A 72,089-nucleotide genomic window follows, 5' to 3' on the forward strand; every position below is an offset into this window, starting at 1 on the left:
TGTATTCACTAAATTATGATAAACTAGTGATTAGTAGGGATGTTCTGGTGGACAAAAGTAAAGGGTTGAATTGGACTCAGAGGTCGGTTCGACATGAGTAAGAGACAGTCCCAACTGTGCTTGAATAAGATCAATAAACTGAAGCCACAACCACTCGAAATGAAGAACCACTTGAGCATAATGTTAGAAGATTTTCTAGAACGATAATTGGGTCAACAAGGCTAGTTGGATATGAGAGATTTACATATCAAGCTATTAATGCAGATGGTGACCTCATATAAGAAGTGATGATAATGGCTGAATCATAACCAATTAATTTGGATAATTCCATGTATGATTCAAATTGGTTGGCAGCCATGAAATAAGAACTAAGGGCAATTGAGAAGAACAAGACTAAGGAACTTGTCGAAAGATCTAACAAGAAGCCAATTGATGTGAGGTGGGTTTTCAAGCTGAAATAGAGGTCAAGTGGTGAAATTTCCAAGTATAAGGCAAGATTAGTGGCAAGAGGTTTTCTACAAATGCCTTGTATCAACTTTAATGAAGTTTATGCACCTGTTGCAGGGTTGGAAACCATCAGGATTGTTGTGTCGATTGCATCATACAAAGGATGAAAGATACATCAATTAGATGTAAAGTTAGCATTTATGAATGGACCATTGGAAGAAGAGGTCTATGTTGGTCAACCACCAGGATTTGAAATCGAAGGGAATGAGCAGAAGGTGTACAAATTGAGGAGGATTATATATGGCTTAAAGCAAGCGCAAAAGGCTTGTAATAAGAGAATAAATGACTTACTGATCAAGGCAAATTTCACAAAGTGTGCCTCAGAGCATGTAATGTATGTTAACAATGCAAGCATTCTCAGTCAAGTCATTATATGCTTATATGTGGATGACTTATTGATCACAGGTACGGATGAGGCAGAAATAAATATAGTTAAGTCTGAATTGATGCAAGAATTTAAAATGTTCGACCTAGGGAACTTGTCATATTTCTTAGATATGGAGTTTAAAGATACAAGTGAAGGAATTTTCTTGCACCGGAAGAAGTATGCTCAAGATATCTTGAAAAAGTTCAACATGATCAATTGTAAAGCAGTTATCACACCATTGGAGTCTAGAGAAAAATTGAGAAATGATACAAACGATAAGTTTGTAAGTGCAACATTGCACAAGAAAATCATTGGATCATTAAGGTATCTATGCAATATCATACCCGACATTTGTCAAAGTGGTGGATTGTTGAGCAGATTCATGGAGAAGCCACAAGAATGTCATATCACTATAGTAAAAATATTGTTGAGATACACAAAGGGAAAAATTAACCATGGTGTGTTAATGCCAAGGAAGAAGAATACAAGCACATATGTAGAGATATATGGCTGCAGTCATTCAGATTTTAGTGGAGAACAAGACGAGAAGAAGAGTATTGCAGGCTACATATTCCTGATTGGAGGTGCTTCAATCTCTTGGAGCTCAAGAAAAAAATTATTATGGTATTATCCTCTTATTAAGTTGAATGTGTAGTTGTATCTTATGCAACATGTCGAGCAGTATGAAGTTATTTGTAGATAACAAGTCAGCTATCTGTAACACCTCAAAATTTTCCCTCCTCTTCTTGGGACTAACTTAGCATATTTCATTTCATATCTTAGGACATTAGGCATTTGCATATTGCATATCATGTGGAAATAATGAGGTTATCCTCCAAAGTCTTCTCAGAGATGGAGATGTTACATGATTCAAGCCTGAGGGTCTATGTGAATTGACGATCAGCCATCTGAGGGTTGGCACTTCAATTAGGGTTTTCCTGATCTTTCAAAGGTTTTGAGCATTATCTTGTTTGCAAGGATATGTCACCATCATCATGGTTTTGTCATCCTTAAGGGCTTCATTGTTCAGTCTCAGGTTCCTCTGGATTAGGGTTTTGACCTCTGGTCAACCCTAATCAATTGCCTTTCTTCCAGCCAGGTTTTTCAAGGAGATGAAGCATTCTATTGAATAGAGGATCACATGATCATTATAAGGAGCTTACATGAGCTAGGGTTTCATTTTGGATCAATTTCATCAAGTGTTGGAGGCTCAAATTGATCAGGACATTGCAGGGTCATCTGAGGACCATAAAGTCAACTGTGCAGTCAACTGTGGGCTTTGAGGTGGGGAAATGAGTTGAGACACTTAATTAATGTTCATACAAGGCCTATTCATCATGTCAAACATCTACATTGAAGATTTTGAAGTCAAATCAAAAGTTTCCAAAAATGGAAAGTGACCTGTAATTGAAAGTTTCCAAAAATGGCAAGTTTTTGGACCACATTCAACTTGACTTTTCAACATCAAAGAAGCTTCAAATGAATTTTTGGTGAACATTAAAGTTGAAGATCTTTCTCTCCTATTTCCAAAAAGTCCAAGATCATGATCATCTGATGAACGGTTGAAGAATTATGGCCAAAGGATGACAAAGTGCACATGGAAGTTCAACATGGCATAACTTTTGCTCCAAAGCTCCAAATTGAACCACTCTTTTTGCATTATCCTTATCATGACCAATGCTTTTCAAATCCACCATTGCCTTGCATGAAAAAAGTTCACATGATCAAATGTCCATTCAAGTACATTTTGGAGGGAAAATGCATAATTCAAAATTGGTGAATCATACATGCAAAATTCCAATTCTATGTTGTTCATGAGCTGATTTTAAGTGGAATTGAACCCTTGCACGCACTGTTCACGTGCACTTTTTGCCATGCAAGGGTGCATTTACCAATTTTGCCATGCACCTTATTTCTCCTTAATTTTCAATTAATCAAGCCTAAGAGGGATTAGCTTGGTGATTAGCACATCATATAAATAGTAAATCATAACAGAATTTTCTCAGTTTTCACATTCTAGATCTAGAAATTTCACTTCCCTCCAAAAATTCTCTCAATTGAAACTTGAATTTTCTTCACATAGCTCATCAATATTATTGCATATTCTGGTTTATCTTGTGTGATTGATGAAGAATCAAGGCTTGGATTGAAGGAATTGATCAAGATTCGTGCACCTTCAACACATGAACATGAACATGGAAGTTTGAATTTCAGCTAGATCCAGATCAATTCAAGTGTCAATTCATATCCAAAGCTTCATAACAAGAGTGGAGAAGGAGATCTGGAGCTGGAGAAGGCTTAACCACAAGGATTTGGTCACTGCAAGTTCAGGTTGGTGAATATTCGAATCTCACATTTCTCCAATTCATTGCCATGATTAGATAGATCATTTGATGCTGATAATTCTGATGTAAATATTTTTGAATTTGGCTGAATGTTGAATGAGATATGTGGATTTGAATTCTTGAGCATGAAATATGTTTTGCTTCAATTTGATGAATACATGATGATCTAGATCTAGATAATATGATATTTGCATTCTACATGATGAGAGCTTTCATTTGATGTGCCTGTTTTCAATTTCTGGAAAAAAATTTAGGTCTTCTCCGCCTGGCTGGCCGGAGAAGACGGTGGAAAACTCCACAGTCCGCCGTCTGGTGTGGCGCTAGGGTTTACTCCTAGTTGGCTGCCATGCATGCGTCCTCTTGGCAGAATGATTGGCCACGCTTCCTTGACCGTTCCCACGCGTACCATTGACTGTGAGTTGGCATGCCAACTCAATAAATGAACGGCTGCGTTTTGTACAAAACGCGCCCTGAACCAACGTTTCCTCTGTTCGATCCTCACCTGGCTTGGTTTTATTTGATTTATTTGAGCGCGCTTGTAACCATTACCTCCTTGGTTCGATACCTGGCCACAACACTTGTGAATTTTATTATTTCATGCGCCTGTTTGTGATCTTGAGTGCCTTGGTTCGAATCTCTGCCATGTTACTTTTGTTTTATTATTTCATGCGCCTATTTGTGACCTTGATGTCCTCTGTTCAACTCTTGCCTCCAGCACTTTTTTCAAACTTTAGCCTAATATTCCATTTCCCTCCAAATTATCATGTGTTTCTTTTCATTTTATTTCAATATTTTCATCAAATTGCAAAAATCACCAAAAATAGTAAATAAATCCAATTTGCTCCCAATTTTTTTCACTTGTTTGTATTGATGTATATTATTTTTAGATGTCATTTGTGTGAATTGATTGATTTTGGTTTTTTAATTGAGATTGTGTGTTTGAACATGTATGCAAAATTACCATGCTTCATTCAATTGATTGTGAAGTGCTCATAATTTGTCCAATTGGCTTGAAATTTGACATGTGTGTTCCTAACATATGACTGGATTTTTGAGAATTGATTTGGCATTTTTATCTTGTTCTACCACTGTTTTGGATACATGGACATTTGGTGTGACAATTTGTGTCACAATTTGTATGGTGCATTTGTACATTTTCATTCACATGCCATTTGATCTATTCTGGAGCTGAATTTTTGTATGATGTTCATTCTTAACATGATAAGCTTGTGTAAAAATTTTCATGATCATTGGATTCATTTCTGTTTTAATGTGGATTTTCTATGTTTGATATCCAATTGTGATCACCTTGTTTGCCTTTGCCTTATTTTGATCAATTGATGGCTTTGCTTAATGACTTAGCTTTGGTCCTTTTGAGGCCTTCTTCTTATTTGATTGAACATGCTCCATGTGGAATGTTAGCTTCTGTTTTGGTTGTTTGCCTTGCCTTTGACCCTAGTCTTTGTACTAGTGGTTTGTACTCACCAATTGTGTTTGATGTTTCAGGTGTTTAGCAATAATGATTGGTTTGGCCTCATTTGTTGAGATGCCAATTACTTTGATCACTAAACCTTGCTGTTTTGTAGGTGTCATACCTCGATTTTGGTCCTGAATTTTTTATGTTTTTATTTTTGTTTAGCATGCTTGGCCTAACCTTACTTTGGTTTTATATGAGGATTGGTCTTGGTCCAAAGTCATGGTGTTGTTCATGTGATTGTTAATGCACATATGGTCTTGGTCATCCAAACAACCAACCTTCTTGTGTCACAAGCCAATTGCCAATCATGCCACTTGATTCATGAATATCCCTTTCAAATCCTAATCTTATACCATCATTTCATGGCCTTGTTAACACATACTACCAGTCAAGTCATGTTCTTTTCAAAGTCAAGCATTCAAGTCATAAAATAAACCAATTTCAAATCATTTTTCAAACCATTTCAATTCATTTCACATCATTCTAAACCATCACATTTGATTTTACACAAGAAAATACAAGTCTTGACAATTTTGACCAATTTTTGACTTTGGTCAACAGTTGACTTTTTGGTCAACATTGACCAAAGTCACCCAAAATCCGAAAACCCTAAAATAAACCCATGTCCATATCCAAATTACACCAAAGGTACTGTTACATGTGATAAAACAACAAAAATGATCAAAGCAATATTGATTGTGCTATGCATGATTCTCCATCTGACGGTCAAAATTGTGGTGCTAGCTTTTACCATGATGCAGAAAATTGCAACCTGCTGATTCATCTGGCTACTGTCCCTAATGCTAAGGAATTTGCTGATTGGGTGGCAAAGGTGCACCAACAGTCTTGTCATATTGTTTATACAGATTCCCGACCAAACTAATGTCTTTGTTTATGTTGGGATATGCTCCATAATTGGATCGTTGACTGTCATGATTGTAAAAGTGATTGGCAGCCATTAAACTTACATTCGATGGTTCAAATTAAAATATTTACTTTCAAACATGGATTTTTACAATGGTCGGCATTTCCTGCATCATTACAAGTAAATCACCTTAATATGGCATGGGATATTTTGAACACAACAGTGGTTTCTCCAATCTGTTTTGCACTATTCACTTTGTTTACAATATTAGCCGGTGCAATCATGTCTAAGGATTATTCAGGACAAAGTATGAGCAGTTGCATCAGAGCTATGTGGTTTCATCACTGATTTATCTGGGACAACCGTTTTGCACTGCACTAGAATACCAGATCCTCCCGCCAATACCGATGTGTACAGTCCCCTGTCACCAAAACTTTATCAGTATTACCAAACATAATGAAGAATAGTTTTGGAGAATACAACAAAAACACAAAAAATCAAATGCAAAACCTGTATGATGAAGGCCTCTATTCCGTGTTTCTGTTGAAGGATCAAGAATGAAATCTTTAATGTCAACATGGTCACACCTTGAACCTTTGGATTTCTTGCTTTGACAACTAACTTTCACCCTGCTGCACAAGCCCTGCATTCACCACAAACAAGACACCACAATGACATGATCATGTACTACACTTATAGTGGTTAATTGGACAAGACAACTCATTTGGATTTGGCATTGAATTCACTTTGGCAAGTATTCTGCAATTCAGTTCTGAATTCTACTTGGAAATTCCCGTTGCTGTTTTGGTAAGATTGCTTCAATCTGGATCAGAGACCACGGTTAGTAGTGCATTAAGTGCTCTTCTTGTATTGGAAAGTGATGATGGAACTAGCGCAGTCGCAGAAGCAATGGCTGGAACTGGTGCCGTAGAGGTTCTCTTGGAGCTCCTAAGATCTCATCAGTGTGAGGACACAGCTGCAAGACTCTTAGAAGTATTGCTGAACAATGTAAAGATTAGAGAAACAAAGGTTACTAAATCAGCCATCTTACCATTATCCCAATACCTCTTGGATCCACAAACTCAAGCACAGCAAGCAAGGTTATTAGCAACTTTGGCTCTTGGTGATCTATTCCAGAATGAGGGTCTTGCTCGGACAGCTGATGCAGTCGCAGCTTGTCGTGCTTCAGTGAATGTGCTTGAAGACCAACCAACTGAAGAAATGAAAGTTGTTGCCATATGTGCTCTGCAAAACCTTGTGATGCACAGTCAATCAAATAAAAGAGCAGTTGTAGAGGCCGGCGGGGTTCAGGTTATACTCGATCTGATCGGTTCAAGTGATCCTGAAACATCTGTTCAGGCTGCAGTGTTTATTAAACTTCTCTTTTCAAATCATACTATTCAAGAGTATGCTTCTAGTGAAACAGTCAGAGCGATAACTGCTGCTATTGAAAAGGATTTATAGGCTACTGGAACTATGAACGATGAGTATCTTAAAGCCCTAAATTCTCTATTTAGCAACTTCCCGCGACTGAGAACAACATCCACAAGCAGTCCACTCGCCAGAACCTTGCTTTGTCGCGCCGGAACCAGAGGCAACAGAGCTGAGCTAAAACGAACCATAATTCCATCAAAATAAACCTCTTAACATCTTCTAACTTAATCTCGTCTCAGCTCTTCCTAAAACTACATCAGACCTCCAAATCGAAACATCCCTGGATCAATATCAGAAGCGGTTGTGACCACCAATACTTGTAACAGTTGCACTCCTGGTCCTGTTTCCCTGTGAAAATCCAAACCATGAACTGAAGCATCAAAATCAAATTGGTGAACTAAACTGTGAGTCCCTGTTAGCGAATGCTTGGTTTATATACTATAACATTTGTTCAATTGAAGTTAATCTGTTAGTCAATTGGTAGCTTTGGTTCTGAGTTTCATTGCAATGCCTACCACAGTCATGAAAAACGCTACCCTCAATTTTCCTTGCCATACTGATGGAGACAAATGGTGTTTGTCCTGACTTGTTGGATTGTTGATCATGTTGCCGGAGGGTTGTACCACTGGCTGCGATGTTGCAGGTTTTGGTTAGAAAGTTTGGCTGAAACGGTTTAGTCGGAAGTCAGTTCCAGACTGCTATTGCGGTATCCTTGATGCATCATTTCCTAACGGTTAGAGGATTCTTATATGTGTTTTGCAGTTACGGTTGGGTCGAAGTTCGTTGGTTAGAATTGAGCGAATCCTATTAATAGTTGTGTCAATTCTTGGTTTGGAGGTTAATAACTGAGGATTCCGGTTCTTTGGTTCTGAATTAACTGTTATTTGTCATCACTACCCAGGACCATAGCAACTACTTCCAGTGGTCTCATATAAGCATGCTGAGTATAGACTTGGAACTTGTCTGCAATCCATTTAGCCAACACATCCACAGGCATCTCATATCCATATTTGTGGCAAAACTCGGATACTTCATTTCTTGCTTGTTGAACCAGTGTTCTAGCATCAACTGTCATGCCAGTTGCTAGTAAACCGAAATACTTTCTTTGAGCGAATCCAACACAATGGTGTATTCCTCATCTTTTGGATTCGCATTCATCAATTTCGTCACTCTGCAGCAACTCTTCGTGGATTCACGTTGTTCTTCACTCAGTCTGTGTTCGCCGATGCTCATATCGATTTGGTCCACTCTATTCTCAACAACTGCTATCAATAACGCAACGACGTCGACACAAAACTGAAACTATTTGTAGATTGAAACAGGCAAAATGAAGACTTATTGGTTTCACCGTGGCATTAACAATAGGCTTGACGAATGTTGTTGGTTAAGAATCAGATGAAGTTCTGTTACGGTTATTTTATCCCTCGGCTGGAAATTCGGAACGCCTTAAACAAATGGATCTGTCATTTGTATTTAGGTTACAGGGTTCTGACAATTCAATACTTTATGGGTGTTGTGTTTTGGTTGAAGAACTAGTGCAAAAGCCCTCTGGATTACTGTCTCTGATTTCTGACAAGCAACCATCTTACACTTCTTTAAGACGCTATGTGTTAACCACTCAGAGAAGTTACTGCATCCTTTCAAGGCTTCCATTTTTCAAACTGCACTTTGGTGTATTAAATAGTGTCTTCACTCAAGAAAGGTTAGAGAAGTTGACAAAAAGTGTTGAAGATTCAAATTCAGAATTTGTTGAAGGCAACTATGATGAAGAAAACTCAGGGAAATTCAGAAAATGTGTTGGTGAGCGATGAAATTATAGAACACGGGTTTCACGAAAATTCATCGATTTCTCAATCAAGAGTAATAACATCTACACCTGAAACCAATGAAGAAGCACAAGTTTAAAATCCAAAACTCATAAAAAGCAAGTTTGCAACTGGCTAGTGTTTTTATTCTCACTTTGGCTACCACTGGAATTAGTGTTGCATTCAGTTTTCTAAGGGAGAGATTTTTATAATGCACTTTCCAGATCAAGAGAAATTTATGAAGCAACTACCACGAGTATTGCAAGGGTTATGGCAAGGAACTGGACAAGCAAGTAAGGGATATGCTCTTTCGCCGAATATTTGTTCCGCGCATACACTACCACAACATAAATCCCCAATACAAAAACAACGTAGATCCATGATAGCACGTGAATAGCAAGACTATGATTTCCAGCAAAAGCTGGTAGACAATTCCATACTGGAAAAAGAAGAACCAGAAGTCTGAGATTATTTCCGAAAACTTTCCCCAAATTTCGGTAACCTTTAGATGATCATGCTCTTCATACCACCACCTTTCCCAGCTCTGTTCAACTTTAGCAAACACACTTCCATGGTACCAGATCCAGTTCATAAAGTCATCAAAGTCCTAAACAAATTCTTTTTTAACCAATCGAAGCCAGAAATATTGACCATAAACGGTTCCAGCACCCATGTTGCGACTAAGAACCACCTAGTGATGGTCAAGGCTATATAAACAAATGTGTCAAATGCTACGAGACTGTGTGTTGCATAAATTACAAGTATCAGCCCTAACTCAATTGCTTTCACGAAATGGCTACAGGAAAAGAGTCTATAAATTTCAGCAAAACACTTATGCTCCACAACAAAACCACGACCAGTGGCTCGATACTTTGCTCCACCGTGTAGAATAGTCCGGCCAAAAGATGACTGCGAGTGCCCATGGGGAAGGTGTAGAAAATCGATGAAAGATGGAGATGCATTGTCAGGAAGTCCCAGATAGCTTGTAGGAACCCATGCTTAAGGGAATTCTCTATGATCATTGGAAGGGCGGTGAAAATTCCAAGTTGGATGATGAACTGCTGATTTAAGATGGTTTATGAAGTGACTATGCAACTTGACTTGGATTATGGTTCAACTAGCTTCATGTTGTATTGTGTTTACTGGAAAGCTTGCTCCATTTGGCTTATGGTATGCCTTAGCAATGGTTCTTCTTAGATCTGACTTGCGGTCTATCGCATTGCAACAGGCCTACGAGTGTAGTCTGCCATGAACTGTCATGCTGCTCGTGAATGGTCTTATTGGCACACTGTCGTTGTGAAAGTTGTAGGTTGGATGGCCTTGATGCCCTGGTTTGATGCAGGACTTTGTGTTTTTGACTAGCTGCAAGGATCACCTGCAAGTCTAACTGGGGAGTAAGGCATGTTGGTGGGCAGTGATTCAATAGGCATGGAATTATTCTCTGCATTCACATCAACTAGTGGTGGAGCCTGTAACAAGAGTTTTTTGACAAAACAAATGGGCAGTTTCAATCTCTCCACGGTTTTTGCTTATGTTAATTTTCACCAACTAAACTTCTCCATTACTATCAGCGTACTTTGGAGCTCTTGAAGACCAGCTGAACGCAAACCAGTGCCTGCAACATCTAGTACTTCAATAGACGTGCTCAAAAATCTTCCCAAAGCTCCTACTACCTTGCTTCTAAGGTGATTTTCAGCAATTGCAACAGCTAGAACAGTATTCATAATCACAACAACAATTTCAGTTGAAACTACACAGTCAGCAGCCTCAGCATTTGGTCAATGACGATGGATTCAATCAGTCTCAGTTGTCTTCCAATCTAGAAAACCAAGTGAAGATAGAGCCTGGAATTGAACACCATAAAGAAGTGCTCAATTCTCATGTTCCTGAACAGTTCCATATGTCTGAGATGCAGAATCAGTTCCAGCAAAATTCATCTGAAGATTGTCCTAGGAGTGCTCAATACCTTTCATTTCCATCTGGTCAGCACGACTTATGGTCATCAGCACCTCAATTCACACCTCCTCCCTGCAAGCATCAAACAATACATATCATATTCAAGTGAATTCGCAGCCGTGAATAGCTTTTTACCGGCGGTAAAAATTCACAAGCAACAAAAGGGAATCAAAACATTTTCAGAAGAAAGTACAAGGTACAAGTTAGCTTTTTCAGAGCAAGTACCAAAATGGGATAGACAACAGAGTAGCACAAGAAAGCACTTCCAATTCCAATACTCCTTTGATCTCAGCGGCCAATTCAAAAGACCCTAACAATATGACTATAAAAGAGAGGCCACTGTTTAAAGAAAGGGGAGAGTGGAAAAACCCTAATTTCTTTGGAGGAGCCCCGCTACTGTTCACCAACGAAAAAGAGGTCGACGGCAAGGAGAAACGAAAACCATAGTGGTTCTTGGTGGTGAAGAGTGGAAGATCAAAACCGGTTCAGACGGAACCTTACCTACATCCGTCGGTCAATCTCGCCGCAACCGGTTAGTTTCTTTTTCGAGTTTCTATTTCCATATCCGCTTCCTTGATGCTTCCATTTGTGTGGTTATTGCTGTTAAATATTTGTTCTTCAAAAATGAAAAGAAACATGATTTCTGTGTTAAGTTGAACTTGTCTGTTGTTAATGCTTGTTGTTAATGCTTCTGGTTTGTTAACTTGTTTTTCTTTTAACCAATACAACGCAAGTTTTGAACATATGTATTAATGAATACAAATTAATATCAACAAATCAGTTTGGTTGAGTTGGTAGGGGTGTCGTTTGGCAAGCCCTAGGGTACGGGTTTGATACCCCATTTCTTACATTCTGTTTTCAGTTTTTTTTTTCTTTTTTTTTTACTCCTTTTTATTTTATTTTATTATTCTCATTTTCTAGACACTTGTTGATTTTAAATGTTTGTCTTTGTCTTTGATTTATTGTTTAAACATCGATTTTTAATTTATGGATTTGACATTTTTCTTGTTATTTATCCGTGATTATTTTTATCGATATAGTGATAGTATTTCGCCGTGTTTTGACTAATCACATATGACATTTCAGTTGTTGTCAATATGTTCAAACCGGCTTTGAGCACATTATTTAGGTTTTGTGTGTCCCTCAATTTCCATCCGTGTAAATCCCGATTTTATCTTTTTTTCGATTTAATTTTTTAAGTGTGTTGTAAATATAACTTGTTGTGTTATTTTCACATGGCTTACTCTTGGGCCTTCTTACAATGAGACAGTTCTCTTGCACTTGCACTCATACATTGCATTATTTATTGTTTGGGCCCGATTTAATTATTCCAATACTTTGAATCCCCATTTGACAAAATGTACCCCACTTCCCCAATGTGTATATAATGTTGTATTGTTTTATTTCTCTATTTGTTTTAGACACTAACCAAAGAGTTAAAATCCACCATTTCTGAAAAAATACAAAAATATGACTCGATCCAACGTCGAGTATTTTCTCAATAAACAAATCAATTCATTTCGCCCTCCTATTATATTCCTTTTCTTCCAAACTTTCATCAAATGCTTGATTCAACGTCAAGCCATTTTCTCTAATAAAAACTCAAAAATATTGATTCATAAGTCAAGACTTTTTTCAATAAAGATGGAAGTGGAACGTGGTGTAAACCACGCACTCCTGAGACTAGGATTCGAGATGTATATCTCGCCAATCCTAGCTCTCGCCATCATCCAATTTACCCACTTTGCTCTATCAAACACTCATTCAGATCTTTCTCAAACGCCCATCAATACTTGATCTAGGTCAAGTCATTTTCACAACAAAAAACTCAAAATACCTAATTCTTATTTAACACTTTTTCAATAAAGGTGGAAATGGAACATGGTGTATACCATGCACTCCTGAGGTCAAGATTCGAGACGTATGCCTCGCCAATCTTAACTCTCGCCACCGCCTAAAATTGTCAATGCGGTTTCTCCAAACCCTTTCTCAATCAAATTCAAAACACTTAATTCTCTATTAAACACTTTTGCAAATAAGGATGGAAATGGAACATGGTGTATACCATGCACTCCTGGGGCTAGGATTCGAGATGTATATCTCGCCAATCCTGGTTCTCGCCATCACTCAAAGCACATCCAACCAATCAAACTCTTTTTTCTTGCCGCCGTGCGACCAATCAAAAACCTTTTAAAATGGAAGATGTATTGTCATCGGAGATACAAAACAATGTTTCGGCTACGTTTGTTGAGTAGAGATAGATGACGCTTTTCCGAGTGTAGATTTGTAAATCCTAACACTTAAGTACATATTGCATGACAACTCTAGGGCAGAGCTTCCCCACTTCTAGACCTTTCCGAGCGTCTCCGATCCTGTGGCATGTAGTCCGTTCTATTGCAAAGAGGTAACTGCCTAAGACTCGATTCAGCGAGCTGCGACACCTACTGCTGGGACGTGAACACATCGCCCACTCTCCTTTGACACAACTGGTGTCCTCCTTTTGTAAGTCCATATTCAGATGGCAATCCCTATGTAGCCGAACTACAGCAACTCTGATTCTCATGTTCAGATGAGATACGTAGGCACAAGATGCGATGTCTTGCCGAGTTTGACTAACAACTAACAACTAATCCTTGTTTGCTTTCGCCCTTGTTGCGATCCTTTCTCTCGCCCTCATTGCGATCGAGACCTTCCCTTTCTCTTGCCCTAGTTGCAATCGAGACCCTTTGTTCCCGTAGTTAGCTGAACTACGTTTTGCTCTGATTCTCATTCCCGATGAGATACGTAGGCATAAGACGCGATGTCTTAGCGAGCACACTTATCCTTCACCCATAGGTACCCGAGCTACAAAGACTCTGATTCTCATTCCAGATGAGGTACGTATGCAGTGGATGCGACATCCGTGCGAGTCATTTTCTTTGACCCTCTCTTTTAGTAAATAGTACATTAGATAAACACACACCCTTTAGACAAGAAACAACAAGAGTGGATCCCGTAGAGTACTACGGATGCGTAGGGGTGCTAACACCTTCCCTTCGCATAATCGACTCCCGAACCCAAGATTTGGTTGCGAGACCTTGTCTTTTCCTTTCCTCTCTTCAGGTTTACTTCGAGCGTTTCCTTTCCCTCCTTTGGGATAAATAACGCACGGTGGCGACTCTTCTGTCATTTCTTTCTTCGCCGGTTGTTTTTTCGCACCTCTGGTATTTTTCAGGCTGCGACAGTAGGTCATTTGAAATGATGAAACAATTTGAGTGCTTGCACTTATGCTTTGCTTGGTGTAACACTGTTGATTGGTTTTGTCTGTTTTCTGTTTGGTTTGTCTGAGTTACTAATTGACTAGCCTTTTGCACAGGTACTTTAGTCGCTTTTAGCTCTTGCTTGAGCTTTGCTTTGGTTTGTGGTTGGCATACCACTTAGGTAACCTCTCTAACTCCATGTAGTCTGGAAGCCCTGTCGTTTTCTTTTGGCAGGCATTTGGCTGAAGTCCTCCTTAAGAGGCAATGTCTGTGTTTGTTTATATTTGTGCTAAAGACCTCTAAATGAGGCATTGTTACATGTTAAGACCTCCTAAGTGAAGAGGCGATTGGCAAATAGAAGGGATTTGCAATCAATCCCCTGCTATTCAGTTGAGTCTTTCATTATGCTCGCACTATGTGCTGATGCTTTTGAATAAACACCCAAGATCTTGTATAGAGTCAGTCAGGTGGAATAGGGTCCCTCATTCTGGATCCCCACACATTCTTTGTCTTAAGCTCACCCAGGCCAGGGCTAAGAGCCTGAGGTCTTATCCTCAGTACCATTTTGATCTGCTCACCCTGACGTTCAATGTCAGTGGTTAAGAGATCCTGTTTACCTTTGCATTCTGGCTTATTTGTCGAGGTTGATATGACCCCTTGACTAAAGCCCACCTTTTTTTTGTCTGAGCCTCTTGTTTGTATATAGAGTGTGATGATTGCTTTTGATATGTTTATTTGATTTCCACTTCTCATCTCCTTTTCTGTAGGAGTCGTATGGTCAACTTCCAAGGAAGTTGAACGTATGTAGAGATAGACTTGAGTTGACTCACTTCCTGTGTGAGTCAAACTCTTGTTAGAGACCTCAACCTAGGGTTATAATTTGCATGACGACTATTAGGCTCGAGTCAGTCTCCCTTTTAGTTCGTTATTCCCTTGGTCTCTGGTTAGGAGAATTTCTCCCCTGTTAAGGGGAACTACGTCGCCCTGATCCTCATACCATATGAGGTACGTAGGCAGGAGATCGTGCGAGATCTCTCCGGGCAACCTTTTTCTTTTTTTGGTGTGTGTTTGCTTGACAGCTATTAGGTCCGAGTTCCCGACTCCCTTTTAGTCTGTGCGTTTAACCTTTGACGTCTCAGCGTCTTCTTGGTGTTTGTGTGACAGCTATTAGGCTCGAGTCAGTCTCCCTTTTAGTTTGTTATTCCCTTGGTCTCTAGTTAGGAGAATTTCTCCCCTGTTAAGGGGAACTACGTCGCCCTGATTCTCATACCAGATGAGATACGTAGGCAGGAGATCGAGCGAGATCTCTCCGGGCACCCTTTTTCTTTTTCAACTGTTTCTTTTTCTATGTGTGTTTGCTTGACAGCTATTAGGTCCGAGTTCCAAACTCCCTTTTAGTCTGTGTGTTCAACCTCTTTGTTTCTTTTGACGTCTCAGCGTCTCTTTTGTGTGCGACAGCTATTAGGCTCGAGAGCCAGACTCCCTATTAGCTTGTCAATTTGATAACCTTTTTGAGTGTGTTTGGAGTTGGATGTAAGTCTAGCCATTGGCATTCCATTTCCTTGTTTGTTTGGAGTCGGATGTAAGACCAGCTATTGGCAGTCTGTTTCCGTTTGTGTTTTTCTTTTGACATTTCAGCGTCTTTGTGTTGTGTTTTGTTTCGGTGTGCGTTAGCCGAACTACGACAACTCTGATCCTCATACCAGATGAGGTACGTAGGCAGGAGATCGTGCGAGATCTCTCCGGGCAACCTTTTTGTTTTTTGTGTGTGTTCAACCTGTTTGTTTCTTTTGACGTCTCAACGTCTCTTTTATGCGTGTGACAGCTATTAGGCTCGAGTACCAGACTCCCTATTAGCTTGTTAATTTGATAACCTTGTTTCTTTTGACGTCTCAGCGTCTCTCTTTGCTTCGGTTCGCACGGAGAACCTTTTTCTTTGGTGATTCGCTGGTTAGCGATTGCTTGTTTGTTTGGAGTCGGATGTAAGCCCATTGATTGGCATTCTGTTTCCTGTTGTTTGTTTGGAGTCGGATGTAAGCCCATTGATTGGCATTCTGTTTCCTGTTTGTTTGTGTGGAGTCGGATGTAAGCCCAGCTATTGGTATTCCGTTTCCTTGTTGAGTTTCTTTTGACGTCTCAGCGTCTCTGTGTTGTGTTTTGTTTCGGCGTGTGTTAGCCGAGCTACGAGTGCTCTGATTCTTCTCTGGATAGAGAAGATACGTAGGCATAGGATGCGATGTCCTAGCGAGCATGCCTCCCATTTCCCCGAACTACGTCGACTCTGATGTTTGTTTCTGACAAACTACGTAGGCCCAGGATGCGACATCCTGCCGAGTCCCTTTCCTCCGTCTTCTTTCACTTGTTCATTCTAGTGTGTGTGCATTCTTTGAGCAGTTTATCAGCAACCTTTTTCTATTCTTTTGAGCGTGGATCCCGTCGAGTACGGCGGACGTGAGGGGTGCTAATACCTTCCCCTTGCGTAACCGACTCCCGTACCTTGCAATCTCTGGTCGTAAGACCATTCCTTTCCCTTTTTCAGGTTTACTTCGAGCGTTTCCTTTCCCTCCTTTGGGATAAATAACGCACGGTGGCAGCTCTGTGTTTTTTTTCCCACCGGTTGATTTTCGCGTTGCGACACTATCGACTTGAAAAATCACCTTGTATGCCATGGCAAGAGCAAGCACATAGATATGATGTATCATTTCTTTAGGGATCAAATAAATAAAGGAAAACTTAAGTTTGAGAATTGCAAGTCAGAATTACAACTTGCTGATATACTCACCAAGCCCTTGAAGAAAGTCAGGTTTGATGAGTTAAAGAGAAGCATTGTGATGAGAATCCTTGAAAACATGAATTATGTGGTGTGTTAGAAGCTAGTAATTCATAGTTTAATAGGAAAAATTGTATTCAACAATGTTGTATACGACCTAGTCGAAGTAGCTGTAGACGACATAGTTGAATATAGTTGAGTGGGAGATAGTTGTATACGACAGAGTCGAATACAACATGTAGACGTTTTATGTTATAAGCATGTATTCGACATAGTCGAATACTCCATTCAATGAATATGTACAATTGTTGTCTATATAAATACATGTGATGGTGTAAAAAAAACAATAGCTTCATAATACAATTTCCCATTTTTTACAATATAGTTTCTCACTCTTATTCTTCTTCTTCTTGAAAATCCTAATTGTTCCAAAACCTATTTGGATTGACATTTACAAACTTCAGATGCACTTTTGTGTTACTTCAACATGAAAATTGACTTTTTTAATTAGTTTTTCTCCAAAATCAATTCTCTTTTTTTAAAAATAATTTTTTATAGAAGTTATAATTTCTAGTTTTTAAAATTAAAGAAATGATTCTACATGTATTACATTTTGTTGGTTGTTACAACTCCCTTAAATTTTTCTTCCTTAATTTTCATAAATTGCTTCATGTTTAACTATTATGTTAATTAGTATTTTTATTTATATGTATTTAACTATGTTCATTTTAATAATTATACCTTTAAATTCAATTATGATAAAAAAAGTATTCAAATAATATTTATTGGTAGCAATTAAAGCTATCAAAATGGGTTAGCCCATATAGACCGGTCCATCAGGTCCGAAAAACTATAAGACTTAGGCCTTAAAATTATAGCTCATATTTTTCAGGGTTTTATTAGCCTGATACTAAAAACTCCACCACTCATTAGGACTAACCAGTATGGACTGTGGGTAGCCCGTTAGGCCCGCATAGCTATAAATTTTTTTAAAAAAATCTTAATATTTATATTGTCTTACTCCAAAATAATATATTGATTTTTGTCACCTCGCTAAATTTTAAATCTATTCTATTCATTATTTCTCTTTTAAATCTTATGCATTCGTAATATCAACATGCTTTCCGCGTATTCTATTAGTTTCTCTTATGTTAAATATTTGAGTATTAGTTTATACAATTTAGACATGTGCTGTATTTAAACACATGTTATAGTATTTATAAAAGATAATATAGTGCTTAAAAATGTATTATGTTTAAAATAATATAATTTTTAATTTTATTTATAATAAATATTATGGGGTTTTATTTTAATTTCTTATTAAAAAAATCTCATTTAGGATCGTGTAGTCCGCAACCTATATAGGATCAGCCTCGAGTAGTAATTTTCGAGTCCATATTACAACAAAGTTTTTGTGGTCCATCCCTATTTAGTGTCGGGTAGCCCATTTTGACAACTATAATAGCAATTAGGGGTGGCAAACAAGCATGTCCGTCCCCGTTTAGGCCTCCCCGCAAAAGACCGCAAAATATGAGGCATGATTATATGGACATAGTTGAGGGTGCAGACCTAAAACCTTACCCTTCCCGACATAAAAGTGTGGGCGGGGCGGGCCAACGAGCGCTGGACCTTTTAGGACTAAAACTGCATAAAATTATGTTAATGCACATGCCCACAAAAATCCGTAAAAAACAGGATGGGACGGGACAGACACATTAGAGGGTGATATGGATGACAATAGGCAGGTTTTGGACATGATACTATAGTATCCCTCCCCATACCCGCGATTTAAAAAAATCCTCGCGTCCTAGTTCATACCCGCTCAGGTGCCAAAATTTGCACTCGTACCCGTGCTCTATGTGTATGTAAGTACCCATGATCCACATTCCTATTAAAAATAAATAGACAAATTATAAAATATCATATAATTTTAAAATTTTAAAAATATTAAAAAAATTTCAAACAATTTATTGTTGAAATAAACGAACACTTATATTAAATATGTAATGGTTTAACATTAATATACGTTTTATAATTGATAGACGTACATTTTTATATAATAATATAAATAAAAATATATAAATAAAAATAAAAATATATAAATACATAATGTGCGGGTATATGAGACAGGATGAGTACCAATGTGACCATACCTGCATCCACACCCGCTTATTTTTGTGGGTAATTACCCGAGCTCATGTCGGTATCCATTTTTATGGATTTTTACCCTACCTGTTGTTGGTAAATTTGCGGGTGCTCATTGAGGATGAGTCAAATTGTCATCCCTAGAGGGTGATGGCCTAAATCCTTGACCTGCGCCGCGTTAAAGTGCAGGCAAAACGGACATGCCCAACGGGGCAGACCCGTTTACCCCTAGTAGCAATTACTTCTATACTATTATATCCAAATATAAATCAATTTTTCTAAACATAATGATGATGAAAATCAATTATGTCCACCATCAATCCAAAGACACACTTTTATACCTATTAAGAAAGGGTAATGCTAACTTGTGCCCTAAGGGCACAAGTTAATAAATAAATATAGTAAAAAATTATTAGAAATTGTGCCTTAAATTTAATATAATTTTATAATTAATGATTTTATTGTTTTTTTCAATACGGATTTTCTATTTGTGAGATTTTTAACATGTGCCATTGGGATACAAGTTAACATTACCCATTAAGAAAATATAATAACCGAAAGAGAGAATAATAAACTTACCAAATTATCTTTATCAACCATTGGTGTATTCCAATTAGTATTAATACAAAGTGAAAAAATAAAAAATGAAAAATATTAGTTAAAGGGTATAGTTGGAAGATGAAATTAAAATTACTATGATAACCTAAAATATAAGTATTTTGGAATAATTAATTTTTTTAAATATGACACTTATTTTAAAATGAGAAGAGTATATATGAATATTTTAAGGAGTCTGTTTAGGTCAAAAATCCTAATTACGAATACATTTATATATCATAAAATTTGTAAGTGAACCATCTTAAAACCAACTTAAAAGAAAAGATTTGGAAGTAAAGACAGGTAGGGGACGAAAATGCATGCTCCATCCCAGCTCACTCAAACATTTTTAAACTTAAGAGGTATTTGAATAATTTATGTTGTTTCATTTCATAAGGATTATAGATAATGACTCATATTTTGTGACAATTTTTGCACATGAGACATGTGTTTAGAGTTTAGACTTTCGATCTTCAAAACTTAATTCAATTTAACTTTACAAACTTTCCATTATCACGTCTACTAATCTATTCTATTAAGCTCTTTGAACTTAAATGTAAAAAAAAAAAAATTGATTTTTCAATTTGAAAGCACTAACACTCATTCTTTTAATAAATCTTCACCAACTTTACAAAGGTTAAAAAATAACGGGCAATGGGGAAATTGAAAAACCAATACCAACAATTGTTCATAGTCTATTTGTTAATTTTGGACTCACAATTATTTATACTGATGTTATTTTCCTCTTACACCTCTATTACGTTCTTCGAATATTTAAAAATATTATTTGAATTATAGAATTTGGCGAGTGTAATTTTATTTTAAAAAATAAAAGTGCTTAATACATTCGTATTCTAGAATAATGTGAAAGTGTAATTTTATAATTTTTTACATGTTCGTATTTCAGAATAAAAGGTAATTTATAAAGATAATATAAAAGTGTTAAACATGTTTATATTCTAAAATTAAGATGGGCGTTTTTTAAAATTTACATGTTTGAATTTTATAGTTCGATGGAGTAATTTTATAAGAAAAATAGAAGAAAGATAGAGATATTCAAATGAAATATCAAAAGTACGATCTAGATTTTAACATCCCAACAAAGATATTTTATTGAATGACGCACGAGATATCTTTTTATGCAGCAACATTCTTTTTCAATCACACAATTGCAACATCAATTGCATTTTAATATTGATGTAACAGTCTTTAAAAAAACATATTTAGTTATAATTATATTATTGAAAATATCAAGCTTAAATTAGAGTTGTCTAATGGTAATTGAACGAATCTCACACGTGAGTGTGTTATTGCCATATTCTCTTACCGCAACAAATCTCGACTTGTGTTAGGAGAAGAGAATCAGATGATTTCTCTTATTTTTATCTAAAAGAATTTAATTATCATACATCTAAAATTATCATCCAATTTTTATAATTTGTCTAAATCTCTTATTTTACTCTCACGTGTTTAGACTAAAACTCTATAATCATGGTCAAAATGTTATCACGTGTCTAGGATGAGCCAATCTTTCTCCCATGTTTTCTCTTTCCTCCATTTCGCTCTTCCCCTCTGACTGGGTTCATATTCCCTTTCCACGTTGTGTGTAATCCCTGCCAATAGGAGGTTCTAGTTTTAGTTTGGTATCTGGTTTTTCTCTTTTCTTTAGGGTGAACTTAGGTCTTTCTTTCGCTCCTTCAGTTTTTTCTCTGTGTTTTGCTTTCTGGTTCCTGGGTTGATGGAGTCTCAAGCACACCTTTGTGCACCTCCTGTTATGAAAGGATCTGAAGGATCTTGGAGCATATAAGGTCTAGCAATGACAATCAACACGTCATTATACCTATCAAGAAACAACAAGAGAAAGTTATCACAATTCAAAACAAGCAAATTAGCAGCCAACAACAAATCAACGCTAACATTTATCCTGAAAACGATAATCTTAATGAGATTATCTCTCCCCAGAATGTTCCTAGAGATGATCAAGTTACAACACCATTCAACATTCGCATTAGGACTAATCCTCCAAAAGCTCTCGCATTCTTGGTTTTTGAATATGATGAAATTCAAGAACCAAATGAAGATCAAGAAAATAGCTTAATAGGGAAGATAATCACAGAAAAATCCATTAATAGTGGGGTCTATGTAGAATGTTGTTGCCAATATATGGTGTAATCCCTTGAATCTTACTATTAAGGAAATTGACAATGATTATTCAAATTCACAATGGCGAAAGTTCAAGATCATAAGCGTATTCTAAAAGGGAGTCTTTGGATCTTTAGAAATTCTTGGCTAATCCTCCAAGAATGGGATGGCGGGATTCCTATTTCCAACCCAGAGTTCTTTAAAGCTCCTATATGGGTTCAAATTTGGGGCTTGCCCATCAACTGCAAAGCAACTCAGATGGGTCTGAAATTAGGTGGAATATTGGGTGATGTTATGGAAACAAACATCTATGACATGTCTGGAAGAACCACAATGGTCAAAGTGAGAATTATGATGAATATTAAATCTCCTCCCATGGATGAAAGCCACACATAATGGAAGAAAGCAGCTAGCACATGATTACATAAAATTCAGTAGTAATCCAATGTTAAAACCTAGTATTAGCCTTCATAACCCCATCCATAGAGTTATGATAAATCAACTGACTAAACTGGAAGTAATGGAGTACAAAGACAAATTTGTAACATAAGGAATGATAAGTACCGGCCAGAGAAAAAAAGGAGAATGTTTGAGCCGGGAGGAAAGATGACAGAGAACAACAATTCTCCAACAAGAATCCTTCTAAAACTACTGAATATAGAATTATATTATTGTGTGATGTCATCATGAAAACTGTGACAAAAGTGTTAGCCAACAAAATTAAACCTCTCATTCCTAACATAATCAGTTACAAGTAGAGTGTCTTTGTGCAATAAAGCCTCATTAGTGACAACACTGTGACTGCCTATGAAGTTTTCAACCATATTCATCAAGCTAAGAAGGGCAAGAAAGGCTTTGTAGGAATTAAATTGGACTTGGAAAAGGCCTAAGATATGCTGGAATAGAGTTTCATAAGGAATACTCTGATGATGTTTGGATTTCATATCAAGTTTGTTAATACCATTATGGAGTGCATATCTATTGTTACCTTTGTTATTATTATCAATGGTTTCCCTTCTAATAAAATCATTCCAATAGATGAATAAGAAAGGGAGATCCCCTATCACCTATATCTTTATTCTAAGTGTTGATATTTTATCCAATTTAATCATAAAGTCCCAGAAAGCCAAGGCTTTATAGGGATAGCTATCACTAAAAGGGCCCATAATATCATCCATTTTATTTTTTTGCCGATGACAACCTTATTTTTTGTAAGGAATAAGAAAAGGAAGCCAGAGTGTTGTTGGATATTATCACCAAATACCAAGAGAACTCTGGATAAAAGATCAACCTCATGAAGCCTGAGATAACTTTTAGCCACAATATTAGTCAAAGGATCACATGTATTGTCAAATACTTTCTTAACATCCCTAATGTCTATATAATTCAAACTTACTTGGGTTTTTCAACCCAAATTGGGAGTTCTAAAAATCTTAGTATTGATTTTATCTTGGACTGAGTTAGAAGCAAGCTTAAGAAATGGAAGGTTAATAGCCTATCTTATGCAGACATAGTTACTCTTATCAAGGATGTTATACAAGCCATAGTAACCTATATCATGAGTCATTTTATGCTTCTTAATGGTTTATATAAGAAGATGGATAGCCTGACTGCTAAGTTTTGGTGGGGTGACAATAAGATGCATTGGTGCAAATGGAAAAAGCTTTGCAAATCAAAACTCTAGGTAGGTTTAGGATTTAGGTATTTCATTGACTTCAATAACCTTGCTAGCTAAGCAAGTGGGGATATTCCACACTGAACCCAATTCCCTATATGGCTAGAGTTATAAAAGCCAAAGATTTCCCCAAGTCTGACATACTTAAAGCCAAATTGGGATATAAACCTAACTACATATGGAGAAGCTTACATCTTAGTATAGAGGTCATTAAGAAAAGCAGGTTCTATTTTATTGAAAAATGTAATAAGACTAGCTTCTGGGAAGACAAATGGATCCCAAGTCTGGGTGGGTTTAAACTCCTAACACAGAAGCCCTTGGAGACCATGGAAATTGGAGTTGGGGACCTAATTGATGAGGGAAAAGGTGATTGGAACTTGGATTTGATTTCTTAAACTTTCAACCAAATTGATACATGCTTATCTAGAATATTCCTTTATATAACCTACGAGATGATGGGTAAGAAAGATGGGCATTATAGTGTGAAATCAGGGTACAAAAGTATATAGGACGGACAAATAAATTACAAGCCATAAATCTCAAATAGGAAGTAGTAAGAAAAGTTTTGGAAAATTGTCAGGGATAATAAAGCTACTCATAGATAGATCTTTCTCCTATGGAGATTCATATCGAATTACTTTCCTGTGAAGGATAATCTTACCAACATAGGTGTTAAGGTGGATTTTTTTGGTCCTAGATGTAATATAAGGATAGAAAGTTGGATCATTGTCTAAGAAACTACTAGTGGGTGAAGTATGTGTGGTTTGGATCCCAATTAACTCTTAAGTTTGAAGACATACAACACACTTCTTTCATAAATTAGAAAAGGGACAACATAGATAGCTTGAGTAAGGATAACATAACCCTAGTCATTAACATATTAGACATTATTTAGCAATCTAGAAACAACATTGTATATGAAAATAAGAGAATACCTGTTATTGAAGCCATCTCCAGAGATTTGGATATAAGTGCCTTCTACTTTTCCAAAGCCCACAAGAGTCAACACAAACCTAGAAAGGAAGATGATAGACTTCCTCAAAACCAAGAGCATTATATTAGAAAGGCGAATATGGATAACCTAAATTACCTTAAAAGGAACTCCAAAAAAGTGAATATGGGGAATGACCTAAATCACAAAGATAATGTTATAAGGCTTACCAACATCAAAAACATGATATGAAACAATAAGAATCTTCAGGAGATACCTGTAATAAGTAAGAATGGTGTCAAAACCTCTACTACAACTAATAGCAATCAGGGAAGGCAGGACAATTCTAATCTTGATAGAGACAAGCGACATAATAACAACAACAACAATGTTAAGGATAATATGAATAATCACAACAAAGGCAAAGAGATACAAGAGAACTTTATAGGTGAAAGTCATATGCACCAACTTAATGATATCCTTAAGGGATTAGGATCCAAGTCAGGCGCAAAAAACATAGACAACTAGATGCAACCTTTAAACAACATGATGAGCATCTCATACATTGATAAACAAGAAAAGAAGAACAAAGTCAGAAACATTTTAAGCAACATAAAAAGAAAAATTAAACCTACTAATTTGAAGATCAAGGAAAAGTGATGACTTCTCGGCAAGTGTACCGATAATGTCGAAGTAATAAAAAAGACCGAATCCACATGGACTACCTCCAAGCAAGACAAAATATGTGTAGTTTATAAAAACTAGTAAAGGGGGGGGGGGGTCGAGTTTCAGTGTGAAAAGTAAATAAATGAGTAAAGGATGTCACACAAAAAACCAACCGACTGAGTAACAGATGATTCATCTAGAGTGAAAGTCATGTTACTCTGTGTGATCTCACCCATGTTCAATTCTTTTACCGTTTTCAGTGGCATGATGTTTATGCTAGATCCAATATCACACAGAGCGTGCAGGATATTCACCTCCCTGATATTGTAATAAATAATAAACTTGTCGGGGTCTTTAAATTTTGGTGGTAAAGTTTGAGATATTACCACTTCATCCTTTTCGGTCATGTTTACATGTTCCTTGACTCCTTTCTCTTGCGTCCCCTTTAATAATGCCTTCATAAATTTAACAAATTTAGGCATGAGTTCTAAAATCTCATGGAACAAAATACTTACCTGGAGAGTAGCTAGCATTTCCTTTATCTTTGCAAACATCACCACTTCATCCTCTTAAATCGATTTCTTTTTAATTATAGGGAATGGTTGTTTAATGTAATCTGGTAAAGAAAGATTTGGTTTAGTCAGGATTTGCTTCTTTGTTCTTCTCCAAAGGGAGTTTTTATCGATGAGTCGATCAAGAGTGACTCCTCTTTCCTCATTGTCACCTTGATTTCCACTCTCATATCTTTCAATCACACCTTCTTTTACTGTCTCATGTTTACTCTATTCAATACTTACCCCTAAACTTGTATCAACAACCTTACATGTTTCATTCTTAGGATTGTCTATGGTGTTCTCCGTGAATCTTCCACTCGAGCTAGGCAAAGTTACTATTTGTCTAGACAACTGACTAATCTTCATCTCCATATTTTTAATAGACGAATCCTGATTTCTACTCATCTCCTCATGGTTCTTAATTAACTGATCAAAGCTACTTTGAGTGACTTTAATGAAATTCTGCAAGGTCTCTTCCAACTGTGATGGCTTCCTTTGAAACGAAACTTGTTGGCTTTATTGCATCCCTTGGTTGGCATTTGAATTTTGATTATTGCTCAAAGGAAATTTGGGTGATCTTTCTAACCCTGATTGTACGTGCTGGAATACAGGTTGTTCTTTTGAAAACCTGTAAACTTGACCTCCTCACTTGTCCCTTCTAATGAGCACCTTTCATTCGCATGTTCTCTTCCACATAAATTACACTTAAGTGCTTGTACCTGGATCATGTTAGCTCTACCTAAGTTGCTTTCAACTAGATTTTTATTCAATAATTCAATTTGAGCTAAAAGAGTAGTATGGGTATCAAGAGGTATCGTACCTTTAGGCGAGCCCACAATTTCCAACTTGACCGACCTTTCACTTTTCACACGGTACTCATTCGTACATATCTTCTCAATGAGGTCTTTTATTTGTTGTTCAGTCATTTGATGGATAGTACCTCCTAGTGGAGCATCCAATAACATGCGAGTTTGACTCTTGAGACCTTTGGTGAAGTTTTGCATCTGCTCTATATTATTCATGTTGTAATTTGGGCATATGTGCAACAAAAGTTTGAATCTTTCCCAAAAGTCAGAAGTGACTCACTTTCCTGTTGCTCAAACTTAACAGTTTCTGCTCGGCACTCGGTAAACTGGGTAGTAGTAAAAACTATTTCAAGGAATTTATCCTCCAATTCCTTCCAAGTCCGGATTGTTCCATTCTGAAGGCAAAGCAACCAATCTTTCGCCCTTCCAATCAGTCAGAACTGAAACAACCTCAATTTACCCGGTCTTCAGTAACATCATTTGGTTTGCACATTGAACTTGTTTCATAGAAGCGTGCAAGATGCGCCCATGGGTCTCTAATTGCGTTCCTGTAAAACACATTTTCTCTTAAACCTGAAAGTAGAACTTTTAATATCAAAGTTAGCTGGGTCTACTGGTACAAATCCCCCAGAAACATGTCCTTCATCAGTTCATTTACAATATTCCCCTATAGTGAGGGTTTGTGCAGCTGCCATGACTTCTTCAGAGTCAGAAGAACTTGATAGTTGCTCTTCTTCCGGTCTTCCTCCATCCAGATCTTCTTCTCTAACTGCTTTTCTGAGAGCACGTGCAGTTCTTTCAATTTCTGAATCCAATGGAATTAATGGTGACCCTGAACTGCGCATATACAAGCAAAAAATACATCAGTAGTGTAACAACCCAATTTTAGTAATTATTTATTATATTATTATTACTATATTTTATTTTATTTATTTGGAGTGTTAATTAATAAATTGGTTGTTAGGTAGTATAATAATCGATTATATTAACTAATTTGATGTGTTAATTAATTATTTAGTTGATATGAGTTATCATGAATAATTGAATTAATTAACTTGGTGTGCATATTGTGTTAGTTTAATTTAATTGAACTAATTAGAGATATTTAAATATTAGGTCTTATTGGGCCTATTAATTAAATTAGAAGTATCATGATTTAAGCCCAAATAGAATACTAGTATATAAAACGGAGGAGAGTGAGAATTAGGATTCACTTGATCATTTGACAACAATAGAGAAAGAGAAGAGGAAAAGTGAGGAGAAGAGGGGAAAAACAAGAAAAAAGGGTGATAATTAGGATTCACTTGATCATTTGACAACAATAGAGAAAGAGAAGAGGGAAAGTGAGGAGAAGAGGAGAAGAGGGAAAGATAATTAGGATTCACTTGATCACTTGATCATTTTGAAAACGTCGATGTGACGCCCTTTTGTGTATATGCGTGCTTATTTACTCTGATTATATGTTAAGTATTTTGGGGTAGACTAACGACTATTGACCAACTGGTCGACCCTGCTCTGATACCACTAATGTAACACCCCTTTTTCTTGTTCTTCCCCTCTTCTCCTCACTTTTCCTCTTCTCTTTCTCTATTGTTGTCAAATGATCAAGTGAATCCTAATTCTCACTCTCCTCCCTTTTATATACTAGTATTCTATTTGGGCTTAAATCATGATACTTCTAATTTAATTAATAGGCCCAATAAGACCTAATATTTAAATATCTCTAATTAGTTCAATTAAATTAAACTAACACAATATGCACACCAAGTTAATTAATTCAATTATTCATGATAACTCATATCAACTAAATAATTAATTAACACATCAAATTAGTTAATATAATCGATTATTATACTACCTAACAACCAATTTATTAATTAACACTCCAAATAAATAAAATAAAATATAGTAATAATAATATAATAAATAATTACTAAAATTGGGTTGTTACAACTCTCCCCCACTTAAAAGATTTTCGGCCTCGAAAATACCTTAAACGAACAACTCCGGATACGATTCCTTCATCTTATCCTCGAGTTCCCAAGTAATATTGCCATTGGCGACTCCGCCCCATATCACTTTCACCAAAGCAATCTCCTTACCACGAAGTTTCTTCACTTCTCGATCTTCAATTCGCATAGGTGATGTATCAACCGTTAAATTATCCCGCACTTGCACATCATCTAATGGAACAACATGCGATGGGCCCGCAATGTACCTCCTCAATTGAGACACATGGAACACATCATGAAGATTAGAAAGTGATGGTGGTAATGCAATCTGATATGCCACTTCACCTATCCTCTCGGAAATTTGATAAGGACCAATGAAACGCGGCGTCAACTTATGCGACTTCAAAGCTCTACCAACACCCGTTATTGGCGTAACTCGAAGAAACACATGCTCATCTTTCTCAAACTCAAGAGCTTTCCTCCTCTTATCATGGTAACTCTTTTGACAACTCTGAGAAGCCTTCATCTTCTCTTGAATCATCTCAATCTTATCCGTAGTCTCTTGAATCAACTCGGGTCCAACCACAACACTCTCTCCCGATTCGTACCAACATAAAGGAGTTCTACACCTTCTACCATAAAGAGCCTCAAAATGTGCCATCCCAATACTCGAATGGAAACTGTTGTTATACGTAAACTCGATCAAAGGCAAGAAACTATCCCAATTTCCTCCTTGTTCCAAAACACAAGACCTCAAAAGATCTTCAAGTGACTGAATAGTCCTCTCCGTTTGACCATCAGTTTGCGGATGATACGCCGAACTCAAACGCAACTTCGTACCCAAAGCACTTTGCAAACCTTCCCAAAATCTCGAAGTGAACCTCGGATCTCTATCTGAAACAATGCTCGACGGAATACCATGCAAACACACAATCCTTTCGATGTACAACTTAGCAAGTCTCTCCATCGAATAATCCATCCTCATCGGAATAAAATGAGCACATTTCGTCAACCTGTCCACAACGACCCAAATCGCCTCACAATTACTCGATGTTCTCGGCAAGCCCGAAACAAAATCCATAGAGATACTATCCCACTTCCACTCGGGAATAGATAATGGTTGCATCAAACCAGACGGCTTTTGATGTTCAATCTTTGACTTTTGAAAAGTCAAACATGAATACACAAATTCCGCTACCTCCTTCTTCATACCTTGCCACCAAAATATCTTTCTCAAGTCTTGATACATTTTAATAGCACCAGAATGAATACTCAGACCACTTCTATGCCCTTTCTCAAGAATCCTCTTTCTCAAATCTGCAACATCCGGAACACAAACTCGATCACGACACCTCATGATACCATTCTCATCAATCCGAAAGTCACCACCTTTGCCTTGATTAATCAATGTCATAACATCGACTAATTTCAAATCTGACTTCTAACCTTCTCTAATCTCGTCAAGAATGCCACATGTAAGCTTCAACATACCAAGCTTAACACCCGAAGGCATCGCTTCACAAACCAAACTCAAATCTCTAAATTGCTCCAACAATTCAAACTCTCGAATTATCAACATAGACATGTGCAATGACTTCCTACTCAATGCATCAGCTACAACATTCGCCTTTCCAGGATGATAATTCAAACCAAAATCATAATCTTTCAAGAATTCCAACCATCTCCTTTGCCTCATATTCAATTCTTTCTGATCGAACAAGTACTTCAAACTCTTGTGATCACTAAACACATCAAATCTCGATCCAAACAAATAATGTCTCCAAAGCTTCAACACAAACACAATGGCGGCCAACTCTAAATCATGCGTCGGATAATTCCTCTCATGAACTTTAAGTTGCCTTGAAGCATAAGCTACCACTTGCCCTTTTTGCATCAAAACACCTCCCAAACCCAACAAAGAAGCATCACAATACACAACGAAAGTTTCTAATGGATCCGGCAAAATCAAAATAGGAGTCGTAGTCAATCTTCTCTTAAGCTCTTGAAAATTCGATTCACACTGCGAAGTCCAAATGAAAGCTTGACCTTTCCTAGTCAACTGCGTCAATGGTAACGACAACTTAGAAAATCCTTCAATGAACTTCCTATAATAACCAGCCAAACCAAGGAAACTTCGAATCTCAGCAACAGACTTAAGAGCTTCCCATTGAGATACAACTTCAATCTTCGTAGGATCCACAGAAATACCACCACTCGAAATCACATGCCCAAGAAAACTTACTTCACTCAACCAAAACTCACATTTAGAGAGTTTAGCATACAACTTCCTCTCTTTCAACACCGATAACACAAACTTCAAATGCTCGGCATGATCCTCTTCGCTCTTAGAATAAATCAATATATCGTCGATGAACACAACAACGAACTTATCCAGATAATCATGAAAAATTCTATTCATATACTCCATAAATACACCAGGTGCATTAGTCACACCAAAAGGCATCACGGAGTACTCGTAGTGACCATACCTTGTCTGAAAAGCAGTCTTTTGAATATCCTCAGCCTTTACACGAATCTGATGATACCCAGACCTCAAATCGATCTTGCTAAACACACAAGCTCCAACCAGCTGATCCATCAGATCGTCAATCCTCGAAAGTGGATACTTGTTCTTAATCGTCACTTTGTTCAGTTGTCTATAATCAACACATAATCTCATAGAACCTTCTTTCTTCTTGACTAACAGAACAGGTGCACCCCACGGCGACACACTAGGATGAATAAACTTCTTCTCAAGCAATTCTTCAAGTTGACTCTTCAACTCTTTCAACTCGAAAGCAGACATTCTATAGGGAGCCATTGATACAGGACTAGTTCCAGGAACTAAATAAATCGAAAACTCAACCTCACGTTCCGGTGGTAAATCACTTATATCTTCCGGAAATACCTCCGCAAACTCACAAACTATTGGCAATTCTTCAATCGTCCTCTTCTCACGAATATCCAAAGTTGCCAACAACATAAACAACTCGGCACCATCTTGCACCGATTCCTCAACTTGCTTAGCAAACACAAACCAATCCTCCTTAGCACCAACCTCAGGAAAAATAACCGTCTTCTCAAAATAGTTGATATACACCCGATTAAATTCTAACCAATTCATACCCAAAATCACATCAAATTGCTCTAAAGGAAGACAAACTAAATCGATTCCAAAATCCCTACCAAAGATACTCAACGGACACTTCAGACACACATAGGAAGTAGAAACAGAACCCATAGCAGGTGTATCAATAACCATACTTCTACGCATATCAGATAATATCAGATTCAATCGCTTAACACAATCCAAAGAAATGAAAGAATGTGTTGCACCGATATCAATAATGGCAGTCAAAGGTGTACCATTAATAAAGCACGTACCTTGGATTAGCCTATCATCGGTAGTGGCCTCCGCACCAGACAATGCAAACACCTTTCCCTTCGCTTGCTCCTTCTTCGGCTTATCACATTTGGTACTAATGTGACCTTTCTCACCACAATTGAAATAAGTCACACTCGGACCAACTCCACACTGGTTTGCTCTGTGACCACTCTTGCCACAATTGAAACACGTCACAGAATCCTTACAATCAACAGTACGATGACCTTCAATGCCACATTTGAAACACTTAAGTGGAGTAGAAGATCCTCCCCCACTTGGCTTCCTGCCAAAACCAGATTGTCTCCTCTTGTCATCATACGGTTTCCCACGATCCTGGTTTTTCCCCTTCAAACTCTTGTAGAAAGAAGCACTCGCCCTACTATCCTCATCATAAACCCGACTCTTGTTAACCAACTCCACAAAACGAGTAATCTGTTGGTACCCAATGGCCTTCTTGATATCATGTCTCAAGCCATTCACGAACTTCAAGCATTTAGATCTCTCAACATTAGCAGTATTGTAATGAGGACAATACTTGATAAGCTCCTGAAATCTAGCAGCATATTCCGCAACAGTACCATTTCCTTGCTTCAATTCAAGGAACTCCACCTCTTTCTTCCCACGGCAATCTTCTGGAAAATAGTTCTCCAAGAAGACATCACAGAAAAGAGCCCAAGTAACCTCAATGTTGTCTTCTTCAAACCTCTGAAGAGTGTTATTCCACCAATCTTCAGCTTCCTTCTCAAGCATATGAGTACCAAACTGCACTTTCTGAGCATCAGTACAGTTCATGACTCTGAAGATCTTCTCAATTGCCTTCAGCCAAGCTTGAGCTTTATCAGGTTCATGCCCACCCTTAAAGACAGGAGGATTGTTCCGCTGGAATCTCCCCAAAGCACGAAACTCATCATCATCTCCATTTCGGTTACCAACATTCGCTTGAGGGATCTGACCCATGGATTCAGCCAACATCCTCAGCGCCTCAGCAATGGCATCATCATTCCTGCCTGCAACCATCGTCCTGAACAGTCCGAACAATCAGACAAACAATATCGATCGTGTCAGATACACAAATCAAATACAACGGGATTGAAAACCCTAACGACTATTGACCAACTGGTCGACCATGCTCTGATACCACTAATGTAACACCCCTTTTTCTACCCCAAAATACTTAACATATAATCAGAGTAAATAAGCACGCATATACACAAAAGGGCGTCACATTGACGTTTTCAAAAAAACCAAAGCTTTCAAAACCAACATCATTCATCCTCAATATACAATACACCTGGTCATTTAAAATAACACATTTCAATTATCATGAATATTCAAGCATGTGCGTTTGCAGCGGAAAATAATGAATACTCATGCATTTCATCAAATGATCCATGTCCCATACCATGATCATCTCTCAATAATCTCTTCAAAATAAACTAAAACCATAGTCAGAATATTTGGCACTATGGCCTTTCAACAGCAATTGCAAATAAGCATGTTCGCAAGTAATAACATAATACTTATCCAAATAGGATACGAGTTCAATACTACTAATCTACCCACTGTTACATGACCAGAGCATTGACTCATTACCTAGTCTTCAAACTAAAATACAGAAACTCCCCGGCTAATCTCGAGCGAGCTACCGTCCACTTACTTCAGCAATACTACTCTGGAGTATCTGCACGATACCCATGTAAAGATAACATTCAAACAGAAAGGGTGAGAATTCAAATCATTATGAAGAAGTATAATAAGGCACAATGATTAAATCAACAATTAAAGGAATTCATCACACTTCGTATAACCATGTAAATAATATTAATCAACATTTATTTCACATGTTTCAAACATCCATCAAAACTCAAGGAGTACAATATTAAAATCCAATACTATATTCCCAAAATTACACATAACTACAATTATCACATAATCACATATTTTTCCAAGTTATGTATCCAAACATCACCCAACTCAATTACCATATCTCATACACACATCACAATCACAATAATGCATACACTCGATGATCACATAACTCTAATGTGACTCAATCCAAGACATGTGACTCTATGCATGCGGTACCTCAATGTGAACCCAACGTTTCACCGCTTTCCGATTCAATATCTAGAATCCAAGCCACGCTTCCGATCCGGACAAGATCAAAGCCACTACCATGCTTATTTCCAATTAAGGATCAACGTGTGCTACATCTACCACGCCTATTTCCAATTAAGGATCAACGTGTGCTACATCTACCATGCCTATTTCCAATTAAGGATCAACGTGTGCTACATCTACCACGCTTATTTCCAATTAAGGATCAACGTGTGCTACATCTACCACCCACTATTTCCAATTTAGGATCAACGTGTGCTACCATGTGAACCCACAGTTTCACCGCTTCCACCATGAAGCCGACCATGCCATGAATGAATGTACAAATACCAACAACATATGCAATTAAGATCATCTCTACCATCCTAACATTCCACATATCACCATAATTCAACTCTATGAATTATCCACCAATGGTACATATACACATTCATAACAAATACACCATTCACATAATATGCAATTAAGATCATCTCTACCATCTTAACATTCATAACAAATACACCATTCACATAATATACAATTAAGATCATCTCTACCATCTTAACATTCATAACAAATACACCATTCACATAATATCAATTAGAGTCACCTTTCTAATGCTTTAAACCCCAACCCAAAATGATTCACGAGTTGAAAGTTATGAATAAAACCGTGCACGAAGGCGTTACTAAAAAGTTGTTGTTTTCTAAATTTTCCAATATAATTTTCATCTTCTTCAACCCCAAAAACGTCCATGAAATAATCTCCAAAATTATTTTATTCCTGAAACAAAGTTATAGCCTTCTGTTTCAGATATCCAACGCTTCAAACGACACTCGATTTGGACTTACGAATCAAAAGTTATGACCAAAACGATTCCGACCGAAAAACATAAAAAGGGCTCGCGATTGCGACGGACAGAATGCAGAATTTTCTGCGGTTTTCATCGTTGGAGGACTTTCGGACCTCCGATTTCGATTCCGTAAAAAGGAAAACGTTCAGAAAATTATAACTCATACAATACCTTAGTTATATAACGTTAATTTTCAGTTTTAACACAATTAAATCACCACAATCAATGGTACTCATCAAACCTAACAATTCCAAACAACCATACAAAATTAGGGATTTTAACCTAAACATGCTTCTACCCATTGACCCGATCATACTAACCCATAATAATAAGGATTCCCCCCTTACCTCTTCAATTTTCTGGAAACCCTAGCTCCTCTCTTGTTCTTCCCCTTTTCTCCTCACTTTTCCTCTTCTCTTTCTCTATTGTTGTCAAATGATCAAGTGAATCCTAATTATCACTCTCCTCCCTTTTATATACTAGTATTCTATTTGGGCTTAAATCATGATACTTCTAATTTAATTAATAGGCCCAATAAGACCTAATATTTAAATATCTCTAATTAGTTCAATTAAATTAAACTAACACAATATGCACACCAAGTTAATTAATTCAATTATTCATGATAACTCATATCAACTAAATAATTAATTAACACATCAAATTAGTTAATATAATCGATTATTATACTACCTAACAACCAATTTATTAATTAACACTCCAAATAAATAAAATAAAATATAGTAATAATAATATAATAAATAATTACTAAAATTGGATTGTTACAAGTGAAGTCAAAGTGGAGATCGTGTCAATCGTCATACGAGGTGCCATGAAGGAGCTGTCGAGATGGGAAAAGAGTACATTGAAAGAAGAGGAAGCTCTTCGGGGTCAACTGACCATGTTTGAAGCTCACTATTAGGAACATCTTGATATTTGACTCTTTGAAAAAGTATGCTTGTCAGAGTGTCTAAGGAAGTCTTCATTTGGTTCATGAATTTTTTTTATTTAAAAAATCTCTCTTTTTGGTTTGTGAATATCAGCAAAAAAAATCTACACAACGGTTTTTGAGCTCAGTCCAATTAAAAGTTCTATCATTTCTAGATTATCTTGTGTAATACCTTATCTTGGTTCGGAGGCCAGTACATATAAAATCCCAATTTGGTTCAGAGGATATCCAACTTGAAACTCTATCTTGGTTATCTTTGTTCGGTTTGGAGGATAATCACTCTAAACTGTGTTTGTTGTTTGGTTGAAAGTTAGTCTTAAAATTTCATTTTCTTATATAAGGAGGTTCATGGGCATATCCTTCTAAATGCTCTCAAGATTAGTGGATATTGTCAAGAACAATTCACGGGACAGAACTATAGCAAATTATTAGGCTGAATCTGTATAAATCTATGGTGTTTCTCCCTTTCCTTATCTCTTTACTTTATTTTCTTTCCCTTGCTTTTCCATCTAATCATTTTCTTAAGAACCGCACACAGAGCTCAAATAAGATACTCATTATGAGATAAAGTATTACTCTTGTATATGGGTATGTGTTTACAAGACAACTTCTATAGCTTGCAAGGCAGAATATATGTTGGGTCTTTTAGACTGTATAATGTGATCTGTCAACAAAAATTTGAGTGTCAATATGGAGCAACACTTGCTTGATCACAAGCATAAATAAATCTCATTTATCGCGCACAGGCACGCATGAAAAATATATATATTTTTAAAAGAGAAAATAATTTAAGCACACTCTTGTAATATATATTTCCTCTGATTACTATTATAAGCAACATTTTTTTTAGATTTATTGAATAATTAATGTATCTGATATATAATAATGATCATATACATCATTTATTCAATAAATCTAAAAAATTATTGTTGTTTATAATAATGACCTGAGAGTATATATATATATATATATATATATATATATATATATATATATATATATATATTATACAAGAGTGTGTTTAAATGATTTTTATTTGGGGTTGTGCCTATTTCTCGTCAATATGTGAAATTGATGCGATCTCTGCCTATTTCTCGTCAATATGTCAAATTGATGTGATCTCTGGGTTTCCACAATGTGCCTTTAGGGTGTCCTCAAAATGGAAAATTCTTATATACAAACAATCATAACACGAAGTTACACACCCAACAAATCATAATTTTTTTATTAATTAAACAATAAAAATAAAAGTTTCTCTCTCCTTCATACAACAACCACCCCATGAATACAATTAAAAAAAATTAAATTTTTCTTATTGAATGTTTCTAAAGTATGGATTCATATATGTTTCTATGCTAGTATTTCTCCTTTGAATATGTGTCTTAGTGATTTGGTCTAATAACATATTAAATAATAATTTTATAGTTTTAGTGGACCGGTAGATACATTCTTTTATTTTCTTAAATTTATTATAAAATTTATTTATTGTTATACTATTTTCTGAATATTTTTAATGAATATATTTTTAGAATATAAAGGAGATTATATTTTTAACCGTATTAGATTAAAGATTTAAATAGTTTGTTCGTTCCTCTAAAGTTAACGAGTTTTTGATTTTGATTCCTGTGATTTTTTTTGTCTGAGTCCCTATATCTTATTTTTTGTGTTGGTTTTAGTCCCTAAATTTAAAATTCATAGGTTTTCTGCAGATTTTCATTCAATTTTTTTGTGGATTTTAATTTTATGGACTAAAAATAACATAAAAGTGAGATATATGCATTTAAATCAAAATAAATAAATTATAGGGACTAAAATAAAAAATTCGATAACTTGTATAAAAAAAATAAAATTTAAACCTATAGATTAAATCATTGGATTGGTGTCAAATACATATACAAATTAATAGTAGTATTTATTTTGTCTAATTAATATTATACGCATCATTTTAAAATGATTATTTTTAGCTTTATATTATGATAATAAAATGTATCAATAATTAATAAAAATGAATAAAAATATTAATCTCTTCTTTTAATATATGAAATAATTAAATGAGATAAATATTCTAGGGTGAAGGAAGTACTACTATCTGAGGGTTCCCAAGATTCAATGTTTTTCAGTGACAAACTCATTCCTCGATCATTCACATTCACCATTGTGTATTGTGTAGGTTAACATATTTTCTATCCAGCACAAAGTAAACATGGAAATCCTTTTACGTAGATGTCAAGAAACGATACAATAAAATTTAAATAATTTTCCATAATTTCCAATAGAGATAGAGACGCACATGGTATGAAAATACATGCAAGGTAGCTACAGCAACAGCAATAACTTCACAAAGTGGATGTCGACACATTAGTTTTAGATGAGTTCCAAGGTAGGGGAGATAGATTGCAGCACTGACAAATCCACATGGACACTGATCCATTTGCATATCATTTCCTTTAAGAAAAATTAAATTCTTCTAAAAGTAACACAATTGATTTTTTTTTTATTTCGTGGAGGAAACAATTCAACTTTATCTAGTTAATAGATAATCATTGTTGTGCTAGTTTTTTTTTTACAGAATTATTTTATTCATTAGTATTATAATATTAACAAATGGATTGTATGGTAATCATAAATAAATATGGAGTGAGATACACTTCATGATTGATTGATTATATTATATTTATAATTAATTATGGAGTGAGATATACTTTATAATTGATTGATTTACGTAATTATAATCAATTATGTAATTTGAAAATTATTTTTTCTTTTTTCAAAAAAGTTTTTTTAAGAGATTTTTTTTTAATATTGATGTCTGAAAAATTGTTTTTGTGTGTGTATATTTTAATATTAAAATAGACACACCAATATTTATAACATGATCTTAATAAAATAAAAGTACTTATAATTTTAAATCAAATCAAATTACGTTTAATCACATTGAACTGAGTCCGTCATCAAAATTTATTTAAATATATAATCATATTTCTTTGACAAAAGATCTCACAATGGTCTCTCAACAAGATGTTTATAGAGAAAAAAGAAAAAAAATAGTTTTAGCTCTTTCTAACAAAAAATAAAGATACTCATTTGAGAGCAAATTTCTCCTCTTTTATCATAATCAATAAGTAGAAAATAAAATAAATCATAATCAATAAGTAGAAAATAAAATAACAAATAGAGATGCATATAAAAAATTATTTGATGCATTCTTAATTTAAGATACCTAAAACATATAGATTAGTTTGTTAAGTATGTTTTTCAATAATAGATATTCATTGATGTCAAGCCTTTTTAACCAATCCAAATGGATCTAGTGATATTATTTTAAGAAATTAATCGGCGCATCTCTACTTAAAAGCCTTTTATATGCATCTCTATTTTTTAGAACCATATAAAGCCTTTTTTTTCAACTTAAAACATGATTTGGAAAAATAAATTTTTATATTTGAGTGGTTGATCAAACGTATACTTTTTTTTGGATGTAGCTATTAAGAGTACATTTTTAAAATTCATGACCTAAGAGAAAGCAAAACGCATACAAATGACTTATAATCTAACTAAACATATATAAGTTTCATCCAAATCTATGCGTTATTGTAATCTTTAGCAATAAGTATTGTTTTATTTTTTAAAATAATTGTGTCTTGTTAGAAAAGATCAGGTTGGATTCAAATCACTAGATTAGTTTTAAGCTTAAGAACAATTTCTCAAACATTGTTTCTTTCAAATTTATTTAACTATTCTTACATATCAAGTTATCAATATTTTTCAATAATAGATTCATTGATGTCATTTGGATCAATTTTAGAAACAAAAGCCATATGATGACATACATGGTTTAGAGAGTGTTGATTGGTTACTCATTTAGCTATATCTTCTATGGAATTCTCAATGGGATCGTATTTTAGAATTTTTCATTCCTTGGATAGAGTTTGGTGAGATTGTTGATCTCCTCATTTACATTTTAATCTTCTAAGACGTGTTTCTCCATAATACTTGCACAATCAATAACTTCTACCTCTACAACAATTTTGAGTTAACTTCATCAAAGTTAACATATACAAATTTTTCAATAGTCGTGATTTTTGTTATAAATTCCAAAAACTTTACTAGAAGTTGAGTAACGAATAAATAGACCTTCATCGGTTTTAGCATCAAATTTACGAATATTATATGTCTCATTATTTAGGACAAAACATTGTATTTGAATACATGAAGGTGAGAGATAATGACTTCCTTCCCTTATGAATTTCATAGATTGTAAATTTTAGAATAGGTTTTATCAAGACCTTGTTCACAATAAAGCATGTAGGGCTTACTATGTCAATCTAGAAATATTTAGGAAGATTTTTACTATTGAATGTTTTTCTCAGTAATTCTTCAAGAGACCTATTTTTACTTTTCATTCCTTCATTTTGTTGTGGAGTTTATGGAGCAGAAAAAAGTATACTCAATACCATTTTTGCAAGAAATTTCAAAACTTTAATTTTGAAATTCATCTCCATGATCAATTCGGATAGATGAAATGTTAAGAACTTTTTTGTTTTGGATAAGTATAATTAGTTTTTGAAAGGCAACAAATCATCTTTTTATGATAAATAAAAAGTTTTCAAGTAAAGTGAAGAATGTCATCCATAATTGCAAGTGCATAATAATTTTCATCAAAACTCATAATTCTCGATAGACTAAAAAGGTCTATATGTAAAAATTGTAAAAAAAATATATTTGTAAAAATTATATATTTGGATTTAAAAGTGGCTTTTAATATTTTTACCCTTTTGACACACATCATATAACCTATTATTTTCAAAATACAATTTCGATAGATGAGTTACCAATTCCTTGCAAACTAATTTATTTAAGCGATTCACGTGGATATGGGAAATTCTTCTATGTCATATCCAAAATCCATATTTTTTTACTAATAAGACAACCTACATCATTTGAATTTAGTTTATTTAAATTAACAATATAAGTATTTTCACCTTTTTTACTAGTAGAAATAGTTTGTTTGTTTTTCACATTTTATGACCTTACATATAGGAGAATAAAAAACCATATCATTACCTTTGTCACACAGTTGATTAATGTTAAGTAAATTGTGTTTTAAACCTTAAACAAGAAATAAATATTCAATGGTAGGATTAAGAGTCTCACCAAGAATATCATAACCAATAATTTTGTCTTTGTTTTTGTCACCATAAGAGACATAATCTCCATTTTTAGGAGTACAAGATGATACTTTTTTTGTCTTCGGTCATGTTCTTTGGACATCCACTACCTAGATACTATTTTAAGTTCAAGAATGTAAAGCACACAAGTATCACAAATTTAATTCTTAACCTTTTGTCCCGAACCATTTTGGGTCATCTATCATTAGTGTAAGGCATATCTCCTTTTGAAAACCATTTTCTTGTTGTTGAGAATGTAATTTATGGTGTCGAAGCATGTTGTTGTTGAAACACCTAGGTGTCAAAGTGTCGGGGAGTTAGTCTCGACATGGATTTTTACTTAGGTCAAATTTTACAGTGTTAGCAGAATTAGATATTTAGGCTTTGCTTAAGGAGCAAGAAAGTCCAAAATCTATAAATAGGGAGTAACCCTTATTGATTGTAATAAGATACAACATAAGTGTAGTTGCACAATTGAATAAAATCTCAGTTTGAGAGCAGAGAGTTACTCTGCAAAAATTTCTTCTTCTTCTTCTTCCTTATTCGAAAACCTTAATCTCCCTTTCTTCCCTAATTCAATTTTGTTTCTTTTTCATTACCATTGTGCACCGAAATCTTCTGAGTGCAACTTCCGTTGTGTTTTGTATGATGCCAAAGCTATGATACTTTAGCATAAATGTATATTGGACGGTATCCTCTAAATCTCTATGTGCATCTAAGCATTAGGAATCATAAAAGTATTATGAAATAATGTGGAAAAGGTCTCATACATCAAACATGCATGAAAAATTATTATTTTTATCAAAAATAGCAGTACAGGTCGACACATATAACTATAGGTTGACCTATGGAAAAACTTTTCTGGCTATAGGTCGACATATAGAACTACATGTCGACTAGGAACAATTTTCTTGGCTATAGGTCGACATGTATGTTGTTGTATTAAAGTTCGTGGCTTCTATTTCATGTGTAGAGTCTTCAGGTCGACACATAGGGAGTACATATCTTTCATAGGTCGACACATGACCTTGGACAAGTCAACCTATGCATCAAACATGTCGACACATAACTTGTATAGGCCGACCTATCCGATATTTTCTTCAAAAATTCATATTTTTCTATCCTTCTTTGCATTTCCTTTTGTCCTAAATCACACATGTATATAAATACTTCATACATGTATCTTTCTCTAGTAAGGTTTCTAGAGTGATTAAAACCTACATGAATCCATGGTTCCAAAGCATCTCATAATCTTCAATTCAATTTATGCATACACACAATCAAACTACACATGATCATTTTTTGATTGGGTGCCATCTAGATTAGGATTGATAACGTCCAATTAGGTTTGTTGTACCGAGATTATTGGGTTGTGATCTCTAAGGGATTCAAATAAGAAAACCGGTTTCAGGTTTTCCTTCAAGATCTTTAAGGTTTGAAGGTTTTTGTCAAGATTGTGAAATTCGGATCTGATCGAGTGAAAGCCTTGAGACTAGGTGTGTCAACAAGGGAGTAGTGTAAAATGGTGGATCGTGTATACAAATCTTGGGTTCAATAAGTGTGCACTTGGGATTAATTTAGTCGGGTGAAAGCCTTGAGACAAAGAGGTCGTGCAAGGAAGTAGCAACAACAGGTGAATTGAAGCGACATTGTTGGTTACATGATCATTCGCTTGGGATTAATTCATCCGGATGAAAGCCTTAGGACAAGGGGTGCTTTGCAAGGAAGTAGCAACAACAAGTGAATTAAAGCAGCATGGTTAGTTACTTGATCAAGATTGATGAAGGTTTTGGAGGTGCTAGAGTCAAGAACAAACTTAGGGTTTGTGTGATTTGATTTATCATCTCTTGTATACATACATTTGCAAAGTAAGATTTATTATATTAAGATCTCAATTCGAATTCGAATTGAGGGCAGACATACCCATAGCGAGGTCGATTGGGGAACTGCATAAAAATCCTTGTGTATTCTCTCTCTCTCTCTCTCTCTCTATATATATATATATATATATATACACACACACACACACACACACACACACATCTCTCTCTCTCTCTCTCTCTCTATATATATATATATATATATATATATATACACACACACACACACACATATCTCTCTCTCTCTCTATATATATATCTTTTATTTTCGTAAATTATCGATTGCTTTGATCACCGGATCAACATAGTTTGGATCGTAATTTTGATTACATTTTGAATCTTATGTTTGTTGTACTGATCATTAACCATTTGGTTGTGATTGGATTTCTTAGAACAAAAAAAAACATATAAAATTTCAAACTTTGTTTTTCACACACCAAGTGTTCGACAAATTGTTTGACTTAGTTTTTTGTGTGTGGATATCGTTGGAGATAGACTTTTACTATTGTTGAGTATTCAATTTAGTTGTGCATAATAGTTTTTGATTTACTTTTGGATTAGTATCATTCTATTGGTAATATTACGCATATACGAGTTTTTCAATAGTAGGTTCAGTTAGACGATTTTGGATCCGGGAAATATTTGAAACTTGCTTCTGCGCTAAAAAATTTCTAAATCAAATTTTTAAATAATTTTTTAACTTGAGATCTATTCACCCCCCCCCCCCCCCCTTAGATCTAGGCATATCATCTGACAAGTGGTATCACGAGCTCTAGTTGTTTTCGGTCTTAAGATTTGCTGATTAGATCATGACTATCGAACCTAAAGGGGCATATAATAGAGCACCTATTTTCACTGGCGAAAATCATAACTATTGGAAAGCTTGTATGCATATCCATATCAACTCCATTGATAAGGGTGTATAGGACGTCATCACCAATGGTCCTAATCAAATTACAATGACCAATGGTGAAGGTGTCATCGTACCAAAACCGAAAAATCAATGGAATGATAATGATAAGAAGTTGTGGTCTTGTGATTGGAAAGCACAAAATATTCTCATATCCTCATTAGGTGTTGATGAGTATTATCATGTCTTTCATTGTGAAACTTCCAATTCTATGTGGGACGCATTAGAAGTTGCCCATGAGGGAACTAATGAATTTAAGCAAGCTAGGATCAACACTTTGAACCAAGAGTTTAAACTCTTTCTTATGAATCATGGTGAAACCATTGCCGACATGCAAAAGAGATTCACATATATTATTAATAGATTGAAGGCTCTAGGTAATCCTATCTCCAATTCTATTGCTACTAACAATATTTTAAGATGTCTTAATAGGGAATGACAACCCAAGGTTACCGCTATCAAAAAGGCGATTGGTCTTAAAGCACTTGATCTTACTACTTTGTTTGGTAAATTAGAAGAACGTGAGTAAGAACTCACTTGCTTGGAAAAACATGAAAGAGAATATGAAAAGATGATGAAGAAAGAGAAAGCTAAAGACAAGGTGGAAGAGAAGAAGTATATTGTTCTAAAGACTTCTAGTTTCAAGTCTTCAAAGAATGAGCCAAGTGAGTGTGAAGAAAGGGATGACAGGAACTCCGATGATGATGATGTTGGGTTATTTGTCAAGAGATGCCGAAGGTATATTCGGAAGAACAAAGTCAAGCACTCCAAAGGAAACTTATCCAAATTTAGAAAGGATTCCAAGTCTTCAAAAGATGGTGAGAATAGGAAAGGTAAATTTAGAAGCTCTTGTTGTAATTGTGGTGAAATTGGTCACTATAGAACGGAATATCCAATTATTAAGAAAGACAAAGAAAGAAATAATCACAAGAAATCTAGTAAATATAGAAGAGGTTATGTAGGTTGTGAGAGTGCAAGTGATTCCTCAAGCGATGAAAGCTCCACTTCAAATGTATAATCGACACGAATTTGTCTTATGGAAAATAGAAGGAAGAAGAAACAAGTAAGTCCTTATAAAATTGAGCTTACTAGTGATTTATCTTATTCTTAATTACAAAATGCCTTTGAAAATATTCAGAGAGAGGCCTTAAATTCTTTTAACAAATTAGCTTCACATGAAAATGTATTTTTACACTTAGAAGCTAAAGTGTTAGAATCTGAAAGGAATTTTGAAGCTATTAAGAGATCTATTATAGATATTCAAAGTGACAAGAATGAGGATGAAAAAAATTACAGGTTTGGTTATGAATCTTGTCATAATTGGCAAAACGAGATAAATGAACTTCAAGTCAAATTAGACAAAGCCTTACAACCAAAGATTGTTTATGCTATTGATCTGTGTAAGTATGAAAGGTCTTTGAGCCATTCATATAAGAAACATAAATTTGTTAAAAAGGATTCTAATAGCAAAGGAACATCTTATCTTAACTTGTTTTGTCTTCTTTGTTGCAATAAATGTCATACTATTGAAACATGAAAATTTAGAAAACTTTTAGTTCCTAAAGGAGCCTTTCAATGGTTGCCTAAAATGCAACCTTGTTTTCACTCACCCCCAAGGACTTAATGAAGATTGGGTACCTAGAACTTGTTGATTTTACATGATAAATGTCTTGGATCTATGAAGAGAGTATAAGATCTTGTTTATGGATACTCAATACATGTGACACGTTACATCTCCCTATTTCGTTGACTTTATAGAAAAGAAGAAGGGTTGTGTGACCAAAAAGAAATCAACTTCTAGTATTCTTTAATTGGTAAAAGTGTCTTGATTATTACTAATGTTTTCTCTTCGAGAAGTGTCGGAAAAGGTATTGTTCTTAATGATGTAGGTTATCTTTGACAAGACATACTCAAGTTCATAAAATTAGGGATTGATCAACCTAATACGAGAAAATGTGAGGAGGAGCGTGATGATTATCATAATTAAACAAGATTGAAAGTCCAAGTATTAAGATGATAATCAAATCAATAATCTTCTTGGGTACATTATTAATCATACTTTCAAGTACTTTGTCAAAGAGAAAAGTAGTAAAATCGTTGTTGTCTAAAGGTTGTATGGCATATTTTGCATTTATTCCAACTTTCGTTTGAGAGTTTCTTGTGGAATGCATGTGCATCCTCTGCCATTCGCACGGTGAGGTAATATCTTTTCAACTTTCGCTTTGTAAGGAAGTTCTTTCTTTTGCCTGTTAATTTTCAAAGGTATATGATTTACTTTGTGTATGATATATGTTATGAGTGTTCACTTCTGAAAATTTTAAGTGATAACCAATATGTGTTTCATTTAAAATGATTGTAGTGACCTTATCTAAATATCTTCACATGTATGTTATATCGTCTCTAGCTTATGCTTGCTTGGAAGATTTCAATTTTATGTCGATGATATTATTTTTGGATCCACTAACATCTAACTTATAGAGGAGTTTTCTAAGCTTATGCAAGCTGAGTTTGAGATGAGCCTTATAGGGGTGTTGAATTACTTACTTGGTATTCAAATCAAACAACTCGATAAAGGGTCATATGTCTATTAAACTAAATATTGCAACGACTTGCTAAAGAGATTTGACATGGAAGATGCAAAGTTTATTGACACTTCTATGGCCACAAATTGAAACTTGGAAAAGAATGAAAATGGTAAGGATGTTGATGTCAAGAAATATATAGTGCATCCTTAATCATTTCATAAGAAAGGTGATATCATTCCATTTTCCATTTTCCCTTTTTGTAAGTAAGCTTTTATATTTACATGTTGCTTGTGTTCCAAATGGTTGATATTCTTGAGGTTTGAGTTAGTTCATAAATGTTCACTTCCAAAAATGTCTATTGATGTATGTCAATTATATTCTTATAATGACTTTATGCTTTTCTCTATATATGCTTGAAATATGCTCTTGGTGCATTGATGTGTTATCTATTCTTGCATGAAACTTGATTTAACATGTTATAATGTTAGCAAATTCTTGTTATGTGTCATTGTTATGATAACATATTTGTTTTTGATTTGTATGGTGATAAATATTTATCACCTTGCTAGAGCACATGCGTGTGCAACATTTCGGGAGCACCAAAGGCATATGTAACATAATCGTGTGCAACTTTTGTAGCAACTCAAGAGTTTTTGATTGCATTGTATCCTTCGTATTTCATGTTTATGCTATGTTATTTTGCATTCATTGTGACAATCATGTTGTATTGTTGCCTCACATGCGTGTATTTATGTTTAGGCATTTTCCTTCAATAGGTATGCCATTCTATGTGAGTGCTATAATATTGATGTTCTTATCTTTGCAAAATGCACCTGTATGGTATATTCGTTTATGCGTGATTTTAGATTCTTATAATGAATTGCTTCTCTTATTTTTGATGTTGTCAAAGGGGGAGAAGTAATATAAAGATGAATGAAGTTATAGGATGCATACATTCAGGGGGGCTTGGAACTTTTCATACGCATCGTCTCAAGTTTTTCCATCATAAAAAAAAAGGGAGTATGTGAGTGCAACTTCCGCTAGATGTGTTTTCTATGATTTCAAAGCTAGGATGCTTTAGCGTAAATGTATATTGGACGGTATCCTCTGAATATCTATGTGCATGTTAGCATTATGAAGCATAAAAGTATTTGGAAACAATGTGGAAAAGGTCTCATGCATGAAAAATTAGTTTTTCTGAAAAATAGTAGTACAAGTCGACACATATAACTATAGGTCGACCTATGAAAAAACATTTATGTCCATAGGTTGACACATAGAACTAGAGATCGACCTATGGAAAAAATTTCTTGGCTATAGGTCGACACATGAAGTCTATAGGTTGACACATGTGTTGCTGTATTAAATCCCATGGCCTCTATTTCATGTGTCGAGTCTTCAGGTCGACACATAGGGAGCACATAACTGTCATAGGTCAACACATGACCTTGGACAAGTCGAACTATGCATCGAACATGTCGACACATAACCTGTATAGGTCGACCTATCTAATATTTTTCTTCAAATATTCATATTTTCCTATCCTTCTTTGCATTTACTTTTGCCCTAAATTACCCATGCATATAAATACTTCATACATGTATCTTTCTCTAGTAAGGTTTCTTGAGTGAGTAAAACCTAGATGAACCCAGGATTTCAAAGCATCTCATCATATTCAATTCAATCTATGCATACAAATAATCAAACTACACTTGATCATTTTTTGATTAGGATTGATAACATCCAATTAGGTTTGTTGTACCAAGAATATTGGATTGTGATCTTTGAGGGATTCAAACAAGGAAACCAGTTTAGGGTTTTCCTTCAAGATATTTAGGGTTTGAAGGTTTTTGACAAGATTGTGCAATTCGGACCCGATCGAGTGAAAGCCTTGAGACTAGGTGTGTCGGCAAGGGAGTAGCATAAAATGGTGGATTGTGTTTACAAATCTTGGGTTCAATAAGTGTGCGCTTGGGATTAATTCAGCCGAGTGAAAGCCTTAAGACAAGGAGGTCGTGCAAGGAATTAGCAACAACGGGTAAATTGAAGCGGCATTTTTGGTTACATGATCATGCGCTTGGGATTAATTCATTCGGGTGGAAGCCTTGGGACAAGAGGGGCCTTGCAAGGAAGTAGCAACAATAGATGATTTAAATCGGCACAGTTAGTTACTTAATCAAGATTGATCAAGGTTTTGGAGGTGCTAGAGTCAAGAAAAAACTTAGGGTTTGTGGGATTTGATTTCTCATCTCTTGTATACATACATTTACAAAGTAAGATTTATTATATTAAGATCTCAATTCAAATTAGAATTAAGGGCAGACGTACCCATAGCGAGGTCGATTGGGGAACTTTCTAAACAAATCCTTGCGTACTCTCTCTCTCTCTCTCTCTCTCCCTCCTCTCTCTCTCTCTCTCTCTCTCTCTCTCTCTCTCTCTCTCTCTCTCTCTCTCTATCTATCTATCTATCTATCTATCTATCTATCTATCTATCTATCTATCTATCTATCTATCTATCTATCTATCTATCTATCTATCTATCTATCTATCTATCTATCTATCTATCTATCTATCTATCTATCTATCTATCTATCTATCTATCTATCTATCTATCTATCTATCTATCTATCTATCTATCTATCTATCTATCTATCTATCTCTATCTCTTTTATTTTTTGATTCACAAATTTTTTATTTCTTTGATCACCGGATGAACATAGTTTGAATCATAATTTTAATTACATTTTGAATCTTGTGTTTGTTGTATTGATCATTAACCATTTGGTTGTGATTGTATTTCTTAGAACAACAAACACCATATAAAATTCCAAACTTCTTTTTTCACACACCAAGTGTTCGACAAATTGTTTGACTTAGTTTTTTGTGTGTGGATATTGTTGGAGATAGAATTTTACTATTGTAGAGTATTCAATTTAGTTGTGCTTAATAGTTGTTGATTTAATTGTGGATTATTATCAATCTATTAACACTATTACGCATATCCGGGCTTTTCAATATTAGGTTCAATTAGACGATTTTGGACTAGGGGAATATTATATACTTGCATCCTCCCCAAAAAATTTCTAAATCAAAATTTCAAATAAATTTTTAAGTTGGGATCCATTCACCCCCCTCTAGATCTAGGCCTATCGTCTAACAAATCTTACAATCAAGGTTGGTTGATTCACTCGGGTGAAGAGTGAAGAACAAAAGGAGAAATCAATCAGAAAGACTGTTTCTTGTTCATCAAGATTCGGTTCAGAATTCTCCATAAGTTCTGGTGAATTTCTTGAAGGGAATTTGGTGAATTTCCAACATCTGGCATATAGAGCACTGGATGAGCGATTCGTAGGAAGCAAAACATGATGGTGATGAATCATCCGAACAGGCATTTCTCGACGAGTCTCCCAATTTTGAAGAATCAGAATTATGAGAGTAGGTGCAAGAAGATAAGGTTATCTTTTTCTATCAAGATCTTTGGGATCTTATGAAGGAGGGATTGACGCTGCTTGTAGCAAACGCGTCATATAAAGAAAATGTTACACACAAAGAATTGAAGAAGAAAGATTACAAAGCTCTCTTCATGATCCATCAATGCATTTATACAGACAATTTCGAAAATGTTAGTGATGCTGAATCAACAAAAAAAGCATGATAAATTCTTGAAAATCACATGGAGGCACAGAAAAGGTGAAAAAAATGAGGTTATAAATTCACAAAAGAACGTATGAATTGCTTTAGATGGAAGACAATGAAAGCATAACTGATTTTTTCACTAGGGTTACAAAACTGGTGAATCAAATAAAGGTATATGGAGAAGTGTTGACATCAAGATCAGTTGTTTCAAAGATCTTTAGGTCATTGGCTCCAAAGTTCGACCATGTGGTAGTAGTCATAGGAGAGTCAAAAGATGTGTCAACATTGATAAAGGAAGAGCTTCAAGGGACGCTTGAATCTCATGAATAAAGAATGACTGAAAAAGTTGCAAGAAAGTCGAAGAGTGATATGGATTTGCATGCACAATCAGCAAGATAAAAGAAAGGTAAAGGGAAGTGGTTCAAAAACAAAGGTGAAAAAGGCTACAACAATCCGACTGGTCAAAATCAGAAAGAAAAAGGTTGGTCAAATCAAAGAAATCCCTCATACCAAAGCGGCCAAAGAGGTGGTACTACAGGTAAAGGAAGAGGTGGTGGTTCAAAACCTGACAAAAGTCACATTCAATGTTTCAGTTGTCAGAAGTATGGTCGTTACATTAGTGATTATATTGAAAAACAAAAGAATCAAGATAACTATGCAAAGTTTGCAAAACATGAAGAACAAGAGATTTTGTTGATGGTCACAACAAGAGATGAAGAAAGATTCTAAAACTAATGGTACTTAGACTCAGGATTCTCATCACACATGACTGGTAAGAAAGATTAGTTTGTCAACATGAAATCCTCAATGAAGAACATGGTAAAATTTGCAAATGACAATACTCTAGCCGCTGAAGGTATTGGTGATGTTTTGATTATGAGGAAATATGGCAAGAGGTAAGTAATTTCCAATGTCTTGTACATACCAGGAATGAAAAGTAATTTGCTCATCATATGGTAGTTGGTCGTAAAGAACTATAAAGTGTCAATTAAAGACAAGATGATGAGAGTTCTCGACTCAAGTGCAAGATTAATCTTGAAGGCACTTATGTCTCATAATAGAACCTTCAAGATTGAATATAATGTGATGGAGCACAAGTTCCTTGCAATTGTAGTTAACAGGGATGAATGGATATGGCATTACAGACTTGACCATCTCAACTTCAAAGACATCAGATATCTGAAGAGAAGAAATATGGTTTTAGTGTTACGAGAAATTGACATTCCAAATGAAGTATGTGAGGAATGTGTGTAGGCGAAGCAGCACAAGAACAACGTCAACAAGGATGTAGGAAGCAAGTCGAAGGGAATCATTGAAGTCATATACTCTAATGTATGTGGTCCTATCCAGGTGGGTTCAATTGGAGGTAATCGATACTTTGTCACATTCATAGGTGGTTCTAGTCAAAAATTATGGACTTACCCAATCAAGAATAAAATTGAAGTGATCGAGGTATTTGCCAAGTTTAAATCTATGGTCGAAAGACAAAGTGATCGAGAGCTCAAGATTTTGATGACTGATGATGGTGGAGAATATGTGTCAAAATATTTCGACATGTTATGTGAGAAAGAAGGGATTGCGCAAGAGGTGGTGCCACCCTACACTCCACCGCAGAAAGGAAGAACAAAATCATCATGAATATGGTAATAAGTATGTTGAAAGGCAAGTATCTACCCAAAGAATTATGGGGGAAAGCTCTATCGATTGCAACATATATTTTGAACATATGTCCAATGAAAAATCAAGATGGAATCATGCCAGAAGAATGTTGGTCTGGGTTAAGCCTAGCTTGAGTCATCTGAAAGTATTTGGATCTATAGCACATAGACACATGGATGATCAATTTGGAAGAGAAATTGATGACATTTGGATCCTAATAGGATATCATTCGACTAGAGGTTACAATCTGTTCGACCCAGTAAACAAGCAAGTAGTGATCAACAGGGACGTGATCATGGATGAGCTTAGGGAAGGGGATTGGACTAAAATGTCAAGAAGGATTCAATGAGAATCTTATGTGAATAACCAACAAGTGAAGTTGAAAGAGAATTTCGACAAGAAGAAGTCGGAGGTCAAGCAAGCACAAGAGGGCCTCAAAGGACAAGATACGTGCCTGCAAGGTTGCAAGAATGTATGATTATATCAGATGATGTGGTCGATGATGAAGGTAAGCAGGTACATTGCTTTCTATGCAGATGTCAAACCAATCATCAATGCAATTAAGGCATTGAAAGATTCGAAATGGGTGAAGGCAATAAATGAGGAACTAGAGTCTATCGAAGTCAACAACTTGGTCACTTGTCAAATTTCCTCAAGGAAAGAAGTAAATCAATGTGAAGTGGGTATATAAGGAGAATTTGAATCCCAAAGGTGAAGTAACTTGACACAAGGTAAGACTTGTGGCGATAGGATTTCTTCAGAAGGAAGGAGTCGAGTTCGATGAAGTTTTTGCACCTACGGCTAGAATCAGAATGACCAGGTTGGTTGTTGGTATAACAAACATGAAAAAATGGGACATATGTCAGATGGATGTGAAATGTACATTCCTGAATGACCCATAAGATGAAGAAGTTTATGTTGCACAACCATTTGGATTTGTGAAACATGGCGAAGAAAGCAAGGTATACAGGTTACATAAAGCCTGTATGGACATATAAGCAAGCTCCAAGAGTTTGGAATAAGAAGATAGACAATTTCCTAAAATATAAGAAATTTGTGAAGTGCACAACTGAGCATGGAGTATATGTAAGAAGAATCAATAATGAGTTGCTTATACTATGTCTCTATGTCGATGACCTGTTGATAACAAGAAGTTGCAAGAAGGGGATCAAAGATTTCAAACATGACCTAAGTGAGGAGTTTGAAATGTTAGACTTAGGAAATCTCTCATATTTCCTTTTCATCGAATTCTACAAGACTAGTCGAGGCTTGATGATGCGCCAAAGAAGATATTTATGCGAAATACTCAAGATATTTGAGATGCAAGATTGCAACCCAACTTCGACTCCAGCTAAGCCCAGATCAAAACTATCGAAAGACACATATAAAGATGATGTTGATCCAATGCGGTACAGAAGACTCATTGGATCACTTTGATACCTTTATCACACAAGGTCTGATTTAGCATACAATGTAGGTATGATAAGTAGATTCATGCAGAAGCCAGAGGTATCACACCTATAAGCAATGAAGAAGATACTAAGATATATGAAAGGAACTCTCGACTATGGAATTTTATTTCCTGCTACTGATGAAGGAAAAGAATGCAAGCTAGTGGGATACACCAACTCAAGTTGGTGTAGTGATGTTGAGGATAAAAAATCTACACTCGGTTATATGTTAATGCTAGGTGGTGCACCAGTTGCTTAAAGTTCGAGAAAATAAACAGTAGTAGAATTATCATTGTGTGAAGCACGGTACATAGATGCTTATCTTTGTGCATGTCAAGCAACTTGGATGGTGAACTTGGTCGAAGAGATTACAAGGAAGAATCATGAAGCGACTACCATGAAGATTGATATATTGTCTGCTATCAATCTAGAGAAGAATTCGATAGCACATGGACGAAGTAAGCATATTGAAATGAGGTTCCATTATCTTCGAGAGCAAGTAGCAGAAGAGAAGCTCAACTTGGAACACTGTAGAATTAAGAATTGGATTGCAGACATCATAACAAAAGGAGTGCAGGTCGAAGTAATCAAAGGGTTAATATCTATGATGAGTGTAGATAACTTAGACACAATGAATTAGGTGGTGTATTAAGAATGTAATTCATGGTGTCGAAGCATGTTTCTTTTGAAACACCTAGGTGTCGAAGTGTCGGGGAGTTAGCCTCGACATAGATTTTTACTTAGGCCAAATTTTACAGTGTTAGCAGAATTAGGTATTTGGGCTTTGTTTTAGGAGAAAGCAAGCCCAAAATATATAAATAAGGAGTAACCTATATTAATTCTAATAAGAGACAACATAAGTGCAGTTGCACAATTGAATAAAATTCCAGTTTGAGAACAAAGAGTTACTCTGCTTAAATTTATTCTTCTTCTCCCTTATTCGAAAACCCTAATCTCTCTTTCTTCCCTAATCCAATTTTGTTTCTTTTCATTACCGTTGTGCACTAAAATCTTGCAATCAAGGTTGGTTAATTCACTCAAGTGAAGACTAAAGAACATGATGAATAATCAATCAGAAAGATTGATTCTTATTCATCAAGATTCAGTCCGAAATTCTCCTTAGGTTTTGGTGAATTTCTTGAAGGGAAATTGGTGAATTTCCAATACTTGTGAAATTAATTTAATGATATTTTATTATATTACAACAAGAAGAAGTGTGACCAATTTACTATAGTAAAAACATTTAGGCATAGTATGATTAAAGGTCCTATTTGGGCAAAAAAAATTAAAACACTTAGCATTAGTTTTCGGTTGATAGCCTTACTCTGCTTTATTTTAAGTGTCTCTTTGTTTTCCTAAGATGGTTGAAGCTAGTGGAAATATACCCGAACGTATCGCACGCTCGAACATACAACAGAGTCGCCATCAAACTTTATTTATTCCAGAAGGAAATGGAAAACATCGATAAAACCCGGGGGAAAGAGATATGCTGGGTAAGGAAGTCAGTTATACAAGGGGAAGATATTAGCACCCCAAACATCCATGGTACTCCATGGGAACTGTTTTGATTGTTCTCGCTCGAATAGGTGTTATATCTAAGATTACTAACAAAAGAATGGGAAAAGGAATAGAAATAGATAAAGTGATCAGTGAGGATTAGGGCCCTCATGCCTATGTACCCTTATAGTGCAATGAGGAATTCAGAGCTTTGTAATTCAAGGAACTAGAGGCGGGATATGGAAAGAATGGTGATCAAAGTATCGTCTGAACCAAAGACTAGTGTTTTGAATTCCAACAAAGGGTGAAAAGATGAACCCAAGAGTAAACTGGTGTTGACCAATATGTGGACTAGCCGAAAGCGTCTGCCACTATACGGTATAGTCGAAAACAAGGAGAATTAAGTGTTCAGGTACGAGCCAAACATCTCTTGGTTCACAAGGTGACGCAAGAAGGAACACAAAGAGGTAGTGTATTTAGCTCAAAGAATAAGTTATATTACATGAAGTGAATGAAGGTATATTACGAGTGTATCATGGAGATGAACAGAATGAAGTGACCAAAGTCAGAGAATCTAATATTTGGTGATAAGTGACTGAAGAAGTATTGTTTGAAACCATAAGGAGAAAGTGTATTGGAATCCATAAGAGAAATGGGATTTGTACCATAGAGATGTCTAGGTAACGAGCCAAACAACTCTAAATAGAAATGCGGACTTTACGTTAGGCTTCCTAAAAGGATGTATATGGAATTCCAAAGACGATGTATTTCGATGTCAAAGGAATAATATGTCACTAGGTGAACAATTTATGATCGAAGGTAGGTAATGAATGGTGAAAGATATGAATGATACCCTAAGGCGAAAGAGGATTAATTAGAAGTATGCTCGCCAAGGATTCACTTCCTCGTGTCTACGTATTCTCATCGTGCAATGAGAAAGTCAGAGCAATTGTAGTTCGGAACTACGAGAATAGAAAGAGAGACACATACAGTGATGAAAAGTATAACTCGTACCAACAGAATGATATCAAGGGAACCCACAAATGGATGGAACATGGAATCAAAGAGTAAACAAGCCTCTCAACCAAAGGAATGAATTAAATGTCTGGGTACGAGCCAAACAACTCTCAATTCACAAGATGAACTGGTGCTACAACGTCTTCAAAGGGTAAAACCGGGGCCCAAGAGAAAGTATTGTTGTGTACAAGGAAACATTATATCACTGGATGGGGAACAAATAGTTCGAGATCAAATAAGAATAGTATCTTGGATCCAAGAAAGGGATAGACTCTTAATCGAAGAGCAAAGTGGTGTCTTAGCCGAAAAAAATGAATTAAATGTTTGGGTACGTGCCAAACAACTCTCGATTGATGAGGTGGACTGTCGTTAAATCATCCTAAAAGGATAGACAAGGAGTCCAAGGAGAAGTATGATTGGTCTCAAAAAGGATGGTATCGATTGAATGAATGGAGAATGATTTATTGATAAATAGGGTAGCTCGCGAAGAAACTGGATTCTCCTGCCTATGTATCCTTATAGTGCAATAAGGAAATCAGAGCTTTCGTAGTTCAACCCACTAGGGCTGAAAACAAGGATGATTGGAGGCAAAAGAATGATTGAACAATTGAACTGAAATGATTAGAAATGGATAATTAGTAGACATGATAATTGTAGAATAAGAATCACACTAAAGTCTTATGATAATCAACAAGCCAAATGTATCCTTATAGTGCAATAAGGAAATCAGAGCTTTCGTAGTTCAGCCTACTAGGGCTGAAAACAAGGATGATTGGAGGCAAAAGAATGATTGAATGATTGAACTGAAATGATTAGAAATGGAGAATGAGTAGACATGATAGTTGTAGAATAAGAATCACACTAAAGTCTATGAGTAAAGGTGGTTACGATAATCAACAAGTCAAATGTCTCACACCCAAAGATATCCAGAATGAGTATAGGAAAGCTCCAGTCTCATTCCTTCTTTACTACTTAAGGCTCGTGGCATGTAAATCTCGTCTTAACTTTCAAGTGAAGAGAGAAGAATCTTTGTTGTTTCTTGTGTTGATGAAGACCTTATCAATCGTTCGATTCGAATTACACTAAAGTATATCAATAGAGGTGAATACGATGAACGCTGGGTCATTCTTCCCATACCCAAAGATATCCAGAATGGGGGTAGGAATTCTCTAGTCCCATTCCTTCTCCATTGCTTAAGGCTCGTGTCGTACAACTTGATTCATGATTCATAAGTTGTTGATGTAGTCCTTGCTTGTTGCATGATGCTTTATGAAGGGGGAGAGACTTGTCAATCGTATGTTTAGAATTGTGCTAAAGTATATGAATAGAGGTGAATATGATTAGAGTTGGGTCATTCGTCCCATACCCAAAGATATTCAGAATGGGGTTAAGTGACCAAGGGTCTTTTGGTCGCTCAATTTAGACTGTGGGGTTATACGAGTTCAAAGGATTTAATTGATCAAAATTTCTTTTGATCAATTTAAATCGGAGGGTTTGAAATGATTTAGGAAATTAGGTTAGTCCTAATCTAATGGTTATAAATTAAGTCACATTAACCTAAGGGTGCATGTTATGGTTGATTAAAATTCTATGTTATAAATCCTAGGAGAGCATATGAATGTTGATAAAAAATCTGATTAAATTCTACGTTAATTCTATTCCAACAGGGAGCATGTGATTGTTTGGATAAAATACCCAAAATTACTCCCATAGGGTAAAATGGTCAAATTGCAAAAGTATTTCAATTATTAACACTAGTTGAATTCTAGTTAAAATCTAACTATAGCCTAAAAATTGATTAAGTCTTAAAATTGTTTTTGACCTAATGTTTAGAAATAAAACTAAGTTCAAAAATCAATTAAAATCTCGTTATTCCTAATTTATAATCTATATTCAAATCTAATTAGGAAAACTATACTAAAATATAATAAATTCTAAAAATTCTAAGGTCTAATTAAAATTCTGAGATGCTAATAATAAATCCAAGAAATTGATTACCCTAATCTAATTAATATTCTAAATTGATTTCCAAATTACTATCTAAAAAAACTAGGAAAACAAAATAAAAGCTGCAAATGGGCCTTGGAATAATTGGGGTGCAGACCCAACATGAATGTGGGAGTAGCATCAACTTGCTTGGCAATGCAGCATGTGACAAAGCCGAATGGGCCTACCTCAGGCCCATCTGCCGAAACTACAAACCAAAGGACACACCAAGACAAAGTACATGGCGTACGCGGGAGTATGATAGTAATCCGGTGGGCTTTAATGCAGAAGCCCAATTCTTTTCAAGATCTGGTCAATGGTGATAAGGTAGTCCAAGAGACTCCTCCTAGGGACTGATGTCGCCTCCCTTGAGAAGACGCGTGGTCCCACGAAAAATGTATGAAACTACAATAATTCCTTCAACTCAGGTTCGTTCACGTATCCTTCTCTCTCTCTCCCCATTGAAATGAGCATCGCGCCGTAGATACTTTCAGCGGCGGAGCTACCGGAAAAGAAAAAAAACCCCACAAATCCAGACTTTTCTCTCCCAATCTTGCCATCACCTACCTATAAATCCACAAAAATGAAACCCTCTATAAACCCTAATCTCAAATCGACGAGATGAATATATCCAAACCTCACTTCACTCTAAAATAACGGGGATAATGGCCCCCACTCTCGAACCAACGATTGGTAACAAAAATCAAAACAACAAAAGTATGGCAATGAAGAACACTTACTGGATCGATGACGAAGACTTTGGAAGGATCAGAGTGAGTAACGTCCTCTTCTAGGCTTTCTTCCTCTGCCTTTTGTTGCGTGTTATCTTTCTTCAATCTTCCGGTACCACGCGTCATCTTAGCGGTTGCGAGAGGAGGAGAAGTTTAGCTCTGTTGTTTAGAATCTCAGGCGTTGAGACTCTGAAAACAATGGAGATTGGAGCTCTTGTGTGGGTGAAGGTAAGAGGGAAAGATCGCTTGGAGAAAAATGGAGAAGATTATCAACGTCAAAAGGATGCAGAGTGGTCGAATATATAGTGGTTTGAAGATGTAACTACTTTGGGCAAGCCGGTCAGCGGTATGGGAAATTAGTTGAAGTTAGTTAGAAGTTCCAACTCAAATGCAAAATGAAAGCCCAAAATCCCTCAAGCGGTCCGGGATCGGTTTAAAAGTGAGTTCGAAACTGATTTCCTCCTTTGGTTGTTAGAAGTGTAAGATTGAATATGTGGTGGCGTTTTGCAGGTGAAATCTCAGCATTGACTCATTGGAACTCCAAATTATTTGTTTTGTCAAGACAGTTGGAGGTGAATTCTGATAGGGATAGGATGATTCTGTATTTTTGTTGAAGAAGTGAGTCATGGGGTTGTATTCTGCAGGTCGCTATTCGGACAGTTGCCGACATATCTTCGTTTTGACGTCGTTGTAATGTGGCTGTCGGTTCGACCTGGAGTTAACATCACATTCTCCAAGATGATTATGCAGTTCGACGAGTTTTGATAATGAAGATGAACTTGTCACGTGGTTGATATTTGATGTGGCATCACTAAGACCATTGTAACGGTAAATTCATGACCATTAATCTATGGATAAACTTAACGTCAATTAAACCAGAGTCGCCACCGCGCTTTTATTATTTCCAAAGGAAAAGGGAAAAGTACGAACAAAACCCAAAGATAAGAAGTTTTCAAATCAAAATTAATAAAATGCCATAGATTATAGGTAAGGGGGTTGGTTACACAGAGGGAAGGTGTTAGCACCCAAAGTGTCCTAAGTACTCCTAGGGGGCCCTTTTTTATATGTGTATGTGTTTTAGTATAAAATGATGTTTGTAATATATAGAGTGGGGGATGAGAAAAGAATTTATTAATTATATTTTTGTGTTTGACAAGACCTTCAGACTTGTGCCTATGTACCAACATAAAAATGAGGGATCAAAACCTCGTAGTTCGTGGTATCAATTCAAAGTGAGTGAATTGCTTTTAACAAAAAAAACTTAAGTTTAGATGAGGCATAAAAGGCCTAAAAGAGTTTGAATGAGTGTTAGTTCTTTTTGTCTTTTGAAATTTTAAGTCAAGTATGGTTAAGTTCATTTACAAGTTTGATTAAGAAAAAGAAGTTAAAAAAATGCAATGGCATAAGGCCAAAGTTTCTAATATGCAATAAAGTCTAAATTTTAAAAATCACAATCAAAGAAGATTTTGAAAGAGGGGAGAGATTTGAAATTTAAGAAGTGGGAAGAGATGAAGAGACTAATCCTAAGAAGAAATTTAAAAGTTAAGAGTTGAAAAGATCTTGTAGCGGTAAATTCATGATCATCAAGCTATGGATAAGCTAGAGATCAAATAACAAGAGTCGCCACCGCGCTTTTATTGTTTCCAAGGGAAAAGGGAAAAAGTACGAACAAAATCCAAAAGTAAGAAGTTTTCAAATCAAAACTAATAAAATGTCAGAGATTACAGGTAAAGGGGTTGGTTACACAGAGGGAAGGTTCTAACACCCAAAGTGTCCTAGGTACTCCTAGGGAGCCCTTTTTGTGTGCATATGTATTTGGTATAAAAATGATGTTTACAAACAAATACAACGGGGGGATGAGAAAAGAATTCATTAATTATATTTTTGTGTTTGATAAGACCTTCGGACTTGTGCCTACGTACCAACATAAGAATGAGAGATCAAAACCTCATAGTTCGTGATACAAATTTCAAAGTGGATGCATTGCTTTTAACAAAAAATTAAGTTTGAAAGGCACAAAGGCCTAAAAATAGTTTGAATGAGTTAGTTCTTTTTGGCTTTTTGAAAGTTTAAGTCAAGTACAGTTAAGTTTATTTACAAGTTTGATTTAAGAAAGAGATTTAAAAATGCAATGGCATAAGGCCAAAGTTTCTATCTTTTTGCAAAGTGGTCAAAGTTTAGAACAAAATAAGTTCAAACAAAGAAGAGTTTTTAAAAGGGAGGGAGATATTTTGAAGTTAAATAAATGGGGAGGAGATGAATAGACTAATCCTATGCACAAAATTAAAAGTTAAGAGTTGAAAAGATCTGACCAATGGGTAGCAATCCAATAGACAAGAATGTCAATAGAAACACAAATTGCCTTGTACATTGAGAATCAAGAAACACACAAATGCACAATTATATTATCTTGAAGAGCAAGGCATCAAATAAAGATAGTACATGTAATAGATGAAATCCACAAGTCACAGGTTCAAAATAACAACTTCACAATGACCATGTTGCAGATGAACTCATAGGGATATTGAATGATATCAAATGAAGTTTCAAATTGCTAGCACTTGGTTTCACAAAAATTGGCATTAGCCAAGTCCTTTAGCATAGGAATGTTGCCTAAATTCTAAGTCCATTTGTCCAAGATCAAGTCAACATTCCACACAAAAGTTTTTTAGGGTTTTTGTTGTTATTATGTACATTAATGGTCAAAGACCACACAAACAAGCAAAGTATACACAAACAAGATATATCACACAATATGGTCCAAATGGATAAAGTGAAAATTGCATTAACATAAACAATTAGGATGGTATGAATACTGACAAAATGAATAAAGACTAAAATTAAATGACATTAAAGTAAATGGTTTGAAATTAAAAGTTAGTTGTTAATGAGTTAGAAGTTAGTATTGTTTTGCTTTTGCTTTTCATTTTTTAGTCATTCTTTGGAGAACACTCAACCCACTTATCACAAGCATGGATCCTTGAGCCAAGACATCTTCCAAAGGAAGGAAAAAATGTCAAGTTTCCACAAAATACCATGAAAGAGGGGAGACTTACAATCTCACTAACTAGAATGCTATGCCTTTTGTATCACAAATTTAGCGCTATGTTAAGCAATCACAATTGGACTTATGTAGAAGTCACAACTATTTGAGGTCAGGCAATAGAATTTTGGTGTTAATGCATGTTAGAGGCATAATATAATGGACTATGCTCATGAAACATACCACACACAAAAAGAATATGCAAAAGAGGTGGCCTAATCTCATCTATACTTATGTTGATTTTTCAATCAACTAGTCTTAGGACTTTGAGATATCATAGGCCAAATGAGATGAATGCATAAAGAAGGGGAATGAGATGAAGAGGGAGGGGAATAAATCAAATCTCAAATTAGTCAAAGGCAGACTTTTATCAAATTAATATCATCCATTCATTTTGGGAGATGGAATATACATTCCATCAATCCCCTAAATCCAATGATATTAACTTGACAAAGTCAAATCAACCTTGACCAAGGCCCAACAACAAGAGTCAAACTCAAAAAAGTCATCACAATTGGTCAACATAATTAATTGACATTTATTCAAATTAAAAAGACTAAAATAATATATTTAAATTAAATATGGTTTGTCAAATTCCTAAAACCTCATCAAAACACCAAAGAAATGGCCATGAGATTTATCATAGGTCAAACAAGGTCAAAGGACCTTTGGAGAAAAAAATTCAGAAATTTTAAAGATTTAAAAGTATTTTTTAAACAATTAAAAATAATCACAAAATCAATTAAATCATGAAAATATTAATAATGAGCCAAAAATAATTTTAATTCAAAATATGAAAGAGGAAATTATTTGAATTTTTTTGGTGAAACTCCCATATTCTTTGGATCAATATTAAAATTAATATGAATTAATGAAAATAAAAGGATTAAAACAGAAATCAGAAAATATGAAAAAACGTGAGCCACTTGATCTCCCTCATTAATTGAGGTGGCAAATCAAGTGGCCTAAAACGCGTGTTCCACCAAACACACGAGTCAGCGCGCTGCAGAGATGGTAATCACAATGGACGCGTGAGATTAAAACATTTCAACTGGATCATGTGGCTGGGAGAGATGCCAACACATCGCCGGAGCCAGAGCTCCGGTCTTCTTCTCCGGCGGACCTCACCGGACCGGTCCACCCTCAACCATCACCAAAATAAAAAAGGAGGACACGATTTGAAAGAAAAAATAGCGTATAGCACGAACCTGACCTCAATTTCAACTGACTCCAAATATATAAAAAGATATGAGGAGTTGAATTTTGAGGTGTGTCAACTGAGTTGCTTCGATTTGACCTCTAAGCAACTCAATCTTCTTGCCTATTGATCGGTCACCATTTAGACTCAGTTTTCATCATCTATCCATCATGGAATCTTCATGAATCAGTAACTTTTGCATTTTATTTTAGTGATTTCTTCAGTTTATTGCATTTTATGAATTTTTGTTTGTTTTATGTTACATTAGTAGTTTTTCGCCTTTTGTCGCATTTTATGCGTTTCTGTGTAGACTGTTGGTTTCCAGGTTAGATTAAAAGTCCGAAAGTGCGTACCGGAAGAAGGGAGGTTAGAGACTTAAGGAAAAGCAAAAAACAGACAAAACAGGGGGGCTGACACGGGTGCCCGTGTCAGCTGACATGACCCGTGTCAGCATGTGCAGAACAAGCTATCATGAACCCAGTAAAATAGTGGGCTGACACGGGTGCCCGTGTCACCTGACACGGGTTCCCGTATCACCTGACACGGCTTGTGTCAGCATGGCGTGCCTTGTTGAACCTACATAGGAGCCAACATGGGCAGGAGTGTCACCTGACATGGCCCGTGTTGGCCATTTCGCCCAAAATTTTGATTTTTCTTATTTTAACTCCTATGGACATCCGGAGGGAATTTTGGGCATTTGGCATTGTTTTTAGTTGTTTGGAAACTATTTAGTTGGAATTTGGGCACTGAGAAAAGGGACTTTTGATCGTGAAAAGAAAAGATACGAAAAGAGGAAGCAACCTTGCAAGGTGTGGAGAAGAGAAGAGATCTTCAAGATCGGAAGAAATTGAAGATCAACTTTCATCAACAACAACTTGTAATGTCTTTAATTTGTAATCTTTTGTCTTTGAATATTATGAGAGGCTAAACCCCCCAATGCTAGGGGGTGTCCCTAAATTGCTTATGTATGAATATTTTATCCATGTTCTTATAATCATTGATGTTTTCGTAATTCAAATTATTATACAACGTGCTTAATGCTTAATTTTATCGGACAAATGAAATTCTGATCTCTGGTTAAGGTTTAGGTCGGACAAACCACCTTATCACTTGTTGTATAATAAAACCCGTGTTTAATCACTTAGGAATGAGGATCAAACTGTGGTTACCGTAAATTCTTGATAAAATAAATATTTCTTAACAACAATTTGAATGACTAAGGAATTAGGAGTGAAATTGCCTGTTAAATGGTTTTGGCTAAGGAATTAGAGAGAACTACTCTGGAGAAACTGTTTTGAATTATAATAGCATCGATGTTATATGATATGGAAAAAGTGGAATACACAGCAATTCATACACCTGGCCTTAGCATTATTTCTCATATCGACTAAAAGAGTTTTATACGTTTTATATTTTTATTTCTTATCAATTGTGAAAACAATCATCAAACCCCATATGAACTTTTGTTTAATTGAATTATTATAAAAATTGATACTTTCTACACAGTCCTCGAGATCGATACTCGGGATAACTCCCTTTTTATTACTACATTGGTGCAAATAGTACACTTGTTATTTTATCGATCGAGTTTTTGGCGTCGTTGCCAGGGACTGCCAAAAGTATAACTTGAAAAATAATTCAATTGGAATTTTGTTGCTCTGCAGCTAAATTTTTTATTATTGTTTATTCTAATAATTGTCTAATTTGTGTATGCGAGGTAAGACCTCAGCTGAATTTCTTTTTGACGCAGAACCCGAAAGATTATTGCGTGCTAGACGACGAAAAGCTAGGCTGGAACTCTTAGAATCAGCCCATATTATTTCTGAGTCTGAAAAAGAAGTTGTTTCTGTACATTCAGAAGACTCGGAAGTTGTTTCTGAACCAATGGCTGAACCACAAGGTGAAGCCCCACCACCTCCTGCAGAAAGACTTTTGGGTGACTATGGGGGTGCAAATGCTCCTACTGGAAGGTTGACAATTGTGAACCAACCGGTAAATGTTGATCACTTTCAGCTGCAGCCGTCAACGATTCGTCAACTCGAGAGGAGACCGTTCTCCGGAAAATCAATGAAGATGCCAACAAGCATTTACAAAGATTTCTGACCATGACGACATCGTTGAAAATTGAGGGACACTCAGAGGAAGCTAAAAAGTTGGTTATGTTCCCGTTTACACTGTCGGAAGATGCCGAAGAGTGGTTTTACTCTTTACCCGCGGGAAGCATAACAGCTTGGCAACAAATGGAGACAACATTCCTGAATGAGTACTTCCCTGCTTCTATGTACATCCGTAAGAGATATGATATTGTTAACTTTAAACAGAAGGAAGGAGAGTCACTCGGAGACGCTTACAAGCGGTTCAAGCGACTGTTGGTTGCCTGTCCTACTCATAACATGGATGCAACTGAACAAATGCAAAATTTTGTGAATGGACTTAAAATGAAGACTAAGCAACTCATAGACACAGCTGTCGGTGGCTCAACAAACTTTACAACAACCACTGGAATAAAGAAAATCATTGAAGCCATTGCAGCAAATGAGCATCTGGAACTCTATGACCGCAGTGTAAGTCAACCTGAAGGTATCATTGATCTCAAATTGGAAAATCAAGTTGTGAAGATGGAAGATCAAATAACAGCTGAAGTAGAAAGAAGACTTAAGAAAATGACTCTTGACACTCAAACAGTGGAACAAGTGCAACCGGTCCAACCTATTCAAGCTGTTAGTTGTGAAATTTGTGAAGGTCCTCACTTCGCCATGGATTGTGTGGCAACTGCTCAACAGGTAGAAGAGATTAATTTTCTGAAGCAGAATAATCCTTACTCCAATACATATAATCCTGGATGGAAAAATCATCCAAATTTTTCCTGGAAGGACCAACAAGGAAATGCTCAGAAGCAAGCGCCCACCCAGTATAAAAGTCAACCACCACAACAGTACCGTCCACAACAACAGCAACCTTACCAGCAGCAGTAGTTTCATCCATCTCAACAACAATTCCAACAACAGGTTCCAAGAAAAGCAGATTGGGAAATTGCCATTGAAAAAATGGCAGCTCAAAGTTCTCAATTTCAAGAGGAGACTAGAAGTAATCTGAGAAACACTGGTGCTTCAATAAAAAATCTAGAAGTGCAAATGAGTCAGATTGATCAACAACTTGTGGGTTCGCAAACACCAGGTGCGTTACCGAGTGCTACAGTTGCGAATCCAAGAGAGCATAATAATGTCTGTGTTGTTACCACAAGGAGTGGTAAGGCAAAAGAAGTCCCTAAAAAAGATGATGAATAAGAAGACCAATTGCTTGAAGTTGATTTGGAGATAAAAGAGAATGAAGTTGTTAGTGAAGGGGTAACGGTACCTGAACCGGTGGCTAAAGAAAAAGTTAGTGAATCAAAGCCGGTTGTCAAAATCCCTTTCCCAACAAGAAATAAGAAGAAAGAGAAACATGAGAAGAACTTTGAAAAGTTCTTGGAGATGTTCAAAAAGCTTGAAATTAATGTTCCGTTCTTGGAAGCACTTGAGCAAATGCCCTCTTATGCTAAATTCATGAAAGACATTATTTCGAAAAAGAGGAGCACTGACACCGACTCTATTGTACTAACCGAAACTTGCAGTGCTATTTTGCAGGGTATGAAGATCCCGCTAAAGAAAAAAGATCGAGGCTCGGTAACTATCCCTTGCACTATCGGGGATAGATCTTTCAAGAAGGCCCTTATAGACTTGGGGGCAAGTGTGAGCCTCATGCCTTTATCCATTTACAAGAGGTTGGGGATTGGAAAAGTACAGGATACCCGAATGACACTTCAATTTGCTGACCACTCTGTGAAGAGACCTTATGGAGTGGTGGAAGATGTTCTTGTGAAGATTGATAAGTTTGTCTTTCCGGTAGACTTTGTGATCTTAGAAATGCCTGAAGATGAAGAGATACCGCTCATTCTTGGTAGACCATTTTTCAAAACCGGGAGGTGTTTGATAGATATAGAAGAAGGCACCATGACTCTAAAGGTTTATGGCGAAGAGTTAAAAATTGACGTGTGCAACACCATGAAATACAAAGATGATGTGGCCACCAGCCAACACATAGAGGTTATTGATCAAATGGTTCTGAAAGAAAATCACCTAGGTGAACAAAAATTACCCTTGGAGAGAGTCCTAAGTCTCTCAATTTTTGAAGACACTCAAGAAGTGGGTGACAAGGAGATGGAAGTGCTACCTTTGATGGCAACACAACAACCCGTTAAGGGATCCCGATCACTTCGATGGGAAAACTTAAGGGAACCTCAAGTTGAAGAAAAGAAAGATGAGACCAAGAAAGTGGCTGAGCTGAAACAGTTACCTGACAATCTCAAGTATGTTTTTCTAGACCCCGAAAAGAAATGCCCGACTATTATAAGCTCTCATCTAGAGGTTTCTCAAGAAGACAAGCTTGTCAAGGTTTTGAAGAAACACAAAAGTGCCATGGGATGGGCAATAGAAGACCTGAAGGGAATTAGCCCTATGGTGTGCATGCATAAAATTCTCATGGAGGATGGTCACAAACAGGTGGTGCAACCACAAAGAAGACTAAACCCCGTGATGAAGGAAGTGGTCAGGAAAGAGGTTGTTAAACTGTTAGACGTCGGGTTGATTTATCCCATTTCCGATAGCTCTTGGGTGAGTCCGGTGCATGTGGTCCCGAACAAAGGAGGAACTACAGTTATAAGGAATGAAATAAATGAGTTACTCCCTACTAGGACGGTCACGGGTTGGCGTGTGTGCATCGACTACAGGAGGTTGAATTTGGCAACCAGAAAGGACCATTTTCCGCTACCATTCATTGATCAGATGTTGGAAAGGTTGGCAGGTCATGAGTACTATTGTTTCCTTGATGGATACTCTGGATACAACCAGATAGCTGTTGCACCGGAATATCAAGAGAAGACAACTTTTACATGCCCCTATGGAATCTTCGCATACAGAAGAATGCCATTCGGGTTATGTAATGCTCCAGCCACATTCCAAAGATGCATGACCTCCATTTTTGCGGACATGCTCGAAAAACATATGGAGGTCTTCATGGATGACTTTTCGGTATTTGGTTTTTCTTTTGATAATTGTTTAACTAACCTTTCCCTTATTTTAGAAAGATGCCAACAGACCAATCTGATTCTCAATTGGGAGAAATGTCACTTCATGGTTCGAGAAGGAATAGTCTTAGGTCACAAAATCTCTCACAAAGGGATAGAAGTGGACCAAGCCAAGATTGAGGTTATCGAAAAGCTGCCACCTCCTGTGAATGAAAAAGGTATAAGAAGCTTCTTAGGACATGCGGGTTTCTACCGCAGGTTCATAAGAGATTTCTCCAAGATAGCTAAACCCTTGACTACCCTATTGGTGAAGGACAAGGCTTTCATTTTTGATAAAGACTGCGCCATTGCTTTTGAAACAATAAAAAATAAATTGGTGACGGCACCTATTGTCATTGCTCCTGACTGGTCTCTACCCTTTGAGATTATGTGTGATGCGAGTGACATCGCAGTGGGAGCAGTGCTTGGGCAACGAGGAGATAAGCTTCTGCATGTTATCTATTATGCCAGTCATGTGTTGAACCCTGCGCACATGAATTATGCAACTACCGAAAAGGAGTTGCTAGTTGTAGTCTATGCCTTTGACAAGTTCAGGCAATATCTGTTGGGTTCTAGAGTCATTGTTTATTATGACCATGCTGCTTTGAAGTATTTGTTTGCTAAACAGGACTCAAAGCCAAGACTGTTGCGGTGGATCCTGCTCCTCTAAGAGTTTGATGTGGAGACCCAGGACAAAAGAGGGTGCGAAAACACTGTAGCAGATCACCTTTCCCGGATGTCCCCAATAGAAGAGAATGAGGAAAAACTCCCAATAAAGGATGAGTTTGCTGATGAACACATCCTTGCTGTTATTGGAATGCCTTGGTTCACAGACTATGCGAACTATCTAGTGGGCGGGGTGATCCCGATTGAATTTGACTCTAACCGTAAGAAAAAGTGTGTTCATGATTGTAGGTTCTATTTGTGGGACGACCCCTTCTTGTACAAGAAGGGAGTAGACGGTTTGGTCAGAAGATGTGTTCCAGAAGAAGAAAAGAGAGATGTGCTGAAAGCTTGTCACAATTCGGACTATGGTGGACACTTTAGTGGTGATAGAACTGCTGCCAAAGTCCTCCAATCAGGTTTATACTGGCCGAAACTATTCAAAGATGCTCAACAAATGATCAAAGAGTGCGATAAATGCCAAAGGATGGGAAATATTTCGAAAAGAAATCAGATGCCGCAAAATCCCATGCTGGAAGTTGAACTCTTTGATGTGTGGGGTATTGACTTTATGGGGCCGTTTCCACCTTCATTTGGAAAGAACTACACTTTGGTGGCGGTGGATTATGTATCCAAGTGGGTAGAAGCAGTCGCGCTACCAACAAATGATGCAAAAGTGGTGGTCAAGTTTTTGAAAGAAAACATATTCGCCAGGTTTGGAGTGCCAAGAGCTCTTATTAGCGATGAAGGAACTCACTTCTTAAATCACCTAATGGAGAATCTACTCTTGAAATACAATGTGAAACACCGGATAGCCACTCCATACCACCCGCAAACAAGTGGTCAAGTTGAAGTGTCGAATCGGCAGCTGAAACAAATCCTAGAAAAGACGGTGAATGCTTCTCGCAAGGATTGGGCGAGTAAGCTTGATGATGCACTATGGGTATATTGTACTTTCAAAACACCGATTGGTATGTCCCCATATCAATTGATATATGGTAAGACCTGTCATCTACCCTTGGAACTGGAACACAAAGCCTTGTGGGCTTCCGAATTCCTTAACTTGGATCTTGAGAAAGCAGGAGAATCCCAAATCCTTCAACTGCACGAGTTGGAAGAATTCAGGAACCTGGAATATGAAAATGCGAAGATCTACAAAGATCAAACGAAGAAATGGCATGATAGAAGAATCCAAAGGAAGGAGTTCTGGGAAGGACAAAGGGTACTACTGTTCAATTTAAGAATGAAGTTGTTCTCTGGAAAATTGAGATCGAAATGGCCAGGTCCATTTGTGGTGCACAAAGTATATCCCCATGGAGCAGTTGAAATAAAAACCCTTCCAATGGAGATATTTTTAAAGTGAATGGCCAGAGATTGAAGCCGTACAATATGGGGCAACCTGTGGGCCAAATTGATGTTGTTCATCTTGTCTGATAAGATGCGCAACTGTCGAGCCAAGCGACATTAAATGAAGCGCTACGTGGGAGGCAACCCCGCTTTTGTATCTAATCATTCTCTTTGTTTGGTAGTGTGTTCTCTACTTGCAGGCGTAAACAGTGTTTCATAGATGAGTTAAAGGTAGCGGTCGCAGCGAATCTCTGAAAAATTCGGAAGCTAAAGCCGTGCACAGCACAAGAAAAAGAAATCAAGAAAAATGAGAAAACAGGGGCCTGACACGGGCGCCCGTGTCAGCTGACACGGCCCGTGTCAGGAAGAGGATTATGGTGTTGGAAAATTGGATTTCCAGGGGCCTGACACGGTCGCCCGTGTCAGGTGACACAACCTGTGTCAGCCCTGGACAAAATAAGCTATTTTTTTGCGCTGACACGGCCGCCCGTGTCAGCTGACACGGCCGTGTCAGCTCGCGCAGTGGTGATTTTTTTTTGAAAAATCTAGCCGTTAGGCGCCTTTCACCATGCAATTTTGACCGTTGGAGGAGGGGCCCACCTCCAAAAATCACCCTATAAATACACCCAATCCCCACTTCTTTCCTCATTTCACACATTACCTTCATACTTCTTCATCTCCACCTTCTTTCTCTCAAATAGACCTAATACCTTCATAGTTTTCACTCAAAAGCTACCTCCTTTCACCACCAATCTCGGTCGATTCTCCATCCATCTTCTCAAAAAGTTCACCACTCTCTACTCTCAACACTCCTACGGTAATATTTTTCACTTAATCTCTCTTTCCAAATTCTTGTGTCTTTTTACTGTGTGCAGGTACAATATGTCTCGCCGAGTCGAAAAGAGAAAAAATGTGGCGGAATTATCTCGTCCCCGACAAAGAGCGCGGAGAATCCCGAACGAGCACGACATTGTGTTCGAGAACCTGGAGCATCAGAAAAGGTATGTGGTTCATTTAAAAAGGAAATTAACCCCTACGAGGTATATGTGTAATGGCACACTGCAGGAACTGGGATTACAAGCGGAGGTACACCGTATGTTCCGCACCCTAGGGATGCTAGAATTTATGCAGCTGGAAGTGTCTACTTTCGCGCGCATTACGCTGGAATGTCTGAGCACCATCGAGTTTAAGCTGAAAAACAGGTGGAACGGAACGAAAAAAGAATATTACGGTATGTTGCACTTTCGTTTATTCAATACTGATATGGAACTGACTGTGGAGGAGTTATGGAGGATCTCAAAACTCCCAATCGTAGGCCCTAGAGCGATACACGATACATTTGTCCCGGCAGAATTTTGGACCGCCATAACAGGTAATAATAAATATGTTTCCAAAGGGGAAAAGGCATTGGGTATCCATAACCCATGTTTCAGGTATACATAAAAGGCATTGGCATATACCATTTTTGGTCGCGGAGATAGCACAGGTGTTGTCACACAAAGGGAGTTGTTCTTCCTATACAGTATGGCATCCCAGGCTCCGATCAACATAGTGTAATACCCCAAAATTTACCCTTTATTTTTCCATGGAAGCATGGGATTATGTTTTACATTTCATTAGCATCATACTAGGTCGTACTCATTGCATACTACATTAGTGACTTGGGAATCAGGTCTTGATTGATCACTCCTTAACATAAGGAGCCCACACACAGCAAGATTTAGAATTGGACTTCATTTTTTAAGGATAAAAGTCTCAAGGGTCTCAGGGGGGTCCAAGTATCTTATTGTGGTCCTCAATTCATCAGTGAAGGATTCAGAGCTATCAGAGTGTCCATCTGGATTTAATCAGGTAATTAGGGTTTCATGGCTACCTGCAACAGGCAACGTTTGGTTGGAAGTAGAGGAGCTCATCCATGTCATGTTTGAAGAGGCATCTTGGCCTAGGAAGATTCACAATTATCTCAGAAAGATTCATTGGCAAGCGGTGCAATCAGTTCCCAATCAATTTTGCCCTAAATTAGGGTTTGGTATAAAATCAGTTTATTTATGATTCTTTGGGTGAAAATCTTTTTCCATGGCCCTCCATATGTCCACAAGGGTCTACATGCAAAAAATCAGCTCTTTATTTGAGCCAGAGGTGCTTCAATTGATCACTGGAATCGGGAATCAGACAGTTTGGGAAAAGTCAACTCCTGGCTTTTTGAGAGTGGAATCTCAAAATTCATGCCTAGGGGATCCTACATGTGAAATTTGATCAAGGTTGGATCTTGGATTCATCATTTAATCAGGAATTGAAAAAGTTACTTAATTTTGAAATGGTTGACTTTCCATTTAGGGCAAGTTTTCATGATTGTTGCACTCACTTTAAGCCCATTTTTAATCAAGATAAAAGCTCCATTTGAAAATTTCTCCAACATGAAAGTTGTTCCTCTTGTTCCAAGATTTCTAGAAATATAAAGTTTGTTCCATTTGGATCAAAATTGAGAAAGTTATGCTTAGTCAAAGTGAGATATTTTTCTAGGACACTTAGAAAAATTTCTAAGTCTCAAAATCTTCAAAGTTTGTCAAGACTTCTTGGCAAGTTTTCTTGCACTTCAAGGCATCATTTGAAAATGTTTTCTTCACAACAATTGTACCTTGCCATGTCCTCTTTCACATCCTTTTGGAATCATCTCATTTGGATTCATGGTTTGAGAAATACATTCACCTAAAGTGGGCATCATGACTTGGTTTTCTAGGCAGATTTTAGGCC

The 72,089-nt window shown here is 36.3% G+C and overlaps 1 protein-coding gene and 1 pseudogene across 1 annotated transcript; one reads left to right on the top strand and one right to left on the bottom strand.

The window, feature by feature from the left end:
- Positions 1-5,145: 5,145 nt before the first annotated feature.
- Positions 5,146-27,126, bottom strand: LOC127121944 (uncharacterized; annotated as a pseudogene).
- A 16,401-nt stretch (positions 27,127-43,527) lies between these two features.
- LOC127121945 (uncharacterized) lies at positions 43,528-43,917 on the top strand. The gene has a single exon (XM_051052365.1). It carries the CDS (start codon positions 43,528-43,530, stop codon positions 43,915-43,917), a length of 390 nt encoding a protein of 129 aa, XP_050908322.1.
- The last annotated feature ends 28,172 nt before the right edge of the window (positions 43,918-72,089 follow it).

The sequence above is a fragment of the Lathyrus oleraceus genome, chromosome 2 (genome assembly GCF_024323335.1).
Source record: "Lathyrus oleraceus cultivar Zhongwan6 chromosome 2, CAAS_Psat_ZW6_1.0, whole genome shotgun sequence".
In the NCBI taxonomy this organism is placed as follows: Eukaryota; Viridiplantae; Streptophyta; class Magnoliopsida; order Fabales; family Fabaceae; genus Lathyrus; species Lathyrus oleraceus.

What these genes read in the sequence shown, in the direction of transcription:
- LOC127121945 (XM_051052365.1), top strand. Translation starts at nt 43,528, where the DNA reads ATGACCAATGGTGAAGGTGTCATCGTACCAAAACCGAAAAATCAATGG.